We start from the raw sequence: 65,920 nt of genomic DNA, 5'->3' as shown, positions 1-65,920 counted from the left end.
GGTCACACATCGTATACAGATGTCATTTCTAGATTCAAATCATACTTGAAATCTATTTCATTGAATAAAATATGAATAACGGTAAAATATGGAAATATATAACTGTAAATATATATACATATCAGCATAAGTTTGTATGGAAACATGTTCATATCAAAATATCGGTATACAGATACATACTGACGAAGGTAAAAACACTTGTCACAAAAATATAACAGAGATGGACGCAAGAAAATATACAGTAATACAAAATGGAAAATAATCGATCCTCCTGATGTCAAGTATGCTAGCCTACTGTCAGATAGTATCAGAAAAGTTAAAAATTAAAGAATGAGTTAAAAAGTTCAGTGTGCTCCTTGTGGTGTATAAAATTATACAAATAAAATATTTCGGTAAAAGTTTATTTATACAACATGATTTTTAAAACATGAACATTACCCAAATCCGAACACCAAAATGTGTAGGTCCCCCTGAACCATACACCCACATGTACGCCCAGTAAGGACCTTATATTGAAAGCATAAGGACCTGCGGTAAGGACTTACCATGTGCATAAAGTAAGAGGAGTCTGCTGTAAGGTCTTACAAGTCATAGACTAAGTCTGAGATACTTCCTCCAATACCCCAAAAACAGAGAAAATTGTAGTTTAATTTATTAAAACATGAAAATATTTTATATTTCAAAATCAGATACAGAAATACGATAACCAGAGATTATGTCAGAATATACGGTAAATCGGATATTAAAAGCCAGAGCATGCGGTAAAACAAATGTCATGCAGTTTGAATATTTAAATTTCTAGAACAATTTAAACTGATAGTTTAAAACAATACTGCAACACCAAATATGAACACACCTGAATCGATCTGAGAAGTATGAGACGATAGCCTACTATGGGGTCTGCCCATCACGATCGGCGGCGGAGCTAGACCCTATGAATCGAAAAAAAATCTTAAAATCCTAACGGAAAATAATTAATAAACTTTAAATTAGACAATTTATAGAAACCTACGAGTCACTCTGGAAGAACGTGCAACGTGCTGATCTTTTGGATGAGAAGTACCAGATCTGGTCAATCCTCGGTTAAGTGACTCACAGGAACCTTCACAAAAAAAATAATCCCAGATTAATTTCATCATCAAATCCCAAATTAATAAGTAGAAATGCTAAAAATACTATGTGTTTTTGGATTAACGGACTCGATTCGGGGTTTTTGGGTTAGAATATGGCAAAACGGATCGTAAAATCAGACTCAAGATGACGAAAAACCTCAAGATTGGTGGTCCCAGAAAAAAGTCAATGGTCAATCAACTTTGGTCAACAGTCAACGACACGATGCGGTGCAACAGTGCGATTGGATCGGTTCGGTCCGGTTCAGATGTGCTGGTCTGATTGGGTCAGTTAGGTATTTTAGGTTTGGGTTGTGTGGGTCAACGGGTCGAGTCATATGTGAGTATGGATCGGGTCGGATCGGTTGCAATACGGTCATTTAGTCGGGGTAGATCGGGCAACAGGTTGGGTTTGACCCGCTTCTAGAAGCCTACTAGTGGTGGACCTCCCCCACACTCAACTGCGATGCGTGGGGCACGTGCGTGGTCATTTACAGTTAAATTTTTTTCTAAAATTATAAAAAGATCATTTTAAAGTGTTTTGAAACACTTACAAGGTTCGGTTCACCTCGGTGAACAGTAGAAAGTTCGATAACGCTTTGTCGGAATTTTGTTTACTCTCACTCCTCCACACGTCGGCAACTATAAAGACAACGTGACACCGTTCGACTCAAGACAATGCAAGGATCACCAAGGTACGAGCGGTGTCGATGGCAGGGCAATGGACGGTAGCAAAACGACGATTGAAGATTCTTGCTTATTTTTTCTAAAAAGGGTGACTGCTAATTTCTTATGCTTTCTTTTTGCTAACACTGAAAAAATAATAATTTCCTTATTTTTGAGTTCTGATTTCAGTGGATCATTTGCAGTACTATCCATTTTAATTTTTAACGGTTCTTACTAGGGCCTGTTGTAACACCCCCAACCCGTATCCCAACCCGGATACGAGTCAGAGATATTACATTGACTTTTAAAACATAACTCATTACAAAAAATAGTAAAATACTTGAACTTATATTACGAAAAATACAATAATATACATATGGTAATACAAGTTTACCAAAATATTCAGAGCATACACAACTTAACTCTTTAATTACATGCCAACATCCATTTTCATAACAAAATGACCTACTGATTAAGTTGCTTCTGATCTGATAGTTACAGGAGTAATGTTGTCCAGCTGCTTAACCTCGATCGTCTACTTTATCGGATCCTACGTGTGAAACACTCACACGCTAAGTCATTGACTTAGTGAGGCAATATAATAATAATATCAATAAATATAAAGTAATTGCCAAAATGAGATGGGTTACAGTAATAAGATGTATGTAAACAATGCAATAACCAAAACCATGTTTCTTACACATATACTTATCAAATTCACATTCATAAGTTTGCCTTAGTAAGTTCATTAGCCCATGGTACCATACAGAGAACCTAAGGTATGTGAGTATTGTGAGGTTGTGCACTATGCTGTCACCACAGCTCGTATAATTGCACCTAAGTGCCACTTAGAATTGCACCGGAGTGCCGCGTAGAATTGCACCATAGTGCCATATAATAATGTCCATAAGGACCACATATCATTCCTTAATAATCATATACATATGCCAAGGATCAAGTATGTGTCTCACCAGACCTCACACATGTTCCAAAGAATACATATATGTCCCGAAGGACCACATATCATTCCTTAAGAATCATATACATATACCAAGGATCAAGTAGGTGTCTCACCAGACCTCACACATTTTCCAAAGAATACATATATGTCCCGAAGGACCACATAGACCCTCTACCCTTGGCATGCCAACTATACCTATAGTTCTCATTTACATAACATGGGCTTTCACAATTTATCTAATTTATATCATGTAGACATATTATTTCCATACCTTTATCATATAACTCATATAACTTTTTCTTTCATATTCATGTCCCATAATGCATATGGTATGGATTCATGTCATATATCATCATATGAACTACGATCATGTATCAAAATATTAAATCTAGACTTATCACAAGTCTAGAACTGAATAAAATACATAGTCATGCTATGCATATGCACTCACCTAGATTTCTTTGTCTTTCCCTCGATTGATCCTACTTGTCGATGGTTCCGGAACTCGATTAGGCTCAATATCTACATAAGCAAAATTTTCAAGTTGATTATCAGATGCCTAAGTCTTGAAATTAACCTCTAATAGCCTACTAATTTAAGGAATTGATAGTTTAGTCTCTCTTCTTTCTTTTCTTTATTTTTATTATGGGGGAATCAGTTCCCCCCTGGGGGTATCGATTCCCCTCTAGCGTTCTAGAAATTCATATTCGTTTGAGGGGGTATCGATTCCCCTTGAATGGGTATCGATTCCCCTAGCCCAGAAATCCTATTTTGAGCTCGAAATTCACTTCATTTCAGCTTAAACCTTCATATTTTACTTCCTTTAATATTCCTAACTTCCATACACATATTTAAACTCATTTCTATTCCATAATCACTTCTTTAAACCCAAAATTCCATCATTTACATGGCATTCAAGAATCACACTAAATTTTCAAGGTGTTCAAATTCCAATTCTAACACTTCATATCCCTTAATTAACTTGATGACAAGTCAAATCTCACTTCCAATTCTTATTATGAACTCTAATCTAAGATTTCACTTTTCTACTTCCTTTCTTTAATTCTTCATATACTTCTCATCTTGAGGTTTTAAAATAATTTAAACTTCCTTTAAGCTTAACTATTGCCTAATGGTCATGAATCAACCATAAATTCATCAAGAAATTCACTAACAAGAGAATCTTACCTTAGCTTGGGTCTCACGTATGAAGAAGAAGAAAGAATAAGATGACTCTGGAAGCTTGTTTTTAATTTCCTATACATCGACGCGGTTAATATAATACTAACCCCAATAATTATATTGCTATAAAAAGACCATTTTGTCCTTCTAATCTTCCTTCTTTATAATTCAATACTACACAAAATAACTCAAATAAGTCATTGAACTCTTCCATCATTCTACTTAAATCACCAAATCTGAAACTTTACAAATTAATCACTAACCCGACATGGAGGATGTTACAATATTGCTATAAAAAGACCATTTTGTCATTCTAATCTTCCTTCTTTATAATTCAATCCTACACAAAATAACTCAAATAAGTCATTAAACTCTTCCATCATTCTACTTAAATCACCAAATACTGAAACTTTACAAATTAATCACTAACCCGGCATGGAGGATGTTACAAATCTCCCTCCCTTAAGAAAATTCATCCTCGAATTTTTAATAAGAAAATAGATGGGAATACTGATTCATCATATCCTCCTCACGCTCTCATGTTGCTTCCTCTACTTTGTGGTTTTTCCATAAAACTTTAACCAATGGGATAGTCTTGTTCCTCAATTGCTTAACCTCAATTGCTAAAATTTGAATCGGTTCTTCCTCATAAGTCAAATCCGATTGTACCTCGATCTCTTCTGGGTTTACGATATGGGAGGGATCCGATCGATATCTCCGAAGCATTGAGATATGGAATACATTATGAATCTTTTCCATTTCTGGTGGCAAAGTCAATTGGTATGCTACGGGTCCCACTCTTTTTACAATCTCATATGGTCCAATAAACCGGGGACTTAACTTTCCTTTCCGACCAAACCTCAACACATTCTTCCATGGAGATATCTTTAAAAACACTTTATCCCCAACTTCAAATTCAATCTCTTTTCTTTTAAGATCAGAATAGGACTTTTGCCGATCATAGGCCACTTTGAGGTTATGCTGAATTTCTCGAACTTTCTGTTCTACATCTTGAATTAAATCCGGACCAAGAACACTTTGATCTTTGATTTCATACCAATTTAATGGAGTACGACATTTTCTTCCATATAATGCTTCAATATGGGGCCATCTTTATACTAGACTGATAACTATTGTTGTAAGCGAACTCTGCCAGCGGTAAATACTTTCCCCATGATCCTTTGAATTCCATTACTCATTCTCTCAACATATCTTCCAATATCTGAATAGTTCTCTCTGATTGCCCATCAGTCTGAGGATGAAAAGTCGTACTAAAGTTTAAACGAGTCCCTAACGCTCAATGCAAAGATTTCCAGAATCTAGAAGTGAATCGAGGGTCTCAATCAGAGACTATGGAAACAAGCACTCCATGCAATCTAATAACTTCTCTAATATACAGCTCTGCATACTTTTCCATAGAGAAATCCGTTCTAACTGGAAGGAAATGCGCTGACTTAGTTAATCGATCAATAATTACCCAGATTGATTCTCTTTTGTTCGGAGTCAAGGGTAACCCCAAAATAAAATCCATCGTATCATTTTCCCATTTCCATTGATGAATGAAAAGCGGTTGCAATAATCATGATGGAACTTGATGCTCAGCTTTGACTTGTTGACATATCAAACACTTAGACACAAATTCGGTGATCTTCGTTTCATCCCTGACCACCAAAATCGATCCTTCAAATCCATATACATCTTGGTTCCACCCGGGTGCATCGTTAACGGACTGCAATGAGCCTCTGTTAATATTTCTTTCTTCAAGTCGTCATTGTCGGGTATTACAATTCTTCCTTTACAATATAGATTTCCATCTGACTTAATTTCAAAGTCTTTAATCTCTTTGCTCTTTACTTGCTCAATTCTTTTCAAACACGTTTCATTTTTACTTTGAAATTCTCCTATTCGTTCCAACCATGCTGGTTTAAGGGTTAACTCTGCACAAAGACCACCGTCTCCCGTTAAAGATAATCTTGCATCCATAGCTCGTAAAGCTGTAAACGTCTTTCTACTCAAAGCATATACTACCACGTTAGCTTTTCCGGGATGATAGTCAATTATCACATCATAATCTTTTAAGAACTCTACCCATCTACATTGCCTCAAATTCAACTCTTTTTGAGTCATCAGGTACTTCAGGCTCTTATGATCCGTATATAAGTAACAACGCTCCCCATAAAGATAATGACGCCAAATCCTGAGAGCAAATACTACAGCAGCCATTTCAAAATCATGAGTGGGGTAATTCTTTTCATGTGGATTCAACTGTCTCGATGCATACGCTACCACCTTCCCTTCTTGCATTAATACACACCCCAACCTGTTACGAGATGCGTCACTGTATACTACAAAATTCATGCCAGATTCCGGTTGAACCAATATCGGAGTTTCCGTCAGAATTCTCTTTAAAGCTTCAAAACTTTCTTGACATTCAGAAGTCCAAACAAACGGTACATTCTTTCTCACCACCTTTGTTAAAGGCAGCACTATTATCGAAAAATTCTTAACGAATCTTCGATAATACCCGACAAGTCCAAGAAAACTCTGAACTTCAGATACATTCTTTGGAACTTCCCAGTCCATTATAGCTTTAACCTTCTGAGGGTCTACTCTAATCCCAACTGCCGAGATCACATGCCCCAAGAAAATTACTTCGTTTAGCCAAAATTCACATTTGGACAATTTCGCATAGAGATTTTTATCCATGAGAATTTGCAAAACTAGCCTCAGATGTGCGCTGTGCTCTTCAATAGACTTCGAGTAAACCAGTATGTCATCAATAAAGACAACAACAAACTGGTCCAATTTGTAACATCCTCAATATCGGGTTAGTGACCAAATTGTAAAGTTTCAGAATTTGGTGACTAAAGTATAAGAATGAAATAGTTCAATGATTATTGGATACATATGATGAAGGTTATTTTGTAATTGTTAAAGTAAATAAAGGGTAAAATGGTCATTTGATCATTTAAGGAATTATATACACGTGGAAAATGGGAGAAATATCCAGAGTTCTCTTCTCCTTTCTTCTTCTTCATGCGTGGGAGAGCAAGGCAAAGGTGAGAGTTTTATTAGTTGATTATTATTTGAATTTTAAGCTTGGTTTTGATCTTTAGTTGATGGATAAACATAAGGAAAGCTTGAGTTACAGAAAAAATCAAAGAATGGAGGAGTTAAGAGAGATTAAATATTTGGAGTTTTTATATGAAACTTTGGAAAAGAATTGATAAGTAGAATTTGAAGTTAAATTTGACTTGTCAATGGTTAAATTAAGAGATTTGGAGTGATAGAATTTGATTTAGAACACATTGAAAATTTGGTATGATTTTTGAATCTTATATGGATGATAGGATTTTGAGGTTTAAGATGAAATAAATGAATATAGATTGGTTTAAGTATGTGTACTAGAGTTAAGAATGAAAAGGGGATGATATATGAAGTGTTTGAGAGAAAATGAAGTGATTTTCGAGCTAAAAATATGATTTCTGGGCAAGGGGAATCGGTACCCATTCAAGGGGAACCGATACCCCTTCAAACGACAGAATTCTAGAATGCCAGAGGGGAACCGATACCCCCACAGGAGGGAACCGATTCCCCCTAAAGGAAAATGTTAATATTGGTTTAATAAGTTCGTTTAAGTTGCTAGTATCCAATTAAAAGGTGTAGGTATCTAATAATTGTCTTAAATTGTATAATTATGTAGATTCAGAGCTAAACGAGTTCCGGATCATTGACAAGTAAGATCGATCAAGGAGAAAGATAAGAAATTGGAATTGACTAGTGAGGCCAGGTGAGTGCATACAATTTAATTTATAATGTTTAACGGAAATAAGACTTGCGACAAGTCTATCTCCTCTAGTAGAAGGCCTGAATGTATGATCATAGGCATATGTATATGTTTGATTTGGGGATATGTGATATATTATAGTATGTATTAAATGATTTGTGTGAATGCATGCAGCGTGATAAGTTATAAGAATTAATATAATTACATGAGAATGTGAAATAGGTTATAGGATAGGTGACCATACATGTTACATAGTAAATGTGATCAATTATAAGAATCAATATAATAGATTTATATGACTACAGGAGAAGGGTGATGAGTTAAATAAGGTTAGACTATAAAGTAATATGAGGATAATATATTAGTGAAGGGAATTGAGTATAAATGATGATGTCAAACTATAAGATAAGTGTTATAGAGAAGAAGTATACTTAAAGAGAATTATGGTATAGGAGTTATGTAAAATTTAACTAAATAATAGATTAAACTGGTATAAATGGAAAATGAGATCAGTTAGGTAGCATTTACCTATGAGATAACCTAAGAGTATATGAATAATTAGCATAAATGACATAAGGAAAACTTATGTGTTATATGAATTAAGCATTGAAACAAAAAAGATATATTCAGGTGAAGTTATTCGGTGATATGAGTATATGACATTATTATACGGTTTAGATGAAATACTATACATGAATAAATGTGATTGTGTGAGAAACGATAGAAAATATATGAGAACATGTATATGTTATATGAATGCAAGAACATGAGATATGTGACATGTGAATTATATGGAAATGTTCTACGCGTAAATGAGCCATGTGTTTATATGTATATGTGATATGTGATGTATATGACAATGAGCTATGTGAAAGAACTACGTGATTACATGTATATGTGAATGAAGATACAAGATTATATGAAATGTGATATGTGTACATGAATATGAAACATAATATAAAAGATAATACCCATGATATGTGTCATGAGAGCTAGGGGTATAGTTGGCATGCCAAGAGTCGAGGGTTTACCTATGTTCTACGGAACATATGGACAGTTTTACCTATGTCTTTCGAGACATATGGACAGTATACCTATGTTCTAAGGAATATGGACAGTTTACTGGGTTCTTCGAGACCTATGGATAGTTTACCGAGGATCTTATGACCTCTGGACAGTTACCGAGGATCTTTATGACCTCTGGATAGTTACCGGGGTCTTTGTGACCTCTGGATAGGTCCTTCGGGACATTTATATGAGCTGTGGTGACAGCATAGTGGTGCACAACCTCAATAGACTCACATATCTACAGTTCTCACAGGTGCACATGGGCTAATAAGAGATAACATGGAATGTAATGTATAAGATATATGTGATGTATATATTTATGGTGATATGTCATGTGTTGCTTGAATTATAATGATGTTGATAAAGATAATAATATACATGGGCAATGAAATTAGAAGACAAACGAAAAGTGAAAGTAATACAAGAAGATATGTTGCGTGTGTGTATGACATGATTATATATATTGTTATCATGCAATAGATACATGCATATTGAAATGTCATGATTCAATGGTATGAATGCACGTTCATGAATTTATTGTTATATGTTTAATTATTGCCTCACTAAGTCAACGACTTAGCGTGTGATTGTTTCACACGTAGGTTTCGAGAAGAATAAAGAGTAATGCGGAGCAAGACAGGTCAGTTCTCCTTACCAAAAGTTCAGATCAGAAATATTTGACAAAGTATGTATTTGGTTATGTATAAAGTGTTGGCATGTAATAAGTCATTAAGTACGAGCACTCTGATAAAGTCTTTATTTTGATTTAAATAAAGTTTTAAATTTCCCGGGATTTTTCTTAAGAGTCAAGGTTTGAAAAGTCAATGTGACACTTCGGACTCGTATCCGGGTCGGATACGGGTTGGGGGTGTTACACAAATAGGGCTGAAAAATCCTGTTCATGAGATCCATGAAAGCAACTGGTGCATTCGTTACTCCGAATGGCATTAAGATGAATTCATAATGACCATATCTCGTTCTGAAAGTCGTCTTCGGAATATCTTTCTCCTGAATCTTCAATTGATGATAACCCGAACGTAGATCAATCTTCGAAAATACCGAAGCTCCTTTTAGTTGATCAAACAAGTTATCAATGCGCGGAAGGGGATACTTATTCTTGATGGTCACCTTATTAAGCTGTCGATAATCAATACAGAGACGCATTGATCCATCCTTCTTCTTAACAAATAACACCGGAGCTCCCCAATGTGACACACTTGGTCGAATAAATCCTTTTCCTAACAACTCTTGCAATTGATTCTTTAACTCTTGCAATTCTTTCGGAGCCATCCGATAAGGTGCCATTACAATTGGAGCGGTTCCTGGCATTACTTCAATTTGAAATTCTACCTCTCTATCTGGAGGTAATCCTGGCAACTCAGCCAGGAAAACTTCAGGGAATTCTTGAACTATTGGAATCTCCTCTAGCCCTTTCTCTATAGCTCTTAAATCTATCACATTTACAAGAAATCATTGACATCCCCTGTAGCAATAGCTTCTTAGCTGACATTACTGATATTACATTTGCTAAGGGATTAAACTTTTCACTGCTCACACTTATCTCTGTTCCTCTTGGACTTTTTAGGGTTACCTTTTTCCATCTGCAATTAACATCTCTATAGTAACGGAACAACCAATCCATTACCAGAATCACTTCAAACTCGTCAAAGGGTAATTCCATCATATTAGCAGGGAATTCAATTCCCTGAACCTTTATGGGACACCCCTTACAGACTTTATTCACCCAAGCACTATGGCCTAACGGAGTTGTTACTATAATCTCATTACTCGTAGCTTCTAAGGGAATCCTCAATTCATTTACTATAATCCAATAATAATTTATCATACAACTGAAAAGTACCTGCTATAATATCAGGGTCATCACGGTCTTCACTTGTCTTTAGATTGTACACCCGTACGGTTGATCGAACTTCAGGTTGAGCAGAGAATTCAGATAGGTTCCTTCCTCTGCCTCTTCCTCGTCCTCTTTGTGAGGAAGAACCAACTCTTTCAGATGGTGCGGGCTCACCAACTATCAATGGACAATCCCGGATAAAATGTCTGGCATCTCCGCATCGAAAACAAGTCCCAGCAACCATCCGAAAAGCCCAGAATGGTTTTTCCCACAGTGCTGACACTGTCTCGCTTGACTCGGAGTAGATCTCTCAGCACCAAATCCCACTGACTGCGTCTGTCTAGGTCTTGCCTGACTTGCTCCCCTAGCAGACGATGCAACTGATTCTGATCTAGCTTGTGATCGAAATCCTGAGTTTCTTCCCCTTTTTGATAGTACTGAGCTAGAAGAAGCACCCGTTCTCTTTGATGTCTGAACTCTAAAATCCCAGAATCTCTCATTCTAAGCTCTTTCAAGAGCCTTGGCACGATTGATCACCTCTTGGAACGATGACAAATTCAATACTATCAGCATCTCTTTCAATCTAGGGCGTAAACCCTCCACAAACCATTCACAAGCCTCTTTTTCAGTAGGCACAAGCTCGGATGCAAACCTACTCAACTTGTTGAACTCACATTCATACTTATATACAGAGCGGTTCATCTGTTTCAAATTCAAAAACTCCTGCTTCATCTGTCGAATAAATTGATCTCCAATGTACTTGTTTTTAAATTCATCTAAGAATAAAGACCAAGTCAATTGGTCACTGGGCATCCTCATGGTGACGTTCGTCCACCATATTTTCGCCTGACCCCTCAACAACGAGACAGCTCCATCTAACTTCTCCACTTCAGAACAGTGGAGACCATCCAACATGATTTTTAAATCATTTAACCAAAGATCTGCCGCAACCGGACCTTCTTCGATTTCTCCCTTAAATTCGGGAGCTCCTAAACCTCTCAACTCTTTTGCTACATTCATCCTTTGAGTTGGTGGAGCAAGAGGTTGAAGACGCGTTAGAATAGTGTCTAACGTTCTGAAGAACATATCTTGATCTTGCACAAGCACTCCTTGAGATGCCTGTTCTTCACCTTGCATGGCCAGGGCAGGTTTCAGCAGGCCTATCTTCTCCCACTTCACTTCGGGAGCTATTATGTCCGGACATCTAATAAGAATAAACACATTGTTCTATTAGCAAAATAACATACTCATACTATACCAGATCAGAAGTTCTCACTATTTGTTGGCATGTATTCCATTTAAAGACTCTATAGACTCTGGTTTAAGCCTAGAATCGGCTAAATCATAGCTCTGATACCATTAAATATAACACCCCCAACCCGGATACGAGTCAGAGATATTACATTGACTTTTAAAACATAACTCATTACAAAAAATAGTAAAATACTTGAACTTATATTACGAAAAATACAATAATATACATATGGTAATATAAGTTTACCAAAATATTCAGAGCATACACAACTTAACTCTTTAATTACATGCCAACATCCATTTTCATAACAAAATGACCTACTGATTAAGTTGCTTCTGATCTGATAGTTGCAGGAGTAATGTTGTCCAGCTGCTTAACCTCGATCGTCTACTTTATCGGATCATATGTGTGAAACACTCACACGCTAAGTCATCGACTTAGTGAGGTAATATAATAATAATATCAATAAATATAAAGTAATTGACAAAATGAGATGGGTTGCAGTAATAAGATGTATGTAAACAATGCAATAACTAAAACCATGTTTCTTATACATATACTTATCAAATTCACATTCATAAGTTCGCCTTAGTAAGTTCATTAGCCCATGGTACCATACAGAGAACCTAAGGTATATGAATATTGTGAGGTTGTGCACTATGCTCTCACCACAGCTCGTATAATTGTACCTAAGTGCCACTTAGAATTGCACCGAAGTGCCGCGTAGAATTGCACCGTAGTGCCATATAATAATGTCCATAAGAACCACATATCATTCCTTAAGAATCATATACATATGCTAAGGACCAAGTATGTGTCTCACCAGACCTCACACATGTTCCAAAGAATACATATATGTCCCGAAGGACCACATATCATTCCTTAAGAATCATATACATATACCAAGGATCAAGTAGGTGTCTCGCCAGACCTCACACATGTTCCAAAGAATGCATATATGTCCCGAATAACCACATAGACCCTCTACCCTTGGCATGCCAACTATACCTATAGTTCTCATTTACATAACATGGGTTTTCACAATTTATCTAATTTATATCATGTAGACATATTATTTCCATACCTTTATCATATAACTCATATAACTTTTTCTTTCATATTCATGTCCCATAATGCATATGGTATGGATTCATGTCATATATCATCATATGAACTACGATCATGTATCAAAATATTGAATCTAGACTTATCACAAGTCTAGAACTGAATAAAATACATATTCATGCTATGCATATGCACTCACCTAGATTTCTTTGTCTTTCCCTCGATTGATCCTACTTGTCGATGGTTCCGGAACTCGATTAGGCTCAATATCTACATAAGCAAAATTTTCAAGATGATTATCAGATGCCTAAGTCTTGAAATTAACCTCTAATAGCCTACCAATTTAAGGAATTGATAGTTTAGTCTCTCTTCTTTCTTTTCTTTTTTTTATTATGGGGGAATCGGTTCCCCCCTGGGGGTATCGATTCCCCTCTAGCGTTCTGAAAATTCATATTCGTTTGAGGGGGTATCGATTCCCCTTGAATGAGTATCGATTCCCCTAGCCCAGAAATCCTATTTTAAGCTCGAAATTCACTTCATTTCAGCTTAAACCTTCATATTTTACTTCCTTTAATATTTCTAACTTCCATACACATATTTAAACTCATTTATATTCCATAATCACTTCTTTAAACCCAAAATTTCATCATTTACATGGAATTCAAGAATCACACTAAATTTTCAAGGTGTTCAAATTCCAATTCTAACACTTCATATCCCTTAATTAACTTGATGACAAGTCAAATCTCACTTCCAATTCTTATTATGATCTCTAATCTAAGATTTCACTTTTCTACTTCCTTTCTTTAATTCTTCATATACTTCTCATCTTGAGGTTTTAAAACAATTTAAACTTCCTTTAAGCTTAACTATTGCCTAATGGTCATGAATCAACCATAAATTCATCAAGAAATTCACTAACAAGAGAATCTTACCTTAGCTTGGGTCTCACGTATGAAGAAGAAGAAAGAAGAAGATGACTCTGGAAGCTTGTTTTTAATTTCCTATACATCCACGTGGTTAATATAATACTAACCCCAATAATTATATTGCTATAAAAAGACCATTTTGTCCTTCTAATCTTCATTCTTTATAATTCAATCCTACACAAAATAACTCAAATAAGTCATTGAACTCTTCCATCATTCTACTTAAATCACCAAATGCTGAAACTTTACAAATTAATCACTAACCCGGCATGGAGGATGTTACAATATTGCTATAAAAAGACCATTTTGTCCTTCTAATCTTCCTTCTTTATAATTCAATCCTACATAAAATAACTCAAATAAGTCATTAAACTCTTCCATCATTCTACTTAAATCACCAAATACTGAAACTTTACAAATTAATCACTAACCCGGCATGGAGGATGTTGCACCTATGATTTGCGTTTTGGAGATCTGCTTTGTCTATATTGTTTGGCTATCTCTAACGCATATCTAAAATTATCTCGCATTTGCTTTTAATTTTCTGTTTGATTTTTTTCTTCTTCTAAGAACTAGACTCAGATATAATTCATTTCTTTTTGGAGTTCATAAACTTACTTATTATCATTATTATCCTAATATCTAGCAATAAACTTAGCATTCTATTAAAAAAATTAAAAAAAAGTTTTGAAATTAACAGTTATCATTAGAACGTATTTTATAAATCACAATCAATATTATTCTATTTTCTTAGTCCGCTCAATTCTCTAGCGTTTTATTGGTACATCTTATGTCTTATTTGGATTCCTTTTTCATAGTTCCTCATAACTTCGCCTATAGATGATTACTTGATGTTATGTCATTCTTTTAGAGCCCATAGGGCATATAGGGGGAGTGATCGACAGAGTGGTATCAATGAGACTAGACTTAGAGTTTGTACGTTGAATGTAGGCACATTAAATGCTATGCTGCTGGAGCTGACAAACGTACTAAGTAATAGGAAAATCAATTTTGTATATATTTAAGAGACTAGGCGGAAAGGGGCTCACACCAGATAGTGTAATGGGTACAAGTTATGGTATTCAGGCTTAGATAACATTAGAAATGGGGTGGGTATCTTGGTATCCTCTAGGCTCAAGGAAAATGTAGTTGAAGTTTGTACCGTGATAGGATCATGATGATTAAGGTCATTATAGAAACGGAAGTAGTGAATGTCCTTTCAGTGTACACCCCACACGTTGGCCTAGGGGAGGAGGAGAAACATTGCTTCTAGGATTCGTTAAATGATGTCCTTAGGAGCATTCTGGAGGACCAAAGAGTTTTTATAGGGGGAGACTTCAATGGCCATATAGGTAGTGCAATCGACGGGTATGACGGTGTTCATGGGGTTTCGGTTTTGGTAGTAAGAACGAAGAGGGGCGTACGTTGCTTGAATTTGCTACTGCACACGATATGGTGGTCACTAACTCCTTCTTTAACAAGAGAGAGGTGAACTTGATCACGTTCCATAGCGGGGGACATTGTACCCAAATCGACAATATCCTGGTTTGAAATCGAGATCGATGGGCTTGCATTGACTGTAAGGTGTTCCCTGAAGAGGCATGTGCATCACAACACATATTGTTGGTTTTGGTATTCCGCGTACGCCACGGGCGGTGCACTCATCGGAGGGCTAAACTTGGTAAAAATAGGATCCTTTGGAAGAACTTACATGGAGCGACAGCTGATGACTTTAGGAGTAAGGTTTTGTTCAATACAGATTTTGGCACTACAAACTCAAATAATGCAGATATGTTATAGGAAAATATGGCAAATTCCATCAGAGAGGTTGGCAAAAACACCCTAGGGTTGTTGACAGGGAAGGTCAATGAACATAAAGAATCGGGGTGGTGGAACGACGAAGTCCAAACTAAGGTGAAGACAAAGCAAACTTGCTTCAAGGAGTTTCTACAATGCAATGACGATGAAGAAAGATCGAGAGGTAGACAAATATACAAGGAGGCAAAGTGGGAAGCCAAGAAAACAGTGGCTAAAGCAAAGGATAAGGCATACGAGGAAATTTACAAGAGATTAGACACCAAGGAAGGACAAAACGACATCTTTAGGCTTGCAAAATCTAGGGAGAATAAGAAAAATGATCTAGGTAGCATTAGGTTTATTAAGGATAACAATGGTGATCTTTTAGTGAAAGATCATGATATTAAGAGGGTTTGGGGTAGTTACTTCTATGGCTTATATAATGACGGTGCCTCTACCTGTAGAGATAATATTATTGATGGGCCAGTCGACCATCATACTACGACCAATGACTGCCATACTAGTAGGTTTGGAATTGAGGAAGTCAAAATGGCTCTTAGAAAGATGGGGAGGGACAAAGCTGTCGGTCCTGATCAAATTTCTATCACTATGTGGTTTGCCATAGGAGAAGAGGGAGTAAAGTGGTTGACCAATATCTTTAATATTATTTTAGAGACTGCCAAGATGCCAGAGGAGTGGAGAGAGTCTACGGTGATACCAATCTATAAGAATAAAGGAGATCCCCAAGGTTGTGATAACTACAAAGGTATTAAACTACTCAGTCATACCATGAAGCTATGGGAAAGAGTGATAGAGGCTAGGTTGAGACAAGTTACTAGGGTTTCAGAAAACTAATTTGGCTTTATGCCCAGCAGGTCTACTACGGAGGTGATTCATCTACTTCGACGGCTTATGGAGAAATATAGGGGAAAAAATAGAGATCTTCGTATAGCGTTCATTGACCTTGAGAAGGCGTATGATAGCGTTCCCCGTGATACGATCTGGAAGACCTTGGAAACGATACAGATCTCAAATGTTTATATCTGGGAGATTCGTGATATGTACTATAGATCTACTATATACGTCAGGACTACAGTTGGCGACACCGAGGCTTTCCCGGTGGAAATCAGACTCCACCAGGGGTCATCTCTTAGCCCTTACATCTTCGCCTTGATTATGGACGACATCTATTGTGCGACACCAGACAGTGTTCCATGGTGTATGCTTTTCGCTGACGACATTGCCCTAGTTGCTGAAACAAAAACTGAGCTGAATAGTAGACTGTCGACCTGGAAGACTGCTTTGGAAGAAAAAGGTCTAAGGATCAATATGGAAAAGACAGAGTATTTATGTACAAACTTTAGTGGGAACCAAAACGAGGAAGATGTAGAAGTATGCATAGAAGGACATGTTCTCCCCTCAAAGGATTATTTCAAGTACCTAGGGTCTATGATTCATAAAGATGGGGGTGTAGATGATGACGTCACACACCGTATTAAGGCGGGATGGCTAAAGTGGAGGGCTGCTACTGGAGTTTTGTGTGACAAGAAGGTGCCTCTAAAACTTAAGGGAAAATTTTATAGAATTACAATAAGACCAACGATGTTGTATATATCATAATGTTGGGCAATCAAGAAGGATCACGTAAGGAGGATGGAGGCCGCAGAAATGAGAATGCTTCGATGGGCATTTGGTCGGACTTTGTGGGACATGACACCAAACTCTGCAATTAGGATGTCCTTGGGGGTGGTGCCTATATCTGAAAAATTGAGTGAGGGAAGACTTCGGTGGTTTGGGCATGTTCTTAGGCGACAACCGTCGGATGTGGTCAGGAGGGTAGAGTCAATTACAGTCGACGGTGTCAGAAGGAGAGGACGACCAAGGAGGAAGTGGGTAGACTGCTTGAGATCTAATTTGAAGAATTTAGCCCTTACCGAGGACATGACCTCTGATAAGAAATTATGGAGACTTAAGACCAGGATAGCCGAGTAGTGTGGGTCACAGCCATAGGGCGTAGCATCTCTGTCTTCTTTTTAATGCCTTTATAGTAATTTCCACGATTTCTATTTATATGTTTCTTTCATTGGATCTAGGGTAGTGGATTAGTGTTGTCTTAGTTTAGGTTTTAATCCATTTGATTTTATTCCTTCTCGTAGCTTGCTATCGATGACTTCTGTGTATCTTCTCTTCATGTTTCCTCTTTTTAAATTTAGTCGGGTCTTACGTTTTCTGTTTATATGCAGAGATTTTTTTTTACGCAATGATTTATTTGTAGGGAATACTTCCTATTACAGACGCGAATATGAAGAGTGCATAAGAAGACTATTCAACTATGTATTTATTTATTTATTTATACATGCATTGTATTTTATCTTTTTTTTAATTTTTAATTTCCGGAGGTCTTCCACGGAAGCTGCTCTCAACCTGGAGTTGGGGGCAGCCTACTACCATACCTCCCCCTTACCTCATTACATATGGGAATAGCATTTTATTGTTGTTGTTGTTGATCTGTTTTAGTTCGTGTATTTCTTTTTATATACAATCTTATTGTTTTAAAATATTTTATCAGAATTTATATTTTAAAATTATTCACCGTTATAAAATATAAAATAGTTCTATGATTATTAAAATAATATTTACAGTTTTTAATTACTTTTGTAATTGCTACTGATTTTCTAGGTAATTTTCACTTTTAGACAACTATCGGAATAATTCTCTCTAATCTTTCTTATTTTTTAGACTATTATTTTTTAGGATAAAGACATGCGTTTAATACTATTTAGATTTATTTTACCAATTGGAGTTAGGATGTTACTTTTTTTTAGAGTTAATTGCGTCATATGTCCTCAAAGTATGATCCACATTTTGAATTGGTCCCTAAACTTTAAATATTCCAATTTTATCCAAAAATTATGACTATAATTTTAAATTTATCCTTAAACTTTTGAACATTTCAATTTCATCCCAAACTATATATATATATATATAAATATATACACTAATCACATCCCTTGTTAATAAAATTGTTAAGACAAGTTATATTATTATATGTTTAAAAAATAAAATTTAGGTTAAATTATGGTTGAAACTAATTACGTATTTAGATGAATTTGGGGATAAAATTGAAATATTTAAAAGTTTAGGGACCAATTTATAAAGAGAGTAATAGTTTAGGGATGAAATTAGAATGTTCAAAAGTTTAAGGACTAATTTAGAATAAGAGACATAGTTTGAGGATTAAATTAGGATATTTAAAATTTTAAGGACCAATTTAAAATGAGGGTTATAGTTTAGTGACATATTATGCAATTAACTCTTTTTTAATAGTTTAAGGTAATTATAAAATAATATTTATTCATAATCTTTCTTAACCATTGACAGCGTACACACACCCTACAGTCAGGGATGAAGCCAAGATCAAACAATGGGAGGGACAAGGTAATTATAATAAGGACTTATTATGTATTCCCTGAAGTCAAGATCAAACATTAGGAGGGACAATGTACTTAATTTCAAAATAATAAAGACTTATTATGTATTTAATCTAAAAATCATGAAAAATTTGATTTTACTTAAATTTAAATTGATAAGGACATGTCTCTATCTACATGTACATATATTTGAACTTAGGACTTCAAAGTAAAACAACATTCTCTTCAACCCTCAAATGAATTTTGAGTTTAGTATGTTAAATGGGTTTTTTTAGAACTGTTAAATGGCTTTTAAATATGAGTAAACTGAGATTGTAACAACCGAATATTGTATGCATTAATCAAATATAAATTATAATAAATAATTATAATTTTATAATTAATTCTTTATGAATTAAAGAATTCATATTTACTTTTTTGTCATCTTTGTTTTAGTCGATGGCGACACTAATTTTAATATTGGTTATCGACCGTCAGTGATTATTATTTTTCTTGTTTTTTTTTTCATATCATGACATTTGTTTTTCTTTTTTTCATGAGTTTTTTTAATTTTAAATAAGAATCTTTATCTTTGTGCACACTTTTCTCTGCTCTCATGGCACGCTTTTTCTATGCACTTGTGGCAAGTTCCTTATGACTTTTGATACATTTTTCGCATACATCTACGGTCATGTTGATGCTCACACAAAGATCCTCACAACATTTATTTTTTGATTGGTTTGTTGAAGGCCACATATTGTCAATCTCTTCTTTGGTAAAAGGTTGTCTTCGTTATAATCAAAATTGTGTAGACATCAATCTGCCAAATTATTTAGTTCGCTCGACACTCCTTTATCACTACGTAAAGCGTCTCGTCCGACAAATACAATGAATTTTACGAAGGTTGTTGGATTCTCTTGATGTTGGACTTCATTCTCAATGAAAAGTTTTGTTTTTCTAAATATCTTTAGGTTTAATATTTTTATTTATGTATGAGTTTTTTTGTGACTATTGTCCCCAATTAACTCTTAAGTGTATTAAAATTTTGATACATTTCATTTTTTTATTAATGAAATCTAGTTTTAATCGTTGAAAAGGAATACATATTTTTTATATTTAATATGGATATCATATTTTACATTTTAATTTAATTGTTTAGCAAAATTTTAATTTTATGTCATAGATAATAATATTATTAATGTTATATAATAAATATTCATGATTACTCATCTATGAAAATTATAAAAATAATTTAATATATTTTAATTATTGTATTATTAAATTAATTAACATTTTATATCATTATATATTATATATTATATATAATCATTAATTTTAAATTTTGAATAACTATTAATTTTGTATATTTATTATACATATACGATGATTTCACTAAAGATTATTGTTAATAAATAATTACCATTTTATATTTATTTTACTTTTTAATTTGTCAAAAAGATTTATTACTAATTGTTTTCATGTTTAATAAAATTTTAGTATAGTAATATAATAGATATAAATACATTTTCATAAATTAACTCATGTTCATTTATTCATTTTTTATTAAACATATTATCATATAACTATATTAATTATTAATTGTTATGAAATAATATAAACGAAGCAATAATAAGAACAAGAAGAAGAAGAATTATAAGAATAAGGGGAGAGAAATATATTATTATCTCAATATGAGTTGTATCTAATGCTTTCTTTGAACTCCATATTTATAAACATATGAAGTAGATATCATATATATAACTCTAAATCTAATGGATATTAAAGTCATATCAAAACTCTTATCTTATAGATAGAGATAAAGATAGTGATATACACCACATAAATAAATATTCATAACACTCCCCTTTAGATGTCTATGAAACTAATGTGTCTCGTTAAAACTTTACTAAAATAAAAAATTAATGCGAAAAAATCTTAATGAAGGAAAAAGAGTACACATATTTTTAATACGTATAATATGTTGCCTCATTAAAAATCTTATAATGAAAACACGGTGGGACAAAGCCTTGGTTAAGGGGAAAATAGTACAACGCGTATTTACTCCCCCTCATGATAATATCACATAAGATCTTTGAATATTACAACTTAATCTTGAATACAATCTTCAAATGTTCTAGTAAACAATACATTAATAATTAGATCTTTTCAAATTACCACCTGAATGAATTCATCAAATATTTACATTACTCTTCTTTTGAAGATCATGAGAGAGGAAACTTTAGAAAAATATATTTCCTTTGATGTATCATTTTTTCAATTGAATTAATTTAAGCACTCGATCTACAGGTCAAGACAAAACTTGATTTCAAGAAAATATTCTTTTAAACAATCAAAATATTTTTAAACTCTTCGGGAGTTTTATTTTAAAGCTCTTTAGGAGTTCCAATTCAAAGTATACAATAATTATCATAATTTGATCTTAATATCTTTATAAAGACATATTAGCAAGTAGGCTCTTATCGATTCAAATATATCATATACACTTAGGGCTTGTTTGGTTCGGAGAATGTGGGATCACTAGGGGAATAAAATCCACATTCCCCCGTTTGGTTGGCCGGTAATCTCATTCCCGGTAATGTTTTATTACCAACAGTGGATTTTTTGGGGTATATTACCGGGAATGTCATTACCCCCTTCCCTTAGGTATTGTTGGATTACCGGTGTTTTGGACAAAAATACCCTTAATTTTTTTTTCCAAAAATATCCTTCTTCTATCATTGAATAATAAAAATTCTACGAAGGTTAAATTACAAATTTATCCTTAAACTATTTTAGATTTACAAAAAAAACTATAATTAAAATTTTATATGAAGTTCAGAGGTTAAAATAACATTTTAGGGTTTCATTAAACCTTTTTATATTTTCAATTTTATAAAAAAAATTATATAAATTTTATGAATTTAATTTTTTTTAAGAAAATATATAAATATCTTATAGTAATATTATAGTAGAACTCAACTTGTTAAAAAAACAAATATATGATAAGGACAATTTTGTCAAATATACATTCCAATAATATTTTATTCCTTTAACCAAACACGGTAATCTTACGTTCCTGCTAAACCAACCAAACACAAAATACAACATTCTCAGTAATCATATTCCCTTGTAATCTTTTATTCTCACTGATAATCTTACATTCCGTGAACCAACTCACCCTTAGTGTAACACCCTTAACCCGCATTTATATCCAAATACAAGTTAAGAATGTCACATAGATTCTGTGTAACTTTTTCTAATTGAATATGGTAAAATTTTTGTTTCTTTTAAAATTCCAGATTTAACCATTTTTATAAAACTATTTAATCACATAAATTCATAATGTATTATTTTAATTTCTAAATCGCATCCATTTTTCAGCAACAGCTCGACAGTTTAATACAATTTCATATCACCATTTTAACTGTCTAATTCAAACATTTAATCGATTAAATTTTATTTAATCGATTAACATATTATTTTATTTCCATCTCTTTTTATTATATTACTTTATTTCACGTTTTATTATAACTCTCATATTCACATATGAACGTCTAAAATGTTTGTAACCGGTTTATTTAATAAAAATTTCTTTTGGTTGTTGTCTACTGTCACACGACCACCCATTGACAACAACTATTAGTATAGTTTCACATCATGCATATAAATTTTCTTAAGTATACATATGGTTTGCTCTCAATTCATCCGCAATTTAAATTAAACAACCATTTCTCCCTTTACACTACACAATTATCAGTCTCACCATCTTTGTAACACCCTAATCCAATTTGACCCGACGATCTATGGATTACAATGTTATACGGGACTATCGAAATAGTGACCCAAAAATTTTCTTTTAAAACAACTTGTAAATTTCTGAAATTTAGTCATCCATAATATAATATAAAAACGTAATAGCAATCTAGGTTTACAAAATAATGGGAGCTCCCAAAATACATCCATAAAATAATACAAATACTAAGTTCCAAAAGATTTACGATTGAACACATAACAAGGATCCAAATCAGTACATGAACTAAAACAAATTTCTTTGTGTCATCTTGTGCATAGATGAATTGTCAAGATTCAAGTTTTTGCCCAAATTCAACAATTCAGCTCATTGTAACAAGCAAAATAGGAAAACTCAATCACAAACCCGATTACATGCTGATCAATGGATCTCGTTAGTAAAGTAACAGAAGGTTTGTTATCAATCACATTCATCTTTAGCAAATTTACAAAATGCTCATAATATCATATTGCAAGCAATTTAGTAGGAACCATGAAAGCTGGCTTGAATTAAAACAAATTCATATCCCATGTATACTACATTAAACAATATCATAATTTAAAATAACATATAAAATATAAATGATTATGATACTTTAAATATGGATCATAACTAATAGTTGATCATTCGACTTGAATCATGAACGAGACAATACAAATGACATTATTTCATTTTAATATTCAAGTAACTGAAAATAGAGAGCGCGTAACACGATATCAAAAGTTTCTGGCTGGAAATCGATTAAAAGTTTTTCGTATAAATTGCACGACATATGCGATACAATAACCATAAATGCATCGATTCAAAACATTATTCCCATCAAAGCAATTCTCCTGCGAGATGATAAAGAAGTCATCGTAAAAAACCATCTGACAGTTGTTGAGATTTTTTGAAACTAAAATGTAAAAACAAATGTTGATTGAAAGCAATTAGAAATCAACATATTGTGATCACAAAGCATTTCAAAATCATGGAACATGGACATATGAAATGCGTCATAAAGAAAATAAAATTTGGTCTTAATATAATAAGGAGACATGCAAATCAAATATAACATCTCGAACGATACAATCTCAAGTATAGTTTATCTTTTCAAATTAAGCATCAAACATAATCCTCAAACAAAGATTAAGCATAACTGAAAAAATACTAAATTGGAGTTTGCACATCAATTCTGCTTTTTGTCCATTTAATTTTTAACATACCATTAGCGCAAATAAAATAAAATAAAAATACTCATAGTAGGATAAATTATGAAAAATTAATTACTAAAAAAATTATGCTTAAAATGAATTTAGTAAAGTTAACATTTCAGAAAACAATTAAAATCAAATTTCGAAAAGGATTCCTCTGGTCTGGTTTTTCTTCTATCATTGTTTTTCAGCAATCAAGTAAGATATAAAATGATAAATCGAAATCTGATACATTGACTGCACAATAAGAAAATAAAGGGAGTAAGAAGAATGGTATTGAGTTGCCGGTTCCTGTAAACCATATATGATGAGAACAAACTAAAGTAGAATAATACAAACTCAACCCACACTTCAGGAAAAGAAAATTGATTACTAGTTGCTCCTTGGTACCCATTAGTATGATTATTCTGGCTACAACTGATTTACTCCACAATCAAATTTCTCAAAAACCAAAATTTCAAAGTTTTCATCTGCCTAATCCAATCGACTATTTCTATTTACTATGAATATGGCGGATGACCATAGTACATCATTCCCGGCGGTTGAAGAGGCCGGAAACTAGGAGGCACGGGTGGTTGCTGAGTTACCGGCTGTTGTTGCTGCTGCGTCGAGGGTGTTGTTTGCTGCTGCTGAGTTATTGGCAATGGTTGTGCAGTCAAAGGTACCATTGTACTAACCATGTAGGGAGGTGGTGGTGGTGGTCCAGCCGGCAATGGCGGCATACCACCATAAGTACCATACGGGGTTAGTGTCTGCCCTGATGACTGCAAAAATTGTTGTGTGGCTATGTTAGGAAGCATGTGATATTGAGGTTGAGGGGAAGTGGTCTGGCTTTGCATGCTTGGTTGAGGCACCAGAACGGATTGATAAGAATGGTTCATTGGAGCACACAACGGTTGTGCTGGCATAAGAGCATTAGAATCTGCAACTGCCAGTGGCATCTCTGATTTTGAAATTGCATCGGTGGCAGAATTGAGGGAGTTTGACTGTGTGGATGCCTTTATTAGACCAACATTTTTGGCTTCTTCAGCTGCAAATGTAGAAAGAACAGAATGCATGATCATCTGAGAGGAGCTAGAAGCCGCAAGCTTGTCTGCAACCTCAGCTGCAATGGCTGCAGCAGTCCGCTTAGGTATTTCTCCAGCTTTTCCATTGCCATCAATTGATAGGATTGTTGTAGCAGATGAGGTTGACACATAATCTTCATCACTAAGACGCTTCCGCATGTTAAAGGCTTCATCCGCCTGTGTTTGTGCTACCTATCATTCAAAAGCATAGAAAACCAAATTTTAGCACATTAGCATACTCAGGATAGACTTTGTGATTAACAGCAACTAAAATTAGCTTACACCCAGAAAAGCAGGACCAAAATTTTGACATATCAACTCCCAAATGCAACCATAGAAAATAGCCTACTCATCTATAAGCACAGCTTACAATTCCTAAACTTCATATAAACTAGCAGTAAAAATTAGCAGGTGCTATACATTTCAAAAGATTCGAACCATAGATAAACAGCATTTTACCCATACATTCAACCAAATGTGATGCATACTTTACTAATACACATTACAATAATCAATACAGGTCCAAGCAAATAAAAAAGTTTTATGCAAGCCTTTACTCCCAACTTCAGTTTCATGTTTCGGTAGACTTCCAAGACTTAATGAACTTCCTAGTTCAAGTTTTGACATAAGTTTCAGCTAGTTCTTATAGGCCAAAGGTGTAGCATCTGAACACCAGAACCAAACATCATTATCCAGAAATGGATAAGAATTCGTCAGGAGATCTCAAGAAATAAAGAGTACAATGAGATCGATTACATGCCATCCTTCACGGTACATGAGAAAATCAGTAAAATAGAGAAATACTTAATAAAATTATCAGAATATATACCTGCATCTGTGTGCGAACATTCTCTAACTCAGATTCCTGCAAGAATTTCAGAAAGAAAGCTAACGCTTTATGATCTGATAATCAAGTGGAAACATTAACATAGGAAGTCATGAAATAAGTAGGTACCTGTTCATGAAGAGCTTCTTTTAACTGTGTTAAAAGTGCTGCTCTATTAGCTTCAACTGACTTGAGTTTCTCAATGCACTCTTTCAGAGCATTTTCGTCATCTTCTAGTTCTTTGGACAAGGTTTCACGTTTTTTGTCCTTTGCTGCAACACGGAGAAAATTTTGGATGATAAAACCTTTAAGAATCCTATCATGCACTTCAAACTTTCCCTACAAGGAAAAAATAATCAAGAGCACTACTCAAGTCAATGCAGCAGATATTACCACTTGAACAAGCAATATCCACATCTTTTTCCATCTTCCTCACACGATGAACTGCTGATTTGCACTTGCTCATCTCTTCATCCTCATTTGGCTGTTCACTGAGTATCAGATGAAATGCTGACACTATTTTTTCAGCTGTGCCCCCAATTGATAACTTCTGGAATGAGAAGAAGATATCAGTGAGAATTGGTTTTGTCATATTAGAAAGGAAGTAAAATCAGTTGAAACAAACTATACAGCCGAAATTGTAGTCTTCGTAATCAAAACAAGATGAAACTTTATACTGCAACGAAAACAAAAGTCCAATGATTCTAACCGTTTTAATGGATCTCGAGTCACGTTTCACAATTCTAACAGATGCAGAGCGCGGTCGTTTTTTGCTTAATTCCAATGGTCGAGGAGCTTCTTCACCAAGCATCACATCCTTTAGACTTCGTGCTCGGGACCCAAAGACTCGTCGTTCTTCCCATATACCTAACTAACAATTTTTATTGAAAATGCATAACTATACAGTTTATAGCGATGTTAATAAGAAAATAACATGACACTGTAGCATAATTGATTGCATGCCTAACATACAAGTACAACAAGCCATAATATCGGGTGTTTTTGGAGGTATCTCTCACACTAGAGCATAATCCAAGTTAACATAAATAAACCAAGCCAGATGAAAGCATTCAGTTACTTGAACATATTAAAAAAGCCAATGGATATATTATAAATATTATTAAATAATACACTGTGAGCCAAACACCACATACCTCAACCAATAACAAAAGCATTCAGTTAGTAGAACATATTAAAATGACAATGGATAAATCATAAATATTATGAAATGATAACAAACGAGACAAACACTATATACCTCAACCAAAGTATCAGAGTCATTCTAAAAATACAAACAAGTTTTCCGGATGACACAAGATAAAGAGCCATGTCATTTGTATTCCTTAAGGGTTCCCCAAAAGAAAACTTACCAATCTAGAAACCACATTCTTCCCACGATCATCACCGTTCTCAAGAAGGTCCTTCAAGGCTGAAGGAAGGACTTTCCAGAACTCATTAACAAATTCATTTCCTTTGCGTTTGCTGTTCTGTAGAATATCATTCGCAAGGTACAAGAGAGGGACTTTCTGAGCCATCTGTGAGCTGTGAAACTGTTTATCCCATGTTGCAACAACCAATTCTGCCTTGCTTTGGTGAAATATACACCAGTGAGACAATGCTAGGATAGGTCAAGGAAATGTACCATATGAAATTCTAGATCAATGCAATAGCACAATATGCCACCAAAAGAAGATTAGATAGCTGAAATTAAATTTTGCAGTTAAACAGTTGAAGCTACATCAAACTCGCAGTCCTCATGGAAACGACCAGGTAAAATTGCTTGTTCAAAGTCACACAAGAAAATTTTGTGTACAGTGACCATCTCACACAGTTCAAAGTCAAAGAAACCCAAGTTCAACAATGATTTCACCTCATGAAATTTCAAATGCAACGGATGTTATAGCAAATCTGTGAGTCTATTAGTTAATGTCATCTTATTGTCCTAGCATTGCTGTTTATGAACACCTTAACAAAATGAAAGTAAAACTATTAAAGATCTACAAAATTGAGCGACTTATAAGATCTGCATCATCCAATTGCAGCAATTTTCTTCAAAACATCAATTTTGATCATATTAGCAGTTGCAACTATCAAATAGTGCACTATGAATCATAAAAAAAGGTGCTACGAAAATATACATAAATTGAGCTAGCTGGAAAAATAACACAAGCAAACTCAAATAGACATAGGATTAGCTCTACTTAAAAAAAAACTCACATTCCAATTAAAATACTTTCTTTGAAAAAGAAATGCATCAAAGAAGAATATACAAAGCATTACAAGCAAACGTAGAACAGAGAACTCGTAACACTTTACTTCTCTTCTCCTCTGCTAATACAAACAACTTAAATCAGCTGACTAACAAATAATAATTTTGGAGGGAAATAAAAGAAGGAAAGAAAGAACAAAAAGGATACTTTCAATACACTGCTGAGTATTGTTGAGCTTGGAGAGCTTATCTGCAAGTATCTGTTCGCTAAATATACTATTCATCACACACCCTCCCAAAAAAAACCCTAAACAATGCCCAAAGCCCCAGTTTTTTAAACAATTTTTAGGGGAACGAGGGGTGGCCCTCTGAAATGAAATCTAAACACGAAACAATTAAAACCCTAATAATCACCCAAATTGAAGTAGGCTGGGATCTTTAAACCCAGAAGCGGAAAAGGAACAAAAAGTGGATTCAACTAGGAAAACAAAGGAGGGTATTTCCAAATCAGAGGATATGCAGAGAATGAAAGGATTCGAACTGCGATAAGAATCAATGGCATGCATGTCACATAAACCCTAAAACAGGAAGCTGATTTAGAACGACGATGATACGAAAGAGATAATTTAGAACTACGAGACAACGAATTTAATCATAAGCGCCTAAAAGCTACAAGAAAACATAAATAATAGAAAGAAACCCTAAAACACAAATTACAGGGAGAAACCCTAAAAACGCTATTTCTTGTCTCAAAGTTAAAGAACGAAGAAAAACGTTTAAAACAGGAAAGCAATGCGTTGTAAGGAGAGAAAACACGGAGGTTTTAGGGTCCTTCAATTTTATAAGGTTAGGTAGTAAAATACGCTGTAACTATGTACTTAGTAATAAATGAGTTATTTTTTAAAAAAAGGGTAAAATACAGGTTTAGTATCTAAACTATTATTTTATAGCACCCAAACTTTATTTTTTTCAAAATCATACATAATGTTTAGTTTAGATTTCAATTTGATACTTACTGTTAAAAAATAATACGAATGCTGACGTGATATTTTTGTTTTTAATGATGATGTGATATTACCATATAGTAGCACATTAAGATTACCATTAAGTTTTTAATGACGGATACCAAATTGAAACTTAAACTAAACATTAATTATGGTTTAAAAAAACATAAATTTTGGATATCAAAATGAAACAAAAACAATAATTTAGTGAATAAACAATATAATTTATCCTTTAAAAAAGTATAAACAGATTATTTAATTAAAATATTATTATAAACACGTCATTAGTAATTAATTGGGTGAACTATTTATCCAAAAAATAAATAAATTGGGTGAACTATTAGAATAGTTGCATTCCTCTTGCATTTGTACTTGCCAAAATTTTAAAAGTCAAATTCGAACACTTGTGTTATCATTTTATTAAGTTTTAATCATTATATTAAGTTTTTAATCATTAGTACATTGAATTACATTAGCAAAAGAGTTGGCCATCTTTCGTTGAAGGGATAGTAATGGAAACGAGACCAGGATTTCTCATGGACGGCTTGTTTCGGAGGTATCTCATGAGGGCATGGCCTCAACTAGAGCCGATCATGTCGGAAACCAAGTGATTTTTTTTCATTTATTATTAATATGACAGGAATTAAGATAATTTCTTTAATTTTGTAATCCTTCCGGAAGCAAAATCAATTTGCTTTAATAAAATGCTGGACATACCTGTATTCATAACACAAAGCAACATTTCTTTACAGAGGATGATGCAACATTAAAATGAAAAACCTGCGGCAGCGTGTCATTAACCAAACAAGGTTTTCTACTTAAAGCTACAAATTTTGCCAATGGCATCCACAGAACATGGGAGAAGAGGGCTAAGTGAAACAATATAATAAGAAACAAACATTTTTGTGCTGTCCCAGGAGGGGTGATTGACTCAGTTGTCACCGGGTAGAGACTTGATGATGTCGGAATCACCTGCCAATCAGAGAAAGGAATAGTTAGAAATCAGCGACGATCAATTTGTATAGAGCAACATTCAAGAGAATTAAAACTTGGTGTTACCTGGGTCGACAATACTCAAGCAGGATACACGGAAGTACTTCCCGCATGCAGTTCCCAGATCATTATTGTCTGCAGAATTAAAAAAGGGATTAGCTTCATGACTTTCGACAATCAACCAGGAAAAATTAGCAAATGAATCCTAAGATCAATCAACCATGTTTGTCAAGAAATTACCCATTCTAAAGTTTCTAACTCAGTTTTACCCAAAATGAACATAGACAATCCCCTCTTTAAGCCGAAGAAGATAATGAACCTATATGTAGGGCAGAAAAAGTATCAACAGTAAGGGAATCATTCATCTCATGCCTACATATGTGGTGGATATATATCATAAATGCTCTAGCCATGAATAGGAATGGCATCTCAAAAAAATTGACAATTAAATCATTTGAAATTCAAGTTCCCAAACACTACCTCTGGAATTACAAATAACAAATAAGAATATTGGAAGAGTTAGGTCATTCGAGAGAAAGCAAGCCAAGCCAACCAAGATTGCCAATTAACACCGAGTATGATAATAAGAAACCTTACTTAACAATTTTGATGTTCGCTAAGCGACTAGTAAACTAAGATATCAATATTCAGTAATTCGCCAAAATTGCTAACAATTAGAATCAACGCAAAACAATCATACACAACCATGAAAGTAACCGGCTTCGTAAATATGCATGGAGCTGAGCAATATCAATTTCTACCATTCCATAAATCCATAATTAAATAGATTACAACAATGAAAGGAATGCCATCAGGGACTTAAATTGCTTGCGCTCACATTTTCAAATGTGTTTATCTTGATTGCAGAAATAATGGGTGATAATGCAGTCAATGCCGGTATCGCATTCGAACAATATTGGTTTCAAACGACAACAAAACCATTATATATCGGCCACTATTCTGATAGCATACCGCAATTTAAATCCTTGAATGTCATTTCAAAGAGAAGAGAAAAGAACACTTACTTCCTGTCGTAACCGGTTTTCGTCCGGGCACGAAATTTTAAATACTTGGCGGAAAAAGTGATGTGAATAAATGGATTTTTTTTTTAAATAATTTTAGGAGTCGCCATCGACCTTTTGGGTTAGGTAGGTCGATTACCTAAAAATTATCTTTTAAAAGAGTTTTTAAGAAAATATCAGTTAAAAGATGAACTGATCTGCGTTTTAACCAAAAAATTCGTTCTTTTTAATAATAAAAAGGGATTCGTGGTCGGTTACGTTTAGGGAAGGATTAGCACCCCTACAACGCCCAAAATTGGTACTTTTTAATTATAAATTGTCTCTATTATTAGAAAATAAAAAAATTCAAATATATTTAATTCATAATCCTTTTATTTCAAATTTATAATTTTAAGAAAATATAATAATATATATAAATAAGATATTTATTTATTTAGAAATATCAAAAAAGAGCTTCTAGGTGCTTTAAGACAGCTCTTTTCTTCGATATAAATAAATAACTAAAACAAAAAATTTATTTTAATATAGTAAGATATTTATTTATTTAAAAATATTAGAAAAGAGCTTCTAGTTACTTTAAGACAGCTCTTTTCTTCAATATTAAAAAATAAATAAATATCTAAATCATTTTCTTAATAAAATAAAATTAAACATATATAGTTCATAAATAGGATTTTTATTTCATAGAAAACAAAGAAAATAAATAAATAAATATTATTTATTATATATATTTATATGACTAAAATAATAATAAAATAATAATTAAAGTAATCATTTAAACATATTAGATTTGAAATGATAATAATACAAATTAAATTATAATTAAATAGGGACTAAAACATATTAAAATAAATAAAAATATTAAAAATTAAAATTTACAGCCCTTATTTATAATATTATAAAAATATAATTACTAATGATGTAATTAACCCTAATTATTAATAGGTGATTAAAATAATGATCATTAAAATTAAAGGTTCTAACTCGAATGATAAAAAGATCTAAGTGATAATAATATAATTTAGCCTTATTTAATTAATTCAGATTAAAATGATATTTACTAAACTGTAAAGGACTAAATTAGGTATTTACCCTAAATAAATATATATGCAGATAAGGACTAAAATAAAATAAAATAAAATGTAAAGACTAAATTTTAAATAATTAGAAGTTGATTGTAGTGACTAAAATAGAAATTTACAAAGCTAGGATGACTACGCGAGTGGTTTGACCCGTGCACGAAATTACAGATATACCCCTACCCAAAACGGCGTCGTTTGGGAGGGGTATATAAGACCAAATGGCTGGCCCGTAGGCCCAGCATCCCTCATTTCCTCTCTTCTTCGTCTCTTTCTAACTGAGAGAGTTTATAAAACTCTCTCGCCTCTCTCTAACTTCCTCTAACCAGAGGGAATTCCGACAATCGCTGGACACCGTACTCCGGTGTCGGTCTCCACCGTCGGCCACCGTTAATGGTGGCCGGAAAATTACATATATACCTTAAATCGAAGCCCTACTTTCCCTAAAGCCAAATCCGAGGGTATTTTAACCTAGATCATTACCAAAATATGTAGATCTAAGGTTCTTTACCTTCGACCTTTCGGTTTCAAAGACGTAGGGAGGCTCTGATGACGGCAGTTCCCTTGGTAAGTCTCCTTTCCTCTTCTCCTTTATTTGGTTGTTGTTGGGTGTTGATTTGCTCTCGTGTCTGTAGTTCTTGCTCTGGTTGTTCGTATCTCTTTCTCTCTCTTCTTTTTTTTTCTGTTTGTTGTTGTTCCCCTTTTTTTCGTCTTGCAGGTGATGGCTTTATAGCCTCGATGAGGCTCTCGTCGGACCGGGTATAAAGTCGAGTTCGGTGAGTCACCGAACTATGTGGTGACTCACCCCTAGAGCAGCAACTTGGGTGGTGACGAGGCGCTTCTGGAGGCTTCGATGGGGTGGCGTGGCACTGACGGCAACGTGGAGGTGGCGGCTGAGCAGAGGCGGTGGCTGGCCTTCTAGAATCTTGGAGGTGGTTGGGGGGCTAGGGTTTAGAAACCTAGCTGAAACCCCAAATGTTTAGGGTTTCTGGTTGGTCTGGGCCGGTTCTGTTTTATTTGTAACTTGGCCGGTCCAGTTTTGTTTGTAACTTTGTAAATAATAATTATAATATAATAATAATATTTAATAATAATATTTAATAATAATAATAATAATTTTAATAATAATAATAAAAACAAAAATGAAAAAAATTAGTGTTTACAGCTGCCCCTCTTTGCTTATTCTTGTGTTAACAAGAATAGAGCAAAGACGTAAAAAAAATAATTTTTTTTCATTTTTCTTTTTTTGAGTAAGACTGAAATGTTGAAAACATCATTCCAGAGGTCTTAAAAACATCATGCACTGCAGGACTTACAGATGACCCTAAGGTTTTGAAAACATCAAAAAGCTCCCGAAGGCTTTTCGGAAACATCATGCACTGCAGGGCTTACAGATGACCCTAAGGTTTTGAAAACATCAAAAAGCTCCCGAAGGCTTTTTGGAAACATCATGCACTGCAGGACTTACAGATGACCCTAAGGCTTTGAAAACATCAAAAAGCTCCCGAAGGCTTTTTGGAAACATCATGCACTGCAGGACTTACAGATGACCCTAAGGCTTTAAAAACATCAAAAAGCTCCCGACGGCTTTTTGGAAACATCATGCACTGCAGGACTTATAGATGACCCTAAGATTTTGAAAACATCAAAAAGCTCCCGAAGGCTTTTTGGAAACATCATGCACTGCAGGACTTACAGATGACCCTAAGGCTTTGAAAACATCAAAAAGCTCCCGAAGGCTTTTGGAAACATCATGCACTGCAGGACTTACAGATGACCCTAAGGCTTTGAAAACATCAAAAAGCTCCCGAAGGCTTTTTGGAAACATCATGCACTGCAGGACTTACAGATGACCCTAAGGCTTTAAAAACATCAAAAACCTCCCGAAGGCTTTTTGGAAACATCATGCACTGCAGGACTTACAGATGACCCTAAGGCTTTAAAAACATCAAAAAGCTCCCGAATGCTTTTTGGAAACATCATGCACTGCAGGACTCACAGATGACCCTAAGGCTTTGAAAACATCAAAAAGCTCCCGAAGGCTTTTTGGAAACATCATGCACTGCAGGACTTACAGATGACCCTAAGGCTTTGAAAACATCAAAAAGCTCCCGAAGGCTTTTTGGAAACATCATGCACTGCAGGACTTACAGATGACCCTAAGGCTTTGAAAACATCAAAAAGCTCCCGAAGGCTTTTTGGAAACACCATGCACTGCAGGACTTACAGATGTGGGAAATAGTTTACTAAGTAAAAAAAACTAAGGAAATCGCTTTCTTTTCAACAATTTCATTTTAGAAAAGATAAAATGAGAAACTATGGAAATCGTTTTCTCATTATTTTTCAAAATAACAACATCAAAAAGCTCCCGAAGGCTTTTTGGAAACATTATGCACTGCAAGACTTACAGATGTGGGAAATAGTTTACTAAGTAAAAAAAACTAAGGAAATCGTTTTCTTACTTTTCAACAATTTCATTTTTAGAAAAGATTGAATGAGAAACTATGGAAATCGTTTTCCCATTATTTTCAAAATAACATGTTGATTGGGTAACATGCCCCAATCTCAAGATAAGGTTGTTGGAAATAGTTTACTAAGTAAAAAAACTAAGAAAATCGTTTTCTTACTTTTTAACAATTTCATTTTAGAAAAGATAAAATGAGAAACTATGAAAATCGTTTTCTCATTATGTTTTTTTTTGAAATAACATGTTGATTGGGTAACATGCCCCAATCTCAAGATAATGCTCATTTTTGTGGATTACGTCAATCTATTCTTCAGATGTTTGCATGATTCATGTATTTACGGTTTTGAATACCTTCTTCTTGTAATGTATTTCTTACCATGAATCTTCTTGTTCTTCCAAAGATCTGTAAAACTTCATGTTTGAATGCAGTCTATTGTACAAATGATGTTCTTATGAATGCATGAATGTTGATGCAATCTTCATTTGACTTCAAAGTGGTGAACTTAGTCTTCCTTCACTTCATCATTTATTGCCAGGGTTACCTCTAGATATCAGTGTAGAAACTTATGCTATCAAGCTTGCATTTCTGCAGAATCATTTGATCAACTTGTATCGTGGTGCCTTCTTTGCTTCATTTAAGTCTTAGAAGAAATGTTTCACTTGTGGAACTCTTGTCGTAGTCAAAATTATGACCCTGATGCCCCATTTTGTCTTGGATAAAACCAACTTTATTTGCTTGGACTTGTGTAGAAATCCCATAAAGCTTTCATCTTTGAAAAGAGAATCTATCATCTTTAAAAAGAGAATCTATCATCTTTGAAGAGTGTAGATGTAGATATGTGACTCAGCAGGGATTAATTAGGGGAGTAGAGTCTGTTCTGATTTGACTCTTGAAACACATCATAAGGAAGATTTATTCCAATTCCTTTCATGTCTCCACATTTAATTGGTTCTCGAACAAGGCAACTTGAACCATATCATGTCGAGATGCTTAACCACAACCTGTCGTTCAACTAGTTTCTTGTTGTTAAAATTTCAGCTCTCCCTCTGCGGAAAGAAATCTTCATCATATCTAAACTTATAATCTTGAAGTTGAAGAAGACAAACTTCATCTTGAATCAAAAATGAAAACCATATGATCACAACATTAGTTCAACATCAGAATAACTAGTTAGTAAAACATTATGACAACACATTCTTCATCTCATGTGGTTTCAGCTCAAATGTTCGTAAAGCATTTGACAACACATTCATCCTTTTTTGTGGCTTATGCCAAGATTTTTCAATCATTGAATCTCTTTGCATGGTGTTTAAAGTTTTTGTATGATGTCACAAGACCATTTGAGAACAAAACTCAATGGGGATTCAAGTGTGATGTTGGTATGACCAAAAAGTTGGTCAAATTCACAAGATATGCTGGTGTCGAATTGAATAGAAGACACTAATTACTCTTGATATCATCTCGGGCAAAGGCAAATGTAATACAGATCACGTTTTCTTCTGTAATGAGCATTGTAGAAAGTAGAAACACTTCAGCTATAGGATCTATATACAGAAAGATATTCATGGATTTCTTGCTACTGGGGATGAAACGCACATGATAAACCCCAAAAAATTCAGTTCAGCCTGGCTGGCAATGATAACCTCAGTAACATCAGAAAAGAGCAATATACATGAGCTTCTCTCTTCAATGTCATCAAGTAAACAAAACTGATGTGAAAAACAGCTTCGTAACCTCAACAGTATGGTTGAAACTAACTGACAGGAATCTCAAAGAAATATTTTCAATTATCACCGACACACAAAAGGCCAAATTCAGAGTTTGAGGTCTCGATGAACTGATCCTTGGATCGAATGGTCTACAAAGGGACCATCTTTATTCATGATGTAGTTTAACACACTGTCATGTGATATATGGTTTAAGAAGATTGGGCATTTGAAATCATATTTGATGAGTATATATTTGTTCAACAACAAGATTCTGATGCAACTGCCTGATGAACGAAGCAATTATGTATAGTCAGCTCGACTGTCACTGTTTTATCATTTTCATTTTTCATATCTTTCTGTCTCATTGGAAATATTTGTTCAAGTCAATGATGATGTGGGCCTTCAGTATGCCCCAATATTTGTTGATACGATCGTTCAAAAAATGCATCAACAGTCCTAATTTTGATTGAAATGGGCTTTCAGCATGCCCCGACATTTGCTTCTTGTTAATCTGAGCCTTCAAAATGCCCCACATGGATCTGTCTGAAGGAACCTTTAAAATGCCCCAACATTTGCTGATACAGATGTTAAAAGTGTGCTCAACATTACTTCTTGTTGAGATGAGCCTCTAAGAATGCCCAAATATTCATATTGTTGTGAGCCTTCAAAATGCCCCAATATTCTATTTCTGGTTGAAAATGGGCCCTCAAGATATCCCTCTAGATCTGTCTGATTCACTCTCAATGTCTATTTGACTGAAATGTTATGATCCCCACAAGGTTCAATTTTGACAATGCACTGTGGTGGATACTTGTGGCTTTATTCGTGCTCCAAATCTGTTTATCTTGAATACTCTCATTCTGGTGTCACTAAACAGCAGTGTTGTCAGGTAACTGGAAGAATTCTCTTCATGTTGTCATAAACTTAGGAAGTACTCAATCATTCTGACAGAAATGTCTGAGATATGTGTCTTCTGAATGAGGTGACTATTTTCTGTATTTGGAGGGATTTAGTCAGACAGAGCAATATAAATAGCTTGATAATTCGTTCCAGGCTGACACAGTGGCTTATCATCTTTCAGTGAAGACCATCTCTGAATTATGCTTTTCTGTGGGAGAGAAACCAATTTATACAAACAATAATCTGATGCAATAGCAAGACTACATATACAGTGGTACAGGCTCATCAAAAATCCACACCCATGCAACATGTTGATTCTGATAACAACTCATCTGATTATGAAGCGATCTTTCAGGATGATTTCACAGATATTAATAGTTCTTCTGATATTGAGGAAATCCTGAATTCTTATTCTGATGAGGAGAATAAACTGTTATACTTGACAAAAACAAGATATTCAGAGGTTGAGGCTTCAATAGCCATGAAGAAATGTGGTTCATATTCATCAATTGCAGAATTGACATATTTTATATGTGTTGATCAACTGGTTAAGACTACTGACACACTTCTTCCGGTAGAAGATAGGAAGCCATTATATAATGATCCCAATTACAAGAAAAGGCAAAACTCGAGCTATGATTTTTTGGAAAGGAATAAGCAGAAGAAGCTTGAAAATAAGCTTCTTAATGAAGACGATCATGCAGCTCATCTTTTAATTCCAATGATTGGTTTTGTGGTTCCTACCGAATCAGATCAGATAACTCAAAGAATACTTCCAGAAGATGCTATTGGGCCTCCTTATTTCTACCATGAGCAAATTCATCTTTCAAATCCAATGATTGTTTTGGGGTTCATACCAAACCAGATCAGATAACTCAAAGAACACTTCCAGAAGATGCTATTGGGTCTTCTTATTTCTACTATGAGCAAATTCATCTTTCAAATCCAATGATTGGTTTTAGGGTTCATACCAAACCAGATCAGATAACTCAAAGAACACTTCCAGAAGATGCTATTGGGTCTCTTTATTTCTACTACGAGAACATGGCACTTGCTCCAGTTAATGTTTGGATTAGAATATCACAGTACTTATTTGATGTAGAGCCAGAATTTGTAGATTCGAAGCATTTTCATGCTACTATACTGAAAAGGGGCTACATTCATAATCTGCCAATTGAGAACAGATTTTCTCTTATCTTGTTTTCTCCACGCACTATACATGATTTTTCTATTGACAAAGAAATGATGGCCTTCCTAGGATCCAAGAACAAAGTTGAATTGTTTACAAACATGTACAGGAAGTGCCAAATTGACAGAAATGATCCGCAAGGTTCTTGAAGCTTGTGATAATGAGCCACCTTCGAGTGTCCAGAAGTATGTTCTTGATGAGTGCTGAAAATGGAATCTGGTATGGGTTGGAAAGAATAAACTTACTCCATTTGAACTTGATGAGGTGGAAATGCTTCTAGGTTTCCCTAAAAACTATACACGATGAGGAGGATCTGCTAGAGATATGTTCCCCAGTGATATCAATGTCCTGTTTCTTTTTGCTGGAATCAGTGCTGCAGAGGTCGCCTTCTACTGTCTTGGCATATCTTTGAAAACAGATGTGCAAGAACTGAATGATGATCGGTTGGAGCAATTGATGAGTAGATTTTTCGAATTCGACCTTGTTGTCAGTGGCATCCAATGTAACAACCTTACTGGAAGAAATAAATGTCATCAAGATGGACTCGAGGATTTTTGTTGGTGCATTTTCTTGCAATGACTGCTATAACGATTGTCTTTCTATTGCTCCAAATATGTTCCACTATTTTCGAATCATGAAACGGTTTAGTTGACAGTAAAACTGGTAATCTTCAACTTTTGGAATCCTGTAACCAATGTTACCCTATATAAAAGGCCTATAAGGATAGATTCTGTTCCAATGTCTTATTCTGTGCCATAAGTCCTCAAATTCAAATTCAAAAATCTTCTAAAGGACATAATGAATATCATCACAAAGAAAATGATCGACATAGAAGAAGTAGCAATGATGTATCAAGACTTGAGCCAGCATCATAGTATAACCAGAGCGCAGATAGTGACTTGTTCATTCCCATAATACATCTTACTGGACCTATATCTCTGTGATGTAATCTGCCAGAAACATGGATTAATGGCTGTGGAAAGTAATTTGTCTGGTGATGTTTATCGATCTCGGCATGAGATAAACGATAAGCTTTCTTGATGAGCTGATAATAATGTCATAGGGGAGTGTCAAAAGTTTAATTCTCCAGACTTTCTGGCTTTTTGGACCATTTGCTTTCAAGAAAGTGAAATGCTTCATCATTCTGGCTTCGTTCATTCTTCTTCTACAGCAGAGGTAGAATAAGCAACAATTGCTTCAAGGACCTTTATCATTTGAGACTGTCCTGTTTGAAAATGTTTTTTCTCCTTTCTTTATTGAAGAATGAAAGAATTTTGCAAAGTGTTGCCTATTATAGGTTCACAATAGAATCAAATCATAAACATGAATTCAAAGAATATCAAAAGAATCAACAATTCTTTAATGTTTGAGAATTATAGCTCTTTGACAAGTATCAAAATTTGGGTTGGTTTCAGGATGACTTTCCTATTTTCTATGGTTACAACTATTTAAGATGTCACTCCTCTCTCTCTCTTTGTGAACTTTGTCACATGCCTCACTTTAAGGACTTGGTATTTTAACCGGATGCGTAAAAATGACGCAACTAGGATTGTCAAGTACTAGACCTTCTAGAGTTCTTCCATTTCAATTCTCTGGAATTTTTCATTTAGACTCATCTAATCAAAGTAGTGCGAAAATATCGGTCTAAAAATGAAATTTCTGAGTGCTTGTGTGAAGTTAACTATAACAGGTGTTTCGTAACTCCCTTAGTCCATTTGTTAACACATTTGCCATTTTGTCCAGCTGAATTCAGCTTTATTGTATATATAATAATATAATCACCTTTATCAGGCTAATTGAAACTTATCCATAAAGCCGGGGCGATTAACCAATTGCTCTAGAGGGACAGTTTTATTGCATATAATAATATAATGGGTTAGCTGACTATTATCCATAAAGCCAGGGTGATTAACCAATTGCTCTAGAGGGACAACTCAAGCTTTATTGTATAATAATATAACATGAGTATTTAAATCCAATTTCTTAAGCTTGTTAAGAAGAACCTGTTATAGTCTAGGTGTTTTGGTGGAATTCAGAAAATCTCTTCGTTAGAATTTAATTCCCAAGCAACTGACTTAAACTAGATTTACCTATTTGTAAAATTTATGTTCATCATCGAACGTCATCAATAGAAAAATACTCTAGTCGGTTTTGTAATGTAATACACCAATGATGCTCCATGTTGTACGCTCCTATATATAAATACCAAGCTTTTTTGTAATTCCTTTCAATAGGAGTAGGCTATCTCATATTTGTAATAGGATAGTGTTTGGGTGTATTTCTTCTGGGTTAAGGTCAAGGGTCCTTGTTTTTTTGGTTTTCAATCTTGATATTTTGTCAAAGATTACAACTCTAATCATGAAGAATTTTTAATCCAGTTGATATTCAAAGAACTGGAAGCTTACAAAAATTGATTCAATGCTCATAACCTTAAAAGCAACACAAATTTATTTATTGCACAAAAAGCGGAGAAAGGAAAAAAAACAAGTTCAAACAAGATACTGAAAATAGAAAAGTACTATAGTGGTAGGTAACACTTCTACTTATTTATCTATTATGCTTCATTACTTCTCTAATGTTGGGTATGTAATAGGATCAGGATTCTCATCCTTATTTGCCCCCCATTTCTTGATCATTTCTTGTGTCAAAACCCCTTTGTCAACAAGCATCTCAATTTCTTTTAACAGTGGCCTACAATTGCCTGTAGAATGCCCGGATACCCCCAAGTGAAAATTACAAACTCTATCTTGATCATAGCTATGAGCATAAGGGTTTGGTGTCACTTTAGTTGGTCTTGGTGTGATGTATTAACCTTTAACCAAATGAGGATACAAGTCTGAAATGGAAGTTTGGAACACTTCCAAAGTTTTTCTTGATCGCATGACTTTCTTTGGTCGATCCGAACAGTTACTTGCTCTTTTTCTTTTGCAGTTGCGGGGATTCTGGATGCGACATACATTTACATCATCAGCTTTTGTTTTCTGATCAGTTGGGCTCCTGGATGTGACTTTTGAATTTTCTTCACTGATTACATTCTCAATTAAATCTCCAATTGTCACAAGATTCTCGAATTCCTTTGTCGGATTTGCCTGCATCAACTCACAGAAAGGAGCGGGAAGAGAATCACGAAACATACGTGATATCTCTTCTTCTAACATGGGAGGTTGAACTTGTGCTGCCACTCCTCTCCATCTTAGGGCATATTCTTGAAATTTTTCATTGGTTTTCTTCTTTACTCTTCGAAGATCCATACGTGTTGGAGCTAAGCCTTTAACATACCGATATTGTCTCAAAAATGCATCAGCTAGATCTACCCATCTCTTGATCTGTTCTTGGGTCAACTGATTGTACCAGACTACTGTTGGGCCAACAAGACTATCATGGAAAAAGTGAATTAATAGATCATCAGAACTCAAATATCCTTCCATTTTTCTGCAAAACATTCTCAAATGGATTAAGGGACAACTGGTGACATCATATTTCTCAAAATCAGGCATTTTGAATTCATGGGTAATAATCAAATCTGGAACCAAGCTGAGCTTTCTTGCTTCTAATTCTTTGTGGTGGGCACTAACATCTTTCATGTTTCTGGTTACTTTCTCTGTCCTCTTGACTTTCATCTTTACCCGTGCACGAAATTACATATATACCCCTACCCAAAATGGCGTCGTTTGGGAGGGGTATATAAGAACCAGCATCCCTCATTTCCTCTCTTCTTCGTCTCTCTCTAACTGAGAGAGTTTATAAAACTCTCTCGCCTCTCTCTAACTTCCTCTAACCAGAGGGAATTCCGGCAGTCGCCGGACACCGTACTCCAGTGTCGATCTCCACCGTCGGCCACCGTTAATGGTGGCCGAAAAATTACATATATACCTTAAATCGAAGCCCTGCTTTCCCTAATGCCAAATTCGAGGGTATTTTAACCTAGATCATTACCAAAATATGTAGATCTAAGGTTCTTTACCTTCGACCTTTCGGTTTCAAAGACGTAGGGAGGCTCTGATGACGGCAGTTCTATTGGTAAGTCTCATTTCCTCTTCTCCTTCTTTATTTGGTTGATGTTGGGTGTTGATTTGCTCTCGTGTCTGTAGTTCTTGCTCTGGTTGTTCGTATCTCTTTCTCTGTCTCTTTTTTTTTTTCTGTTTGTTGTTGTTCCACTTTTTTTTCGTCTTGCAGGTGATGGCTTTATAGCCTCGATGAGGCTCTCGTCGGACCGGGTATAAAGTCGAGTTCGGTGAGTCACCGAACTATGTGGTGACTCACCCCTAGAGCAGCAACTTGGGTGGTGACGAGGCGCTTCTGGAGGCTTCGATGGGGTGGCGTGGCACTAACGGCGGCGTGGCAGCAGCTGAAGCATCAACGTGGAGGTGGCGGCTATGCAGAGGCGGTGGTTGTCCTTCTGGAATCTTGGAAGCGGCTGGGGGCTAGGGTTTAGAAACCCTAGCTGAAACCCCAAATGTTTAGAGTTTCTGGTTGGTCTGGGCCGGTTCTGTTTTGTTTGTAACTGGGTCGGTCCAGTTTTGTTTGTAACTGTCGACACATATTTTTCGTCTCTATGGCATTTACATTTGCATTTGTGTTATTATTTATAATATATGGTTTATGTGTATACATATCATATTATTTTTATTACACTTGATTTACATGTTACAGGCCCAATACGGAAGTGGCCCAATCCAGCGCCGTTTCCAGGAACCTCCAACGACGTGTCCCGTGAGGACTCTTCCTCACTCATGACTCTGGTCTTCACGGCCACGTACTCTTAACAGCCACAACCCACACGCTGACCCAACTGCAATGAAAACCCTAGCAGCTTCTCACTCATCAGCGCCGCAAACCCATCCAGCCGAGGACTCCTCGCCACGCACGTCTCTCCAACGGTCCGAGTTCTCCGGCGCAAGGGAAGCAATAAGATCCTTCAGTAACAACCCACAACCGATCATCTCGGTTCAACAACAAACAAATAGCAAATGTTAGTTTTTAACTAGGGATCAAATACCCAAAAATAGGGTGGCTTGAACATTATAAATAGCATGTAAACCTCTACTGTGAGGGGGGATTTTTTTTTTCAGATACGAAATAAAAGCATAAATTTCGAGCAAAATTAGGGGCAATATCAGAGTAAAAATCGAAACTTTTTTAAGTTTTGAGAAGAACAAAAGGTAAAGTCCATACCTTGCGTCGTTTTTGTTGCTTGCATGTCATTGTTGATGGTTTTTTTTTTTGAACCCCAAAAATCATTTTCCGGCCGATGAACGAAGTGAGGCTTTTCTTTTCGAAACCTATTTCCCAGATTTGCGTTTTTTAAAAGCAAAATTCCAGAAGATCTACTGGGATTTTTGGGCTGTGGGAAGAGGATGGTTTTTAAAGAAGCGTGTTTCAGGGTCGACCATCGCCTATGAGCGGCGGCGAGGCGGTGGCCACCATTCTCAGGCGGCTCACGGCCTCTGTTCTTGGAAGCTCAAGAACATTGCAGAGAAAAGGGAAAGGGAGATGGCTCGGGTCTTTTGAAATGAATCAAATAATTTTTTTTTTCTTAATTTTTTCAGCATATGTAATCAGACCCACGTGTTTTTAAATAAATTAGGGTAAACTACCCTTTTGGTCCCTCGTATCTGTTGAAGAGTTATTTCACCCCCCAAATTGAAATTAACCCTTAATATTGCTTTGAATTTTGACCTCTAGCCTGCAGTTCTTTCATTTTAATCCTTTCTCTGGATTTTAGTTTTAATTATCTTAATATATTACATTATAATATTTATATATATTTTATATTATTATTAGTTTTTTTTACATTCGTATATATTTATTATTAGTATAGTATTATTTCACTTATATGTTATATTATATATATATATATATACACACATTTTGTATTTTACCCTATTTCTTTACTTCTTTATTATTATATTTATTTACATTATTTATTTTTTCTATTATTATTATATTTTTTTCCTCCCTCTTATATTTAGCTATTATATATATATGGTATTAATGTTATTATATGTTTTTATTAACTTTATTTGTTTTACTTTATACGCTATTATGTTACAATTTTTTTTTTTAGTTTTTCTATTATTGTTATATATATATATATTTTCTTATTTTATTTTCATTATTTTTTTATTTTACATGTACATATTTGATTATGGTGATTTATTTTAGTTTCTAGTTTTTATTTATTTATTACTATTATATATATCTTTTTATTTTTTCCATTGTTTATATCTTTATCATTATTACCATCATATACATTATTTTTATATTCTATATTTTCCTCATCTTATTTGTTTTCCATTTTACCTTAGGTGTTTTATTTGCATTCCTTATCTAATATATGTCTTGATCTTCTAAGGGTACAATTTAAGCAATCTAAGGTAAGTAATTTGGATCGTCATTTTACATTTTAATTTAAATTTACAACTTTCTTAATTAAAGACAACTGGAAATTACATAGTACCGAAAGGGCAGTTCAAGGGTGCTAATCCTTCCTTAGCTGTAACCGACTCCCGAATCCGACATATCTTTGGTAAGACGCAGATCAGGTAAGGTATAAGGTATCCGATTAACCTATTTATTTTTAAATAAATAATCGGTGGCGACTCCAATCAATTTTTCAAGTCGAAGCCCAATTCCGGGGCCCAACCGAAAGACGGTTGCGACAGTAACTGTTTGTAAATAATAATTATAATATAATAATAATAATTAATAATAATAATAATAATTTTAATAATAATAATAAAAACAAAAATGAAAAAAATTAGTGTTTACACTTCCATTATAATGATGCACCCCAACTTTACAAAGAATGGCATAGTACTCAATCTCAGATTTCCTCAGAGGAGGACAATTGTTAGAAATAATAATCAGTTTCCCTATCAAATATCACCAAAACCCAAAATTTCTTCATTAAAAAAATCAAATCCTTCTAATCAAAGAGCAATTCCAAATGATAAAAAAAAATAATACAGAAACCAAAATGAGAAAGGTGAAGAACCTTTGGAGCTCCTGAGAGACTTAAGCACTGTTTTGTAACCAAGAGTGTATTTTCCACTCTTCATTACGAGAGCCGGCCTGTTGTTGATGCTTTCATGGGTCTTCTTCTGTTAATCCAAAGGGAGACGAAAAAAAATATTATTTCGATTTATTTTTCCATTATATTACGAAACCAGAACAACAAATAAAAGAGAGTAGAACAAAGGGTATTCACCGTTTTCTTGCCGGCCGCCATTTTTGTTTATAATTTCAGTGTTTTCTTTTTCGCCTGCCGAGGGTTTCTTCTAACAAATCTGGAAATATAATTTCCCAACTAGGGTTTAAAGTGGCTTCTTGTTTCTCGGTTGGGCTTGGGCCAAAAAGGGAAAATCACGGCCCAATGATTCTTTAGATAAATATCATACGAAACGGAAATCAAGACTGAACTGCTCTTACATACGGTTCTTGATTCAACCAACAATTTAATTATATTTGAATATAAATTATTCAATATATTATTTAATTTTTTATAACTAGCAATCATTTGACATTAAAAATTCACACCTTTGAAATTCCGGATACACAAACCAGTATCTTAAGAAACAACAACAATTCATGTACCACTAAGGTTGCTTGGTTCATGCTACTATTTAAACTTTTGGACATTAAAATGATACAATTTTAACGTAAAAGTTTAGGGTTCGTTTGTCTCTAAAAAATTTTTATTTTAAAAATAGATCTTAATTTTAAAAAATTAGAAAATATGATTGATTATATAAATGAAGTTTTGAATTTAAAATTAAAATAATAAAAACATATTGATATCTAATTTTTAAAATAGAAATAAACAAAATTGTTGTTAAAAAATTAAATTAAACTATAATTACTAAAAAAATCATTACATAAATTTAACATGTGAGTTATACAAATATAAAACAATGAAGTTGATAAGAAATTCCATAACACAATTTATTTTAGTTTATAATAAGAATATAATATTAATGTATATTGTACATTAATTAAATTTAAAAATACACAAAAATATTATTATAAGCCAGAGCACACAAAAGTGTCACAAAAAATATATGTTTAATGATAATTGAGACCCTCAAACTTTTGAAAAAAATAATTAGTATAGTCCCCAAACATTTTTTTGCACTAAATGTGATCCTTAGAGGAAAAAAAAGTTAATCTAACATTTTGAACAACAGAACCAAACGTTGATCGTCATGACATTTACATGACAGTTCGCAAACTTACAAGGCAATTTACAATATTGATATGACATTTCAAGATAATATTGTGACAATACTTGATAGACGATGATGCGGTAGATGAATTTAATTGATTATTTTATAGGGTTTAAGAAACTTATTTAATTTTTAAAAAAATACTAAAATATTTAAATTAAAAATATAAAATTTATTAATATATCCATTACATTAAAGCTAAAAATATTAAAAAAATTAATTAAGGACTATATTGATGGTAAAAGAGCTCGGAATCATATTATTTTTTTACAAAAGTTTGAGGGTTTTATTTACCATCATATCAAAAAAAAATTATTGTTATAATGATTTAAACGTGTGTAAGTTAAATTAAAAATCTATAAAACCCGAGGGTTGGTTGAAGCTCAATACTAATGGGGCCATGAATCCGTCCACCGGTAATGCATCATGTGGGGGGTGTTTCATAACGAGAAAGGTCACTGGATACTCGGATTTTCTAAGTTTATTGGATGTTGCACGATAACGGAACCTGAACTCTAGGGAGTTTATGGCGACTGAAATGGAGCTTGGAACATGGGAGCTCGAATGGTGATCTTTGAAACAGATAACATAGAGGTAATGAATATGCTACAAATAGGAAACAATATGGACAGACCTACCACGTACGGAGCCTGCTAAAGAGAGATTGGGAAGCTAAAATTGAACACGTCTATCATGAAAGGATTTAGATTGCTGATTGCATGGCATGATTGGCCAAAGTGAAAGATGGAAGACATAAACTATATGTAACGCCATCGGAGGCAATTCATATTTTTATTTTTATTTTCTAAAAATTGTTTTTTAATTTTATAACAAGTATGTTTTCTTCAATATTTTCTATTTTTTTAAATAGTTTATATTTTATAAAATCAGACGGACTCTAAAATTTATATATAATTATATCATTAGATCATTGTGGGATAAATACTATGTAAATGTGTTTTCTTTTTCATAAATTTTGACTTAATATAAATCTTAATATAAAACTTTAACACGTTTTGAGGTATTAAACTTTTGGGTCATTATTGATGGTCAATCGCTATAAGTTATTCATCTATTCATAGCAAGATTAGTATTAAAATATTTACATTTTATTATTTTTTGGATTAATTTTTATGAAATTCAATTAAAATCGATAATTATTTAAAGATTCACCGATTTAATACTTTGATCTCATTCGATAATCATCCAATGAGATTAGTTTTGAATTGTTGATTTTCAACTTTTTGTTTTTTTTAACAAACCCTAAAAAACTTCAATTTTGAGAAAATCCTCAAACCATAAAAATGATAGAATTTGCGTTTAGTTTTATGAGTTGAAAAAACTAAAAAAAATCTAAATCAACACAATAGTACAAGATGATGAAATGAATTAATCAATGTTTAAGATATCATAGAATAATAACTTTTGACGATTGTTAAAAATAAAAAGGATAATAAAGAAGATGATGAGATAAAATAAAAATTAATTTTTTTACATTAATATAATGCTAATATTGTTTTTTAATAACATCATTCTATCAATGATTTAACCTCTCAATAATACAATTGATCGGAAAGTCAAAATTAAGTGATAAAATTTATACTAAACCTAAAGCCTAGGGATATATTGTATAGTTTACCATTTTTTTAATCACGCTGCACTGCATTTCCAATTCCGGATTCCAAGCTCCAAGCTCCCACGGCGATTCCCATTTGGCTATCGGGGTGGAAAGCGATCGTGGTTCGTCGGTAACCAAAAACAAATTGTTTCAATTAGGATGGTAAATGAGACGAGACAGATCGTGAGTTACTCGAGATCGACTCGATCAAGCTCAATAAATAATCGGATTGAATAGACTCGACTCGAGCTCAACTCGAATTCTTAAAACGAGCTATTTGATACTCGACTCGAAAAGATCGTGAGCAGCTCGAAAATATAATATATAAGATTATATTTTTTTAAAAAAAATATTAATATTTATGTATTGTTTTTTTTTAAAAAAATACATTAAGATTTTTATGCATTTAAGGTTCATGTTCGAGTTCGAGTTTGATGCTTCAATCGAGTTAAGTTTAAAAAAAATTTCTTCATTTGAGCCTTTTCAAACTGCTCACGAGCTTCAGTTCAAGATTTCGAGTTCGAGTCGAGCCACGAGTTTTCAAATTGAATCGAACTCAGCAATACTCGAGCTCAACCCGACTCGTTTACGTGCCTAGATTCAATGCCAACATCCTAACTAATCGTTTAAACCCCCGCTTCTTCTTTCAGTAATATTCGCAAACACCTTACCCTATATAGGTTCGAAATCCTAATTACTCTAGCAAGAAGGGAAAATTCAGCAGCATGCTTCGAAGGTCAATTTTGGAACTATCACGTCACCGAGGGTCTCATCGGAGAATATCAAGGCAGATTACATCCCAGGTAAATTCGTCTGTTTTCGGTATGAATTTTCTAGTTCATGTGTACTTTTTTTTCTTATAATTCTTCGGTTTGTAATGTTTGGTTAAAAATATGTAGTGTTCATCGCCGTTTCTTTATTCGAGAAAGCAATTCTGCACCTCTCCTGGAGAAAATACTACTCCAAATCCGGGTTCAGCCGGAGTTCCGCCTGAATCAAAGAGTGGGGTTTCAAGAGTTGCCATTGGCAGTGCGGTTATTGTTGTTGGTGCTGCCTTGGTTGTTTACCGAGCGGGATACTTAGATCAATATCTTGGTGAAGTGCCCAAGAGTTATGTTAATTCGACGAAAATTGGTTTTGATGATAAAGATGAACAGAATATCCAAGTTGTTGCTTCTCATAACGAAGAAATAAAAGTGCTAACTCCTAATGCTGATGGGAAGTCGAATGACTTGAATGGGACACTTGGAGATAGCACAATGATAGGATCAGAAAAGCCAGTACTAGAATATTCTGAAAGCAGATTGCCATCTGCTGATTACAATGCAGATGCTGCTGAATCAGCCGAGGGGGGTCTTAAAAATGCTGAGCCTGAAACTGCATTGATGCCGAACGAGGATAGTCAATTGGATACCCAATCAAGTGCATCCCACGGAGAAAAGGAGGCAAAAGCTGTAGAACCTCATTCTCATACTCCCCCAGACAGTATACAGGTGCTGTTTTCTCTGCATTCTATATTTATGTTGATTCGGAATACTTGGACAATAGATGTTATGAAATTTTGAAGAATGCTTCAGCATCCATGCTCGGATTCTATCTTTTCAGTATTATGTGAGTGCAAGTAACTGGTCTTGGGTTAGGGTGGACCAAATGTACTTCAATATGAACTATGGATTGCCCTGTCATTGTTAGTACTGTATTACTGCTATATTCCTACCACTCCATAAACCAATTATGACAGCAGCACCCCTTGGCCAATTGTCACTCATTTTCCCTATGAACATCATGGGCACGCTATGTGTGCCTTTATGTACATTCATATTGCTTCCAATATGATTTCCTTGAATCTTTGAATCTGACAACCTTTTGTAATTGTTTGCATGGGTGCAGAAATTTTCAGTATTTCAAAACTCACTTTTGGTGTTTTGTTATTGCAGGATGAAACAAGTAAAGATGCAGAAGCACCTAGTTTTGCCCTTGAAGAAAGCCTAATAAAAACTTTTCCTTCTCTGCATCCCAGTACATCAAACATACCTCAGGTATCATTTTTTCCCTCATTGGTTTCTCTTTAACACTACATTCTGTTGTTCCTGATTTGTAACCTCATGGTATTTCTACATGAACCATTGTTATTTCTTTAAGGTCACTCAATCAAACTTATTTAAACTGTGTCTCTATGACACTTAATGTTTTATTGCTTGAGCTTCACAGGGAGGCTTGATCACCCAACAAATTGTCTTAGGATTGCAGCTCTTAAGGATTAAAACTTGTTGAATGTCTTTGTGTTTATTTGGGGATGACTGTTAACTGAGGTGAGAAAAGTGTGAGCAGATCATGTTCTTTGTATTGGGATATGTACACAATTCTAATGCATCAGGATAACTAAGAACCTCTGCCTTTGTAATCAAGGAAAGGCTTTATAGGGAGGTTTTATCCCCTGAGAAACTGGCTTAGGGTTGCAACATCTCTTTTTTGTCTGTTTAAATTGGGGAGAGACTGACTACCAACCTTTTCTCTAGGCTGTCTATACATTCCTATAATCAATACTGAATGAATACTATCTTTATCAAGGTATATTTGTCTTACACAGTTACACTGGCTCAATATAACACCTACTTTTCTTGTCTACTGTTGCAGGATGAACAAAGTAAAGTTGCAGAAATGTCTAGTTTAGCCCCTGAAGAAAGCCAAATAAAAGATTTTCCATCTTCGCATCCTGCTATAGCAGACATACCACAGGTATCTTTGTTTCTCTCATTGGTTTATCTTTTTAACACCTGACATTTTTTTTGTTCATGATTCGTAACTTAATGGAAATCCTGCATGGACCATTTTTATCAATTGCAGATTGGCTAGTGTCTAGTGAAGTTAAACTCTCCTTGTTCTTCTTCATGTTTATTGTCTAATTTTTCTTAATATTGGAATCTGCATTGTGCTTATTATGTTCTTCAGCACATTGTTGGTTTAAAGGGTAAAAAGAAGTATGATAGGATGGCTTCTTGTTACTTTATTATGTACATGTGTTCTTCTTGGTTAGCTAAAATGGGGATTGGTTAATCATAGGATTCAGGGTTCTTTAAAACCTCTCCATTAATAAAACTCGAGGTACTCTTTTCCCCCTTCCGCTTTTTGCCGTGCTACCTTTCTGGTTTCGGGCAATTATGAAGGGGGTTTTTAATGAGACCTCCAATTCTTATAAAAAAAATTATGTACATGTGTTCTAATTATTCAGATGCTGTTTGGTTCTTGGATACGCAGGTAATGCTTCAATGACAAAGAACCACTTCATTTTGTTGTTCATTTTATTGGCAAGTAACGTCTCTGTATAGGGAGGTTTTCTGCCCCAAGAAATTAGATTAGAATTGCACTTCCAAGGGCTAAAGCTTCTTCCATGCCTTTGTGTTTAATTGGTGGAAGACTGTTAATTGAGATGGCAAAAGCATGAATCCCTTTTTTTTTTTTTGTATTGGGATATATATATATTCAGTCTGACAAATAGCCACTGCATTTTCCTGTCTACTTTCTAGGCAATGAAAGGCTTTATAGCGAGGTTTGATTCCCCAAGAAGCTTGGCTTAGGGTTCCAGTATCTCTTTTATGTTTGTGTTTAAATTGGGAAGACTGATGTGTGAAGTGGCAAAAGCACAGCATGTTCTTTGTAATTCACTTATTATCAGACTTGATACAATATCACATTTTGTGCTTCTTGGATGCAGGCTAAACCAACTGAGGATAAAGGGGCTCCAAATTCTCTTCTTTATGCCTATCACCTTAAGGACAAGGCAGATGAAAGCTATTTCGCTTCTCTAAATAGAAAATATGAACAGCTTTCTAAAGAAACAGAGGTTGTCTGCCTACTTATTGTTTAATACATATGATAAGGGAGAGTGTCAGTAAACACTAAGTTTTCATTCTTTTTAACATGTTAGGGTTTTGGTACAGAAGTTGAGGAACTAAATGAGGGATATTTATCCAAAGATGGAAAATTAGTTCTCAGTTTCCTCCAAGCCATTCATGCTGCCGAAAAGCAACAAGCTGAGCTGGATGCACATGCTTTTGCTGAAGAAAAACAAGCATTGAAAGTCTGAAATTTGAACTATATGGATTCTTACACCTTAATTCTGCAACACTCTTGGTCATGCCTTATTAGCTCATGCTTTTTTTCCCTCTCTTTTTAGGAGAAATATGAAAAGGAATTAAGGAATTCAAGAGCTAGGGAACTAATGCGTACAGAAGAGGCAGCCATATTGGATAAGGTTATAGGCTTATAGCTGTTTTCATATTTTCATTTTTTCTAGAAATAAATATCAGAAGTACACAATAACAATATGGCACCTAAACTTTAATTAAACTTTGATTTTGATTCAAATGAGCACATTTTAGAAACCAAGTAATCCAAATTACTTTGGATAACTATAATTGTTTGTGTGTACAATAAGTGAATGTCAAATAGTGCCACATTGATAGTGGTGTTAATTTTTGCTACATTTTATGTCTGTACCTTTCTTTTTGATCTTGCTACATAGTCCTCCCATCTGCAGCCTGTGCTTGAATCATATGGTGAATCCAGTACTCCTTTGTCTGTAGAATCTGCATGTCAGGATTGAACATGAGGCTGTCTGGGTTTGTTGTCATTCTGTCTAACAGAACAAGTTGATTAAATGCTGAGGTTGTTATAGTACTTGCTGACAATGATTGATAGGTGAAGCTCTAAGATTTCACACCTTAAAGAAAATACTAAAGGAAAAAAAAAACTTGTTCAGAATAAATCGTATTTATTTCTGCTGAATATGGCTGACTTAAATAGAGTTTACAATGTAACAACTTTACATAAAAAGATGCATAAAATTAGCAACATAATAAAAATGATTCTATCTAATTAAAAATGATCCTATGTAATAACTAATAGAATAAAAAACTGATTCTATCTAATTAAAAATGATCCTATCTAATAACTAATAGAATAAAAACTGATTCTATCTAATTAAAACTGATCCTATCTAATATTTAATTTAGATATTCTCGACACCCCCCCTCAAGCTGGAGAATAGATATCGATCATTCCCAGCTTGGACAGAAATCCTTCGAACATCGTAGTAAACAGTCCCTTGGTGAGAACATCGGCGAGCTGCTCTGATGATGGAACAAACGGTATGCAGATATCACCATTTTCCAGCCTCTCCTTGATGAAATGTCGATCTATTTCGACATGTTTGGTCCTGTCATGCTGTACAGGATTCTGAGCAATACTGATTGCCGATTTGTTGTCGCAATACAACTTCATCGGTTTATCTCTTTCAACCTTCAGCTCCTCTAAGATCCTCCTAAGCCATAACAACTCACATACTCCTTGCGCCATGGCTCTGAACTCGGCCTCCGCACTGCTTCTAGAGACAACTGGTTGCTTCTTGCTCCTCCAAGTAACTAAGTTGCCCCAGACAAATGAGCAATAACCGGTAGTAGATCTTCTGTCTGTAGAACTTCCGCCCCAATCAGCATCAGTGAAGATCTCCACTCTTCGACTTCCATTCTTCGAAAACATGATTCCTTTACCAGGACTCCCTTTCAAGTAATGAAGAATCCGGTAAACAGCTTTGGAGTGTTTTTCTGAGGGACAATGCATAAACTGACTAACCAAGCTCACAGCAAATGCAATATCTGGTCTCGTATGAGCCAAATAAATCAGTTTCCCCACCAGTTTCTGATACCGATTCTTGTCCACAGGCTCAGCACCATCTTCTTTTTCGAGTTTTTGATTTGGATCAATAGGAGTCGCCACTGGTTTACATCCGAGTAATCCGGTCTCTTTCAAGATATCGAGGACATATTTCCTTTGCGAGATAATTATACCTTTTGAGGATCTAGCCACCTCCATTCCAAGGAAATACTTGAGTTGTCCTAGATCCTTGACTTCAAACTGGTTGGATAAGAAGTTCTTCAACGACTCCAACTCTACTGTGTCATCTCCTGTCATAACAATGTCATCTACATACACAATTAAAATAGCAATTTTACCATTATTGTGTTTGTAGAACATAGTATGATCAGACTGGGCCTGAGTGTAACCATGTTGTTTCACAGCTCTCGTGAATCTCTCGAACCAGGCTCTCGGAGATTGTTTCAATCCATAAATGGATTTCTTTAGCTTGCAGACCCTGCCATCCTTCTTCAATTCATCAAAGCCTGGAGGAACTTCCATAAACACCTCTTCCTCTAGCTCACCGTTTAGGAACGCATTCTTCACATCAAACTGTCTGAGAGTCCAATCCAGATTGGCGGCTAGTGAGAGTAGGACACGTACGGTGTTTAGTTTGGCCACAGGTGCGAAGGTCTCCTCGTAGTCAAGGCCGTATGTCTGAGTGAAGCCTCGTGCTACGAGTCTTGCCTTGTATCTCTCGACCGAGCCATCTGCATGGTATTTGATGGTGAACACCCACTTGCTGCCTACAGATTGTTTCCCCTCAGGTAAAGGAGTTAGATCCCACGTGTCATTCTTCTTCAGGGCCTTTAACTCCTCAAAAACTGCCTCTCTCCATCTCGGAACTTCTAGAGCTTCATGTATCGACTTAGGTAGTGCATCATCCATAATCCTGGTGGAAAAAGCTTTGAAATCTGGAGAGAGTTTATTATAAGATAAGAAATTGGATATTGGATGTTTTGTGGTACATGATCTAACACCTTTGCGCAAGGCTATGGGTTCAAAGAATTCTGTAGAAGGCTCAAAATTTGGAGAAGAAATAGGAGAAAGAGAAGTCGTACCTTGGACCATAGTCGAGTCCGATGGTTGACATACCTTGGGGACCGGTGGAACATTACTTGGTCGAGTCATCCGTCTAGAATAAACACGAAGTTCAGTAGGTGGTTCCAAGTTGGTTTCTACCTGAGTCTCACGAGGTTGTGAATTTATAGGTTGTGAAATCCTAGGATTAGTTACGGAAATATGAATTGGTTCCACTGAGCTATTTACAACCAATTTTGGCAAGGACGTTTGTTCCCAAAAACTCATTTCAGAGTCATTCTCCCCCGGAAGAGAGTTTTTGTCAAAAAAAGGTTGTTTTTCAAAAACGTGACATCCATACTCACATAATACTTCCCAGATTTAGGATCAAAGCATTTATACCCTTTTTGTGTTGGTGAAAAACCTAGAAATATGCATTTATGTGCTCGGGGATCGAGTTTTCCTCTATTTTGGCCGTGTATATGAACAAAAGCAATGCAACCAAAAATTTTAGGTGTTAAATCAGTGAATGATCTATTTTCAGGAAACATATTCTTTAGAGCTTGCAAAGGAGTAATAATTAAGAACTCTTGTAGGCATTCGATTTATCAAATAAGACGCTGTTAAGAGTGCTTCATTCCAAAAACGATTAGGAACATTCATAGCAAACAGTAAAGCCCTAGTCACCTCTAATAAATGCCTATTTTTCTTTCAGCAACTCCATTTTGTTGGGGAGTATCAACGCAAGAACTGTGATGAATAATTCCTTTTTGTTTCAAAAAATCACCTAAGATTGCATTAAAATATTCTCGACCATTATCGGTTCTAAGAACTTGAATATTTGCTTGAAACTGAGTATTGATCACTGAGTGAAAATTTTTGAAAACACTTGCTGCCTCGGATTTTTGTTTTAGTAAATAAATCCACGTGACTCTAGTGTGATCATCAATGAATGTGATGAACCATCTAGATCCTGAGGCTGTTTTTACTCGTGAAGGGCCCCAAATATCACTATGCACAAGAGAAAAAGGTTTTGATGGCATATACTTTAAAGATGGATAAACAGATCTATGATGTTTTGCCAATTCACAAGCTTCACACTGAAAAGAAAAACCGTCCCTTTTTTTGAAAAGATTTGGAAACAAAATATTTCAAATAATTAAAACTAGGATGGCCTAACCTATAATGCCACAACATTATTTCATTCTCACAAGACAAGGTAGTAAAGCATCTCGGTTTCTGAACTTGTTTATTTGAAGGATTGTCCGTGACCAAGTGATAAAGTCCATCAACCTCCTTAGCATTGCCAATCATCTTCCCCGAACAAGGGTCCTGAAATTCAAATCCAGCAAATGTTATTGTAGCAATTGTCACGGGGCTAGACTTCTGCTAGACGGTTCGTGCGGCACTTAGACGATTTCCAGGTCGAAATGGCGCCTAAGTCAGCCTTATCCACGTCCTTGTGAGTCTCTGGCTCACTAAGCGACGAACAAACCCTCAAGGGTTAAACAATAATGCGGAAATAACACTTAATCGGGGCTAATCCAAGCCACCTGGGTTGAAGCAGATCTCTGAAGCACGTGCGTTGTGGGAACTTTCTAAGTCACCAAGACTTGAATCACTTTGGCACTTTGAAAGAACTCGGAAAAGAACACTCCCGAGGCTATCTCAGCCCTCCTGATCGGTAACACAAGCCACAAAGGCTTAAGCACAAAGGAGATCAAGCCGACAAGGCTAGAAAGCTGCAAGCTAGAGAGCTAGAAAGAAAGAACTCAGAGAGAGTAAGAGTAAATGCCTGAGTTTTATTACTCTGAAGATAATGAATGAAGTGAGTGATTACAAATGAGGGGAGGAGCTCTCTATTTATAGTTGAGGCCCTCAAGATCCAACGGTCTAGATCAAAGTACATCGACGGCTTACATTGAATCCTACCTTAACAGAACTCTATCTCTAAGGTATTTGAATTCAAATAAAACATTATCCATAATTAAATCCTTAATTATTGGATAATAATATTCTTTCTGGAATCTTCCAAGGAACGGGCCAGGTCTGATGGTTCTGGGCAAGCCCAACACTCTGTATTATTCTTCTACAGAAATTTGCTCACACATGTCTCGGTCCGAATCCACGAGCCTCGACAAAATTGCCCCCATCGAACATGTAACACCCTCGTCGCTTCTCTCGGACGCCTCGGACTTGATCCTTCACGAACTCGAGCCTTTACGGACCCGCAAGCATTCTCCAAGAACCAGGCCAACTCACCATGCCCAACAAGCCCAAAGTCTGCGTAATTGAACCCCTTCTGTGAACCTTTACGCCAATGCCCATGGACCCAAAAGTTTAGTCCGTGACAATCTCCCCCACTTGATCTAGCGGCGCCCTCGTCGCTAGGTGAGAACACTTGGTCTTGATCACCTTGGACGCTTTAACAAACACCTTGGCTTCCTCGCCTTGGTTAACACCGTCATGTCTTATCACCATCTAGCACACCTTGGCATTCATCTCGAACGTAGGAAATCCATCCTACCCGTTTGCATTCACCCAAACAAGGATATTTTTTTATCCAGCGGTAAAGAATTGGATACTCCGGCAACATACAACATGACAACTCAGATTCATCGGCAACACTCGCTTGTCCCTAAGAACTCTGAAAGTCTCAGATGTCCCTTCCAACATTTGATAACTCCGTAAAAAGATGGTTAGGTCCTCGACCTATGCTCATCAACGATGGTGAATCAAACTCAACACTTGGAATGTATTTGAGATGTCCCTCGATTTCCCCCAGCACATTTACTCTACGTGTCAGCCCTTCTTACTCCGTGAAGTCTGGCACTCCACACACCAACACTTCTATCCGGAAGTCTGGTGTTTCTACTCGCATCGGCACTTCCTCCCTTGAAGTCCGGTGCGACTTCCACCCTCTTACATGGGTGGCAAGTTCTCGCCCATCATGTCTCTTAAAGGCTTAGACTCCATCAACCACTTCTCAGTTGTCTCTTCGATGGTAGTCCTTAAAACAACATTCCGCTCTATTGGAACTTCTTCAGAATTGCCAGTCTTGATTGCCCCCTTCGGTGGTTCGGCTTTTAAACCAAGATTGTCGGCATCCTTCTTTGACATGAATGGATCAGTTGCCCCTGTGTCTACTAAGGCAACTCCCGATGGTTCGGCAACGTTGATGTTCGCACACATCAACTCATTCTGCTTTCGGCCTCTACTTGCCTTGGCAGAACTCAAGTTCATTGAGCCAAGTCTCGCAGCCTCGCTAACCTTATCTTTACCCATGTCCTTGGGTAACTCGATCCTGGGCTTCTCCATCCTCTCGGACCACTCGGCTTTATCCCGGCAAACTTGCAACTCTTGTGGCCCCTTACTTCGGTGACCCTTCGTCTGCTCCTTTCTTGCCCTCGGTGTAAGGCACTTGTTCGCTTTACTTGTGCCAACATCATCCATGTCTTTTCTTGACATGTGCTCACCACTTGAACGATCAATGCTCAAATGCTCACCATTCGAACAAACTTCACTCGAACAAGCTTCACTCGAAGAGCCTTGCTCCTCATCATTGTTGGACTGACCCTCATCTCGAATATTTTCGCCATTACCCTCGGCTTTCAACTTTGTCTCGGATGTCTTCTTGAATCCAAGTTCTATGATGGACTCGGCGGCTATCAAGGCTTTAGACAACTCCTTGATTCCCCTTCTCTCCATCGTCGCCTTTGCCCATGGCTTCAATCCATTTGTGAAGGTGAAGAATGCATCTTCTTCAGTCAACTCTGGGACTTGGAGCATGAGTTCCTCGAACTCTCTCACATACTCCTTCAACGTCCCATCATGTCTAAGATTCATCAACTTAGACCATGCCTCACTCTCGGCATGCACTGAGCTCGATTGCTCTTGAAAGGTCTCGGACTCTTTTGGTCCTTTGCCAACTCCAGCTTCAACAGCAACGGCTACCTCCTCGGTATCCTTGGAAAGCTCCTTGGCAAAATTGGGTTTGGGCAACCCGTTCTGCTTTTGGTTTTGACTAACCTTGGCAGTAGTAAACACCATTGAACCAAGCTTGGCAGGCTCGCTACTCTCGACCTTGTCCTTTCCTTGGACTGCTTGATTCGGTTGGGCATTCCCGCACTATGTGTGGACCTTTGCACCAGAAACACTCCAGTTGCTCTCGCTTATTTACCCTCGGCTCTTCAGCTTGGCCCTTGGCTTTCGCACCGAGCTTTACTTCGGTGGTGCAATCTCGCACCTTGTGTTGTCCACCGCATTGGAAACACTTCAACGGCTCTCGCTTCTTTACCCTCGGCTTAGTTGCTTCGCCACTCGCATTGTCACCGAGCCCTGCTTTATTGGTACAATCTCGCACCTTGTGTTCTCCATCACATCGGAAACACTTCAATGGCTCTCGCTTCTTTATCCTCGGCTTAGTTGCTTCGCCACTCGCATTGGCACCGAGCTTTGCTTTGTTTGGGCAACTCTTGGCCCTATGTGCTCCTTGACATATGAAGCACTTCAGTGGATCTCGCTTGTTTACCCTCGGCTTTCCTGCACCACTAGCATTCGCGCCGAGCCTCGCTCCTGGTTTGACTGCTTCGACTCCCGCAGTCGCACCATCATCGGCTACTTCCCCTTTTGACTTGCCTTCTCCTTGACAATGGAAGCAAGGCGATTCTTCTCGGGGCATCCTCTTATCAAGTGAGGACCATCACAGAAGTAGCATTTAAGAGGCTTGTTACTCACCTTCTTCTTTAACACGGACTTGGCCTTGCCATGATTCCCCGATGGCTTTATCCGACCACGATCAGTCGATACCACTTCTTGGCTACTCGAAGAGTTTTCTCTGCCATCTATCCACTGTCCCTTGTCATGGTCTCCCCCATTTTCACCACTATCTTTGGGCATGGGTCTGGATGACTCATATTCGGTTGGCTTGGCTCCTGCAAGCTCGCACCTTGACTCGGCTACAGCTCCGGCTTCCGAATAACTCTGGGTATCACCTTGCTCATGGCAAGCATCACCCTGGTCTAAGTCCTTCGATGAAGGTATTGCACGCACCACTATAACTCATTACTATTTTGCGCATGAGTATCTCACTCTTGAGCCCATCCATCTCTTCCCTCAAGGCCATCAACTCGACCCTGAGCGCATTACTCATCTCTATCAACGTCCAACCGTGGAGACTCTGTTGCGCCACATCCTTGAACCCATCCCTCATGGATTCTAACTGTTCAATACGGGACTCCATAACTCCTTGGACCTCCTTGGCTTCTTCCGTGAAGCTCTCAAGGTTCTTGATCCTCACCTCCAATGATCCTGGGGTAACTCCCACACTTTGTTTCTCTAGCTCAATCCCAACACCACGGCTCTCCGCGCCATCCTCTGTGGGAACAACTCCTTTTTCTTGTGCCATCTCGTTTCCTTTCCACAACCTATCTGGAACACTCGTTGGATCCACAACGGCTTCCATCACCTCGCTAAAATGCTTCTTGTCACAAGACAAGCTCGGATCACTGTTGAATCCACAACACCTACACTCCGACTTGCTTTGACTTGCTTCCCCAAACCACGTACAAAACGATCGTTGTTTTCCAGTAACAACTCGCTCTGTCACTGCTTGCCACTAAGTCAGACGGGTAAACTACTTACACCGACAACTCGTTCTGACACCACTTGTGTCGGGGCTACAGCTACAGCAACGCTCTGATACCACCTGTCACGGGGCTAGACTTCTGCTAGACGGTTCGTGCGGCACTTAGACGATTTCCAGGTCGAAATGGCGCCTAAGTCAGCCTTATCCACGTCCTTGTGAGTCTCTGGCTCACTAAGCGACGAACAAACCCTCAAGGGTTAAACAATAATGCGGAAATAACACTTAATCGGGGCTAATCCAAGCCACCTGGGTTGAAGCAGATCTCTGAAGCACGTGCGTTGTGGGAACTTTCTAAGTCACCAAGACTTGAATCACTTTGGCACTTTGAAAGAACTCGGAAAAGAACACTCCCGAGGCTATCTCAGCCCTCCTGATCGGTAACACAAGCCACAAAGGCTTAAGCACAAAGGAGATCAAGCCGACAAGGCTAGAAAGCTGCAAGCTAGAGAGCTAGAAAGAAAGAACTCAGAGAGAGTAAGAGTAAATGCCTGAGTTTTATTACTCTGAAGATAATGAATGAAGTGAGTGATTACAAATGAGGGGAGGAGCTCTCTATTTATAGTTGAGGCCCTCAAGATCCAACGGTCTAGATCAAAGTACATCGACGGCTTACATTGAATCCTACCTTAACAGAACTCTATCTCTAAGGTATTTGAATTCAAATAAAACATTATCCATAATTAAATCCTTAATTATTGGATAATAATATTCTTTCTGGAATCTTCCAAGGAACGGGCCAGGTCTGATGGTTCTGGGCAAGCCCAACACTCTGTATTATTCTTCTACAGAAATTTGCTCACACACATGTCTCGGTCCGAATCCACGAGCCTCGACAAAATTGCCCCCATCGAACATGTAACACCCTCGTCGCTTCTCTCGGACGCCTCGGACTTGATCCTTCACGAACTCGAGCCTTTACGGACCCGCAAGCATTCTCCAAGAACCAGGCCAACTCACCATGCCCAACAAGCCCAAAGTCTGCGTAATTGAACCCCTTCTGTGAACCTTTACGCCAATGCCCATGGACCCAAAAGTTTAGTCCGTGACACAATGCATTTGCAATCATGAATAATACGATTAACAGAGATGAGATTGCAAGAGAGCTTTGGGACATGTAGGACATTTAGTAATGTGAGAGATGGAGAAATAATGATAGAGCCTTTTCCAGCTATAGAGGTTAGGGAGCCATCAGCAATTTTTACCTTCAGATTACCAGATAAAGGAAAATAAAGATGAGAATATGGAGGAATTACCGGTCATGTGATCTGTTGCCCCTGAATCTATGATCCAAGGGTTTGATTTAGAACCGGCTATGAAAGCTGTAGGATATGTACCTTTCTGGGCTAATGATGAAGAGGCAATATAAGATGATGGGTTAGGAGTGTTGGATATGGAATGAGAACTCATTAGTTGATACAATTGCTCTAGCTGTTCTTTGCTGAAGGCAGACAGTTCTGAGGCAGGTTTCGGCTCTTCAGAAGCATCTTCAGATGAGGCATGGAATCCCTTTGCATTACGAGAATTTCGATTGGCTGAAAAATTCTCGGCTGGCTTCCCGTGTAGCTTCCAACACTTGGCTTAGTGTGTCCCGGCTTGTTGCAGTGCTCGCAGATTGGCCGATCTCTGTCGTTCCGACGATCGTTGCGACGTGGTGGCTGACCCGAGAACAAGGCAGAAGACTCGGTGGGATTTGGTGAGTGGCCTCCAAGCATGACTGTCCGCCGGCTCTCCTCTCGTCTGACTTCGGAGAAGACTTCTCTTGTGCTTGGTAGTGGTTCACGACCAAGGATGCGCCCTCTGACTTCATCCAATTCCTTGTTAAGGCCGACAAGGAATTCGAAGACGCGTTCTTTTTCCACCATCTTCTGGAATAGAGCCCTGTCCTTAGCACAACTCCATTCATAGTCGCTGAACATGTCAACCTCTTGCCACAAGGTCTTGAGTTCAGTGTAGTATTGAGTGACAGTTTTTTCTCCTTGTTTTAGCCTCCATAATCGAGTTTTTAGTTCAAACCATTGTCCTGCGTTCCCGAGATCAGAATAGGTCTCGTTCACAGCATTCCAAATGTCATGAGCAGTAGGTAGGAAGAGATAAGTTCTCCCTACACTCGGATCCATGGAATTTATGAGCCAAGACATAATCATCGAGTTTTCTGCCTCCCATCTTTCAGATTCTTCATCTTCTTCGGCAGGTTTCGTAGTGATACCTGAGAGATAGCCGAATTTTCCACGGCCACGAATAAACAGTTTCACAGATTGTGACCACTGTAAGAAATTATTTCCATTCAACTTGTGAGAAGTGATGGATATGTTTTGGAAGGATTCAGTGTTTAGGGTGATTGAAGGTGAGCGAGTAGAACTCATAGAGTCGATACCAGAGGTATCATCGTAGAATTTGGCCATTTTGGCTCTGACACCATAAAGGAAAAAAAAAAACTTGTTCAGAATAAATCGTATTTATTTCTGCTGAATATGGCTGACTTAAATAGAGTTTACAATGTAACAACTTTACATAAAAAGATGCATAAAATTAGTAACATAATAAAAATGATTCTATCTAATTAAAAATGATCCTATGTAATAACTAATAGAATAAAAAACTGATTCTATCTAATTAAAAATGATCCTATCTAATAACTAATAGAATAAAAACTGATTCTATCTAATTAAAACTGATCCTATCTAATATTTAATTTAGATATTCTCGACACTTATCCCATGTAACAGAGTCCAAACAAATTATTTATACCTATGAATTTGGATTTTTCCTGTTCTTAGTATGATATGTCAATCTGTTTGTAAAGCTTAAGGAAAGCCAGAAACTATGAATTGAGTTGGGACCATCCATCCCAATCAATTTCTCTGAATTGTTTTGCTAGTTCGTGAAATTGCGTTAGTACTTTTATCTATCAACTTAAGCTATTCTTTAATCGTGTCTTACGGCTTTTTATAAGCATGCTTCTTTTATTGTGATTACCTGGAAAGTCACAGTCAGTTTAGTTACAGATTGAGTATGCTCACTCGCTTATATGCCCTCCAAAGGGGTGAAAAATAAAGTGAAAGAAGACTAGTTATTATATTATTTTGCAGATTCAAGCTGCTGAGAATTTGAGTTTACCCCTTTCAGGAATTAAAGAGAGAAAGAACAAAGGCAGCAGCTGCTATAAAATCACTTCAAGAAAAAATGGAAGAGAGACTGAGGATGGAACTCGAAGAAAAGGTAAGTTGTGTTATCCTAACAAAGAATTTTGTTGCATAATTTCATAATCACAAAATCAAGTTCTTATTTCTTGGTTATTGCAGGAAAGGGAAGCTGAACAGAAGTTGCAAAAAGCTCAGGAGCTAGGAAAAGCAGAATTGGCTGCAGCAATTGCAAGTGAGAAAGCAGCACAGATTGAAAAAGTGGCAGAAGCAAATCTTAATGTAAGCCATCTCCTGGTGGAACTTTTTATTGAAAAAACTGTACAAAATTAGCTTAGCTTCTGTTTTAGTATGAAAAAAAAATGAACTAAAAGAAGCTTTTCATCGATATTCAATTAAGGATGGAACAAGGAAATTTAAAAATTATAATGCTAGATTTTTCTCAAATAATGGGTTGGAATTTTAAACCTCTTCGCTCTTACTTTGCAGCATAAAGCATGCCATGGATAGGTGTCAATCCAGTGTCAGTTCATGATAAATCAATGTTTTTAGCTTTCAGTTTACTTCAGTATCAACTAAAATACTTTCTGTCTTTTGTATGGTGATATTTGATGTGTTTGATAGGCATCTTGTTCAATATATATATTATATCACACATGAAAATAAAGATCCATTGTGTTGAAAATTGAATTCTTCAAAAGTAATCATTAAGAAAAAGCTAATAACTAACCTATTATGTGATTTCTAGCTGAAAATCAAAGATTTTTCCATTAAATTACTTGAATATGATCTTTCTATGGAATTTGTTAATAGATGATCCAGACGGTAAATGAAATTTCCAACATTATAGATACTAAATGGAAGTTTGGGTAGTTTTACTTGTTTTTCGAGAAAGAAATGAAAGCTAGAATACTTTCTAATGCTTTCTTTGAATTGCAGAGAACCAAATCAAACATGAAAAATCATTTGAGGATGAATGAGCATGAGTTGTTAAAAAGTAGTCTTCTAAGTTGGGAGCTACTTATAGTTTATCAGTTACAACCATTCACATAAATGCGTTTCTCAGTTTATGGTTTGTTGTTATGCATCATACATGCCCGTGTAATTATTTTCATAATCAATACTGTTTATCATTAGTCATTCAGCACTATGGATGTGATTTGAGGCACTAAACATGGTATGGATTATTCTTTGGTAGATAAATGCGTTATGTATGGCATTTTTTGCACGATCTGAAGAAGCACGCAAAAGTCATTCTGTTCACAAGCTTGCTTTGGTACCTTCTCAACCTTCACTGTTCTTATTTGACGTATTTTTTTTTAGTTTTAGTTGGAATCTTTGTGATGTTATATAGTGATTGATATTCGTAATTCTTCTAAACTTCTAAATTATTGCCCCATAATTGAATGCTCTTGGGTACAGGGAGCACTTGCACTAGAAGATGCACTTTCTAAGGATTACCAATCCAGAAAGAAATAGATTCTCTGCGTACCTACCTTGAAGGTATTGAGAAGGATTCTGTATTAGATTTGGTACTTTCGTCTCTTCCAGAAGAAACTCGATACCATGGTACAGACACTCTACTACAGTTGAATCAAAAGGCAAGTTGTTTAGTAACTTTAGAAATATGTAAATAAAGTACGAGTCCTTTTGAATGATATAATCTATACTTTTGGTTACATATGGTTGATGGTTTGCCATTGCAGAATTCTGTGTAGGAATTGTATGCTTCACTTTTGGCAATATTTTTATAAAAAGGAGAATTTTAAATGTTTTTAGAGGTAGAGCTAAAAGAATGTTGTTTTTTTTCCAAAAATTAAAATCTGGGAGGAACAATAAGTCTGGCATCATTCACATTACGCCTCTTTATCTGTTGTAGTCTTTTGCCCACTTGATATCCTGATATTAGTAAGTCCGACCTGTGCCGAAAACTGAATTTTATATGATTTTCATTATCTTTAGTTAAACTATTAGTCGAAAAAAGTTTTATTTATGTCGAAAAATATATCTTGGCATTTTGCTAAATATATTTGGCATTTT

The 65,920-nt window shown here is 35.8% G+C and overlaps 2 protein-coding genes and 1 pseudogene across 2 annotated transcripts; 1 reads left to right on the top strand and 2 right to left on the bottom strand.

The window, feature by feature from the left end:
- Positions 1–24,567: 24,567 nt before the first annotated feature.
- Positions 24,568–28,828, bottom strand: LOC120174415 (regulation of nuclear pre-mRNA domain-containing protein 1B-like). The gene is made up of 7 exons (XM_039181273.1): positions 28,378–28,828; positions 27,331–27,578; positions 26,670–26,831; positions 26,354–26,510; positions 26,090–26,232; positions 25,964–25,999; positions 24,568–25,326 (listed from the first exon to the last, which is right to left on the bottom strand). The coding sequence occupies exons 1-7, from the start codon at positions 28,451–28,453 to the stop codon at positions 24,568–24,570; spliced, it is 1,581 nt and encodes a 526-aa protein (XP_039037204.1). The 5' UTR covers positions 28,454–28,828.
- A 1,116-nt stretch (positions 28,829–29,944) lies between these two features.
- LOC120174409 (60S ribosomal protein L30-like) lies at positions 29,945–45,813 on the bottom strand. Its single transcript, XM_039181271.1, has 5 exons — positions 45,744–45,813; positions 45,531–45,636; positions 45,307–45,408; positions 30,233–30,301; positions 29,945–30,145 (listed from the first exon to the last, which is right to left on the bottom strand). Exons 1-5 carry the CDS (start codon positions 45,762–45,764, stop codon positions 30,105–30,107), a joined length of 339 nt encoding a protein of 112 aa, XP_039037202.1. The 5' UTR covers positions 45,765–45,813; the 3' UTR covers positions 29,945–30,104.
- Positions 45,814–49,045: 3,232 nt separating this feature from the next.
- LOC120174397 lies at positions 49,046–65,481 on the top strand (annotated as a pseudogene).
- Positions 65,482–65,920: the final 439 nt, after the last annotated feature.

The sequence above is a fragment of the Hibiscus syriacus genome, unplaced genomic scaffold (genome assembly GCF_006381635.1).
Source record: "Hibiscus syriacus cultivar Baekdansim isolate YM2019G1 unplaced genomic scaffold, ASM638163v2 tig00112079_pilon, whole genome shotgun sequence".
Taxonomy (NCBI): Eukaryota; Viridiplantae; Streptophyta; class Magnoliopsida; order Malvales; family Malvaceae; genus Hibiscus; species Hibiscus syriacus.
This window is presented reverse-complemented; position numbering and strand designations above follow the sequence as displayed.

Coding starts and splice junctions, on each gene's coding strand:
- LOC120174415 (XM_039181273.1), bottom strand. CDS start 28,453: ATGAATAGTATATTTAGCGAACAGATACTTGCAGATAAGCTCTCCAAG. Junction 27,579..28,377: donor TACTCAGCAGTGTATTGAAA/GTATCCTTTTTG, acceptor GACCTATCCTAG/CATTGTCTCACTGGTGTATA. Junction 26,511..26,669: donor ACTCGAGATCCATTAAAACG/GTTAGAATCATT, acceptor TTCTCATTCCAG/AAGTTATCAATTGGGGGCAC.
- LOC120174409 (XM_039181271.1), bottom strand. CDS start 45,764: ATGGCGGCCGGCAAGAAAACG. Junction 45,637..45,743: donor TGGCGGCCGGCAAGAAAACG/GTGAATACCCTT, acceptor TTGGATTAACAG/AAGAAGACCCATGAAAGCAT. Junction 45,409..45,530: donor GTCTCTCAGGAGCTCCAAAG/GTTCTTCACCTT, acceptor GATATTTGATAG/GGAAACTGATTATTATTTCT.